Source organism: Mauremys mutica, chromosome 19, assembly GCF_020497125.1.
Source record: "Mauremys mutica isolate MM-2020 ecotype Southern chromosome 19, ASM2049712v1, whole genome shotgun sequence".
NCBI classification, from domain to species: Eukaryota; Metazoa; Chordata; order Testudines; family Geoemydidae; genus Mauremys; species Mauremys mutica.
In genome coordinates, this window is record NC_059090.1 from 20,462,362 (window position 1) to 20,534,161 (window position 71,800).

Here is a 71,800-nt window from a genome sequence, read left to right on the forward strand (position 1 = left end):
AATCTTCAGTTAAATTAAAATTTAAGACTTAATAGAGAACTAGGGTGATCAGATGTCCCAATTTTATAGAGACAGTCCCAATATTTGAGGTTTTGTCTTGTATAGGGACCTATTCCCGCCCCGATTTTTCATACTTGTTAACTGGTCAGTGGGTGACCAAATGTCCTGATTTTATAGGGACAGTCCCGATACTTGAGGCTTATTTTTATATGGGCTCCTATTACCCCCCACCCTCTGTCCTGATTAGAGAAGCCTCTGAAGTGGACCTAGGACAAGCAGAAGCTCTTAACGCAGGGTGGACAATGGCCAAAGCCCCTCGCTGCAGGGGGCACTGCAGAGGGTTGTTGCCAGGCCCGAGTCGCGGACTGGCGCAGGGGGCGCTGTTTCGAAGGCGGCCCGGGAGGTACAGTTAGCCCTGGCGTGCGGCAGGGGGCGCTGCGCCTCGGAACGCTCAGGTTCTGCGGGTTCCATCGGGGATTGTTACATGAGCGCCGCGTTCCGTGTCTCGGACATGCCCAAACAGCGCCTCGAACATAAACAATAGTCACCGGCCGCGGCTGGAGCTGCTGGCGGGGGAGCGCGCTAGAGCCGCTCGGCTGGAGACCCCGCGCTGGTCCTTTGGGGGCCTGCTACCGTCGGAGAAGCGGCTCCAGCCCCTACCCCGGTCCCCCCATGGAGGGTCTGTACTCGCTGGGGGTGAGCGTGTTCTCCGACCAGGGAGGCAGGAAATACATGGAGGATGTGACCCAGATCGTGGTGGAGCCGGAGCTGCCGGCCGAAGGGGAGGAGGGCCCCCCTTCCAAGGGCGGGTCGGGGCCTGGAAGCCAGCGGGCGGCCGAGTCCAGGGCCAGGCACGACCCCCTGCCCGCAAGCTGCCGGAGGAGAGGCGCTAGCCCGACGGCGGCGGAAGAGGAAGAGCAGTCCCCCGGCTCCAGCCGGTGCCTCCTCCGATCCGTGGCCTTCTTCGCCGTGTGTGACGGGCACGGGGGCCGGGAGGCGGCCCAGTTCGCTCGGGAGAACCTCTGGGGTTTCATCAAGAAGCAGAAGGGATTCTGCTCCGCGGAGCCGGCCGAGGTGTGCGCGGCCCTGCGCAAAGGCTTCATTGCCTGCCACCGAGCCATGTGGAAAAAGCTGCGTAAGTTACAGGCGCTGCCAGATCTGTTCAACTTCTCCCTCGCTTCTGCTCCTAATCTTCACCGCCTCTCCGAACCGTTATCAGGGCGGCAGCCTCCCCCCTCCCATTTGGGAATTGGCTGGGCAGTGATCGCCCCCCCCCCTTTTAGCAGCAGGACAATCGCCTTTTTACTTCTCTGCCTGCTACTTCCCCCCTGTTCCCTCCAATTTGCACCCCCGACCCGGGGTAAAAGGGGAGCACTTGTCTCCCCCCCCCCTCCGTGCTGTCCTATTCTCACACCATTTGGAAACAGGTCAGTATCATCCTGTATTGGGAACAAGACACCACCAAGTTTCTCCATGCGCTATTACTGAGAATAGGAAACACACCCCGGTTTCAGCCATCTCTTTCTTCCTTCACTTTCGACCCCCCCCTTTTTTTTTAAACATACTGGTGAGTTACATGCTTGCAAAGTTTCCCTCCATTGTTGCTGGAAACAGGACACTAACTCTATCATTATAATTGTTTCAGTCTACATGTGGAGAGGCTGCAAATGTGTCTGGGGGGGGGGAATGGTTTTCTGGTTCAATCAAGACATTTGGTAAAGATTATTTGGGGAAGGGAAAAGACCCCATGCTGTGAGGAGACATTGTTGTGGATAGAAAGGCACTAGGTAAAGACTTTGGATAAAAGAGGACAGGGTGATTGTGAAGCTGCATGTTGCCTTGCTAACAATGCAAGTTGGAACCCCTGCTAAATCTGTTCTGTAGATCTTGTTATTTTATGAAGTTGTGCATGTGGTCACCTCCAGGTTTTCCTTACCTAGAATGCCCTGAGACAAAGGGGGAACTTCTTTTAGTACCAAATGGGTCCCTTCCTAAGGACTTGGTTGACGTTTTTTTCTCAGTTGCCCCGTCTCCAGTTCTGCCCATTGATTGCTGATGGAAGGATTCAAAACATGCCTGCTGCAACCAGGATTATTATTTGTTACTTGTTTTACTATTTGAGTATCCGGGAATATTCTCGGTACTTTCCAAAACAAAGAGCACAGTCCTTGCCCTGAACACCGTACGAGCTAATAATACAGCATGACATAAGTGAGTGTCCTAATTATGCAAGAGAAGAGGGAAAGATTTAGGTGATATTATCATGCATGTGATGTTCCCTCACACATCTAGTAGGTGAGACTGCAGAAGTAAATTTCATGAGGATTTTAAATGTGGTGAGGATTGTGGCTTATTGATTAGTCTGGGGAGGCTTTATGCATATGGGACAGCATGGAAGAAAAGCATGAAGACAAAGGGGGTATGAAGGCTGGCAGGGAGAGGGAACACACAATGAGACCAGGTCAAAGTTGTAGGCAGGAGCACTGCGAATATTGGGCCTTGAAGTCAAGGATAAATTAGGATTCCATGCACGACACAGCAGGGAGCCAATGAAGTGATTCAAAGGGAATGACATGGTTGAAGTATCAGTTGAGACTTTTTGCAGAAAGATTTTGGACAGAGCAGGGTTTTCAGGGGTAAGATAAGTATTGGAAAGATCCTGAAAAAAACAGGTTGCCATAGTTGGAGTGGGGGATGTGGGAAAAGTGGCTGTTGGGGCAGAAAGGAAGGAGTGGATTTTAGAGCTATTGTAGAGGAAGAAGCAGCAGAACTTGATCAAAGCCTGGATATTGGGGGGAAAAGAGAGAAGTGGCAGCTAACCCCCAGATTATGGGCTTGCATGACAGGAAGCAGGGTGGTGATATGGACCCAAACAATGGGGAGAGAGAATGGAGATAAAGATCATGAGCTTGTTTTCTAGTTGTCTCCTTGCTGAGTGTGGTAACCAAGGGTGGTTTTCATAGTACGTGCAACCCCCCCCCCAAATAAAATAACAAAAACAAACAACTATTGACATGATGTAGGAAGTGCTATGAGCAACAACTGGTGAGTAACAAACAGAGCTTCTGAGATATAACTATTCTAAACTGTTCTCAAGGACAGCTAAAGCCAGGGCACTGCTTTTTGCTGGTAGTTCTGTAACTTCTCTGTAAGTTTTGCAGTAAGCCGTCCTCCCTGATTTCTGGAGCACAAACTTGCTAGCTTTTGCTGCAGGTGCAAGAAAAGTTGAGGTTTTCATTCAATAAAATATTCAAATAAATACTCCATAGTAAGTCAGCCTAACTCCAATGTAGAGAAAGCTAGGTTGATGGAAGAATTATACCAGCAATCTAGCCTCTTGGAGAGGTGAATTAACTACAGTGATGGGAAAAACCTTTCCCAGCAACGTAGGAAGCAACTATGCTGTAGCAGTGTGGCTGCTGCTGTAGTGCTTGTAGCGTACGCATACCCTGAGTGACTGTCCATGGTTACAGCCAATAAGCCATTGACTTGGATATTTCCAAGCCAACGACCAGGGTCCTGCAAGAGGGATCTGTCTTTGTTTTGTGGGCAGAGTAAAGCTGAGGTAGAGGAGCATTACATTGGATTATAAAACTGCTTCGGTGTGTAGCAAATGCTTTGTTGATCGATGAGGAAAGAGGGTCAGAAAACCAACATGGGGAGACCAGAAACAAAAGTTGTTTTTTTTTTTAATACTCTACCATGTAGTTGCACAACTGTAGTAACGTTGTTAGTTTTTCTAACACTGTTTTTCCCATTTAAAAAACAAACAAACACCGTTCCACAATTTATGTAGGGTTTTAGTGATATTTTGTGTGGAAGGAAGAAGGGCTTGGGGGTGTGTGTGTGTGTGTGTGTGTGTGTGTGACTAAAACAATACTTCCCATCTTGTTGTTTTATTAAATCTCTTGCTACACAGTGACTACAACTAGCTTATGTGTAGATTAATGGCAGGCTTAGAACACTTGCATTCCCTGGAACCAGCTGTTCCATTCCTGACAGAGTTGACTTATCTGATTCCACGCTTTCCAAGGTAGGTGGGTTAAGTTCCATGTAGTCTGCTGTCTGAATCTTTTGGAGGAGACCTTAAACAATGAGATCCTGTTTTAGTCTGAATGGATGTGTTTAAAAAACAAAACAGAATAACCACAAGGTCCTTTCTTCTAGAGAAGGGCTTTGTTCTGTTCTTGTTCAGCATTTCTCTTTTCCCCACTATTGTGCACACTGGGCTGGCTGCACTCCTTTGTAATACAAACTCCAAGGTGGTGTCTGTTTTGTCAGTTGGGGTGGGGTATTTCTATGTGTGACACCTGTTTAATACTAACTAGTAGTAATGCGTACATTTCTAGCTTGTCAAGCCCTGAAGGATTTTCACAGGTGGAAAGAGTAGGTACCTGTCTTAACATGTCTCCAAACAAGTTTTCAACTTGCCCATTTAAAATTCTTCACCGTAATGGTTCAAAATAGTGTTCCTAAATTGCTCAGGCCCATTACTGTATGGTACGGTGTGTAGCCTTGTATATAACAAGCCTGGTGAAGATTTGTTAACTCAGTTAACCAGTTTACACACTTCTAATTTGGGGCCTGTCTGTGCCAAAAGTATTAGTGCATGTTAGCACATTTGTCTTCTGCTGTTAAGGACATCCCAAAATCTAACTCCTTTAAAACAAATTGATACTGTGTGGGAAGAGCTATCTGAGTCTATAACTATTAGGCAGGTGATGGTGTTAGTGCACAGTTACAGCTATGTGGTAGACGGACGCTGACACTGGGGATATAATTATATGATTTAAATTTAAATGTTGGGATATAGATCTACAGAAGCGAGAAAACTATTGTTGAATTACATTACTTGGATGTAACAGCAGTTTCTTATTGTTCCTCTGTTGCCGAACATGTAGGAGAGATTATGTTGTTTACAAGAAGTGCGGGTATAATTCTGAGTAGTGAATGCAACTGTGTGGTGGTGTTGTCTCATCTCAATATTCCTCTTTTGATCACTGTCAACTTAGTGCACAGTAAAGTGGTCAATAATTTGTCAACTTAATGATGTACAACTTTGCCTTTATAGTTGGGTCATCTTGATCTTGCCTTGCAATAGTCCTGTAACTGTCAGAAAACCCCCTATTTATAAAGAATCCTACTGACAGTCCCTTAATCTTAAAGCAACATTACTAAGACCCCTGGTATGCATTGTGTGTGTGTTTAAAACAGATTATGTAGACTTCATAGGATAGCGTAATTGAGTGAAGGCTCCTTCTCAGTGGCCAGGTAGGGAAGACGCAAGGAACATATGGGAGCCATGGTAGTATTTTGAATGAGGGATGGCAGCAGTTGGAACCAGGGGCTTGGGAAGCTGTTGCAGCATTTTGGACAGGGAGAAAACCTAATGCTGTCCAGAACAAACAATGCATTGTGCCTTTTAACTGATAAAGTGGCATGTGCTCTCAGTGCATCTGATTTAGGAAAAATGGCTTTTGTCTACCATATTGGATTATCGGAGTCTGGTATAAACACAGTGCACTGGACTTGTTTTGTCAAAAGGAAACTTGGTCTTATATTTTATGTGTATGCTTAATGAAGGGGGGGAAAAGAAAGCTTGAAAGATGCATGTTGCTGGGTTGAGATAATACTCAGTGGCAGGCTACTGAAGTGCTGTTGGGACCTGTGATCCCACTGAAACAAATACTGAACTTAAGCCTCAGTTCCAGATCGCCAGATCAGGTGTGGTTAGGTTTGTGTGTCAGCACCTGGATTCTATACACTACAGAAAATCTGAAATTTCTGTGAGAATCACCACTTATCTAACGCAGCTGTTTTATTGCAGTGTATCTTTTAAGGCAACTAGCTGCAGCTCAAGAGTTAGCTGGGGAATTGGCCACATGAGAATAGTTGTGTAGTCAGTGGTGGATACAGCTTAATACTTAAAAAAACAAAACAAAACAAACCACAAACAAACAGAAAAAGTTAGGATCATTTGTCTGACCATCTGGTGTTGTGGTTGTAGACACACCTGTAACAACCTGTTATGTCTTTAGTTTACGTTTAGCAGGATGAAAAAGAAATGTACATCTTTATATCTTAGTAATTAAAATGGGAGTCTGTCTAGTCTTGGCTTGACCCTTGCTTTGGAATTAACAGTAAAACAATTTGTACCAAGAGTCCTTATTTTGGAAATAAAAGTGCATACCTGACTACTACTGAACCTTTTATTTAGTGTAAGAAAAACAAAAAACACTGCATTGGTGTTTAAAAATAACCATTCTGCATTAGGGTTATGAAAAGCCTGATTTTTTTTTAAGTGGTTAAAACAAGGAAATTGAGTTAAAACTGCTACTCTTAACACTGGGCTTTTTGAGGGTCTTAAAACAATGAAGGGAGGAAGGGATCTGTTAGCCAACTTAAACTTGATGACCTAAGTATGAGTGAGATTCAGAGTGAAATGGCAGGTAAAATCCACCTTGCATTAGCTAACTTGAGTTAATAACACTCCACTACCTCAGTGAAAATAAAGCCAAAGTCTTTTACAAGTGTTCAACATGACAGCACTTTTCTAAAGTAGGCAGATATCCTCATTTTATGAAGTGAGAAGAAACTTGAGGCATGTAAGTGCCTTCCCTCAGAGTCATAGGTTTTAGTAATTGATCTGGAGTCTTGACTCGTCCACTGATGTCTGATCAGGTCTGCATTCTTTGAAAGTAGTATTATATTAACAGAATCCTTAGTTCTTTGTTTCAGACTATATACAAGTCACTGCTGCATGTCAGATCCATTTTGGGCTAATGCTCATGGATAAACCCTATCACCACATTTGTTTCAGCTTTTTTAAATCTTTTTTTGTGTGGCCAATGATAATGAATGTACTGCTTGCCCACCGAACAAAAAGGATTTTAATAATTTGTGTTTGCTAGTTAGACTACAAGAGAGATGTGTTTTGAGATAGCATGGTCTGAATCTCTGAAGAAAGTCCTATTCTAGATTATATGTAGTATTCACCACTAAAACAAATCAAGGCTTAACTTGCTTAAGCCCCTTAATGTAGATGGACCTAGGTGTGGCTTAGTGAGAGCTTAAAATCATGTGCTCTTGCTGTATCTGTTTTGTTTACAAATGTGGGATTTTGGTTCAATGCTTTTCATTTTACATAAACACTAATTTGATTGTCTAATACAGTTCTTTATTGCAAAAAAGGGTTTGTTGCAGCTAATGAGTTCCTACCAGTGTATGTTGTTGTGTAATAAATGCACAGGTTAAATGGAAATGAGGATTTCAGAGTTCTGCCTCAATCTCACCATTTTATGAGTGTATTAAATATATCCACAGTTGTCATGCTTGTTAGACAAAGCCCTTTTTTGATCCACCTGTCAGGTCAATGCAGTTTGTGTTCAATAAATAATTGGGGATGAAATTGATATCTGGTTAAATTTTTAAATGGGGAGGAAGTGGTGTCTGCTGGCTAAATGCACAACTGGAAGTTAGGACTCTGGGGTTCTTCTAGACATAATTTTGTCATAGACTTGATCTGTGGACTTGGGCAAGCCACTTAACCTCACTTTGCCTCATTTGCGAAGTGGGTGGGATAGTAGTCGTCCACCTCTCAGAGATCTTGGGACAAAATATTTGTAAAGTAATGTTTGATCCCTTGTTGAATAGTGCTATAGAAGTACACAACGCGTAAGCCTGGTCTGCACCTAGAACTTAGGTTGACCTGGCTACATGGATCAGGGCTATGAAAAACGTGCTCTGAGCACCATAGTTTGGCCCACCTAGCCCCTGGTGTAGATGTCTCTAAGTCAATAGAATGATTCTTCTTTTGACATAGTTCCCATCTTTCAGAGAGGTGGACTACCTACATTGATGGAAAAACTCTTTCTGTCGATAGAAGAAGCCTCTACACCACAATGGGACAGCTGCAGCTCGGTAGCTGTGCAGCTGAAGTTTAAACATATCCTTATTGTCTGAAGGCTCCAGTCCTTTCATTCAGTTAACAGAAGGTGAACAGTGGGAAGGCACCTAAACCCGTACAAGTGATAACCTTCAAACAACAGGTTTCAGAGTAGCAGCTGTGTTAGTCTGTATCCGCAAAAAGAACAGGAGTATTTGTGGCACCTTAGAGACTAATGAATTTATTTGAGCATAAGCTTTCGTGGGCTACAGCCCACTTCATCGGATCATGCAGTGGAAAATACTGTAGGAAGATACATACATACATATATATATATAAACACACGCGCACACACACACACACACACACACAGCATGAAACAATGGGTGTTACCATACACACTCTAACGAGAGCTATTACCAGTAGGAGAGAGAGAAACTTTTTGTAGTGGTAATCAAAATGGTCCATTTGCAGCAGTTGACAAGAAGTTGTGCGGAACAGTGTGTGTGTGGGGGGAATAAACATGGAGAAATAGTTTTACTGGGTGGGTGGGGGAAATAAACATGGGGAAATAGTTTGTTTATTCCCCCCCCACATTGTTCCATATATGTATATGTATTTATTTATGTATGTATGTATCTTCCTACTGTATTTTCCACTGCATGCATCCAATGAAGTGGGCTGTAGCCCACGAAAGCTTATGCTCAAATAAATTTGTTAGTCTCTAAGGTGCCACGAGTGCTCCTGTTCTTCAAATAACAGAATTTCTGGGCAAGAATTTTAAAGGTTATCCATGTCTCTGACTGAAGATTTTGATTCCAAAGAGGGAATCCAAAAAGCTTTTCTTTTTTAAACAATGGCTAAGAAAAATAATTGATGCATTTGTGTTTGAACGCAGCTGCCCATGTTGTTTTCCTGACTCTGCCTGCACACATTCCTTCTAAATGTTTTATTGGCTTAATCTCTACTGGCCAAAGTAATATTTCTCTTCGAAATTAATTAGCGGGGGCCTTTCTCCACAGTTGTTGTTGGTATAGTGGAGTGCCAGCTCTGCTATAGTTCAGGTTTAGAATAGCGTTCTATTTCATGCTGGACTTTTTAAAGTGCTTTAAAATCTCCAGTGTTACTTAGCCATGGTCTACACTGGTGTGTGTGTGTGTTACGCAACTTCAGCTACGTGAATAACGTAGCTGAAGTTGACATACTTAGATCGACTTACCGTGGTGTTTTCACTGCGGTGAGTCAACTGCTGCTGCTCCCCTGTCGACTCCGCCTGCGCCTCTTGCGGCGCTGGAGTGCAGGAGTCGATGGGAGAGGGCTTGGGGGTCGATTTATCGCATTTAGACTAGATGGATTCCCGCTGGATCGATCGCTGCCCGCTGATCTGGTGGGTAGTGTAGACATACCCTTTGATTCCTTTGAAATTTGGTGTGCCTTATGGGGGAAAGGGTAGGATTAGTGATCCAAATTTGGGGTCATTTGGAAAGGGGTTCTTGAGGTACAGCTCCCCCTCCTTGGGGGAAAAAAGCAGCTTTTCTTAAGATTTATGGATTCTACCAGGGCTGCAATCCTGGCACAAGGGTCTTAATTGCTCAAGAGTTAACCCTAGAAAGTACATGGCACCCAGTATCTCTGGGGGAAGCAAAATTGCAAATGGTATTAGGGAGAGAGTTTAGCTCGCTAGTTAAGCATGTGCCTAATTCTTATGCACCAGCTGGATTACTGTGCGCACAGAGTAGCCAAAAGACTTTCTAGCCTGCCGATTTCTGTTGCAGCTGGTCAGCTAAAGGGTGTATGCAGAATCTCTTGATCCTGATCTACCCTCAGCCAATGTTCAGTTTTCTGCCCTTGAACTGATAAGGTTTGAAGGGGTGTTGCTAAAATCTGTCTTTAAAATAAAAATGGGGAAATGCAGTCAAACTGTTTTTGAAAATAAAATAAATTAGACATGTGAATGCTTGCTGGGAGGTGAAGGAGCGGAGGAATGGGGGGAGTAAGTGGAAAGGTGTTTGGGACTCCAGCGAGGGGAGGGTGGATTATGGTGACAGGGGGATGGGGAGAAGGGTTGGAGGGCTCAGGTGAGGGGGGATGAGGGTTCTTCCCTTTTAATGATGTAATTCTCCCAGGTTAAAGCACCTGGTTTCAAGGCCTAAATATGCTGATCTTGCTGTATGTTTTTATTTCTGTCCCAGAACATATGGAGGCTGCAACAAGGAGCATAGTTGTCTTGAATGGTTCGTGAAGTTGCTGGAACCTGAAGATAATCCTCACTTTACTGATGCTTGTCTGATTAAATAAGTGTATCAGGTTCCTCATGTTGGTTTTGTTCTGTTATAAAGTGGATGCCATAGGAAAGTACATACTGTGTACTATACTATGGTATTTCTGATACGTGGAATATATACTGCAGTGGAGCATACTGTACTGTGGGAAATGCAAACTCTTTAATGGTAACCATTGTAAGTGTAAATTGTAAAGTACAATAGATAAAATATGTTAGAGAAATGAATCCCCTTTCTGAAGAGTTTACGATCTAAAGACATGAGCAGGTGCAGTGCAGAACAAGCATAAGATGAGGTTGCTATTGACAGTTGGTTTCATGGAATGGTAACGTGTCTGATGTTTGAAGGAGGGAGGGAGATTGTGGGGCTAGGTGTATCTTAACTGGGGGGCTGCCCCAAACATTAAATGGGCTGTAGGAAAAAATCAAGTCAGTAGTGTAGATGAAGTAGACAAAGGGAGCAGTTAGGAGAGAAATTTGGGCACAACTTTTGGAGCAGGAGGGGAGCGTAGGAGGGGATGAAGGTAAAGTTGGCAGGGGCAGAGTGGTGACTGAGAAAAAGCAGGAATTTAATGTGAAGAGGTTTGAATTTAATGTGGAAGGGGAGGAGGAAAAGCCGGCATAGATATTTAATTTGCGTTTAATTCTGAATTGGAGGGGTATCTCTTGGGTAGTAAGTTTTACATGGGGCTGTGGGATAGCAAACATAAGAAACTTGTGCAGTTCTGTCCTCAGTGTGGACATGTGAATAATTTCCCCTGGGTGATGCAAATAGACAATTTATTTTGAGCTACTATTTAAAACCAAAATACACATGGATATCAAGGCAGTCATTCTGTTACCTGTAAGGGTCTGTAATGTCCAAACAACTAAGTCACCTGATTTATCTGACACTCCTACAACTTCTAATAGGGAGGTGAACATTCGGCTTCACTGAATCTTGGGAGATATTCTCAACTAACACCATATCTCTTTTTGTGTGTGCTGATTTCCTCCAGCAGCAGTCAGACAACTAAACCCTGGGAGATGCCTTTCAAAATCCCACCTCAGTATTTTGACCTCAGTATGGATTATTTTTTATTTTTTAATCTGAAGTTACATTAATTTTATGCTCATAGAAAGGAAAAACCTGAGAGTGTTGGTTTGAACCAGTCATAATGTGGTCATACACACACCTCATTGTAATTTATTCAGACCTCTCTGACACACCCCTTACTCTTGATCTGCTATGCCTCTGCTTTCTTGGTTTTTGTTTCTTCATGAATAGAAATTAACAACTGTGCTAAAATCTGTGGGTTTTATTTAATGTAGACAGATGGAGACTATGAAGGCCATTTTCACTGTGACTTGTGGTAAGGCTTGAAACAGGTGAAGAAGAAACACCTATTCAGCCACTCAGTTTCTAGTTTGACTGACACTGGCATGATTTGGCCTGAATATTACTCATTAATCCATTCTTGACATCATTACAAAATATTTTTCTTCAGGTAGTTGTAATATCTTGGGGCTTTTTAAATAATCTCCTAAGAGGGGGTTAATGACAAGTTTCAGAGAATAAAAATGTAGCTTTTATTTCTCATTGCAGCAGAGTGGCCAAAGACCATGACTGGCCTCCCAAGCACATCAGGAACTACCGCCAGTGTGGTAATTATCCGTGGGTCAAAGATGTATGTGGCGCATGTCGGAGATTCAGGAGTGGTGCTGGGAGTCCAGGATGACCCCAAAGACGACTTTGTTAGGGCCGTGGAGGTGACACAGGACCATAAGCCTGAACTTCCAAAAGAAAAGGAGAGAATCGAAGGTCTTGGGGGCAGGTAACTCTGTGTTTTGTTTCTCATTTCAGTTTCTCACGTCACTGTCCTTGTCCTGCTGATCGAATGGGTTCAAGTCTACTTTGCATTTGCAGCTCGGTGAACCTGTTTGAACCTCTTCTGTGTTTCTGCCATTTGGGCTCTGGCTATCCAGTGGGTTAGCCGTGGGGAAGAGTTGCGTTATTTTACTCTCTGGTACTAGTGCCATTTTGCTGGAGGTTTATGGGATGAGGTGATTTTTGATTTCCGAATGGAAGCCCAATGAAATCTCCAAAGTGAGAAGTATATTTGGGGTTCTGAAAAAAGTGGGAGAAGAAGGGAGGGGTGGTTGCTGACTAACCTTGTTCTCCTTGGCTTAAGAGTATTTGAAAGAGAAATTTGTTTTTCCATGTAAAGATTAACTATGAGCTGTAGAGTGCTTTTCTCTATCAAATGAAGAAAATATTAAGGTTTTGGTTGCAACATAGTGTTCATTTTGCAGTTGGTAAGGCCTCTATTGGAATGCAGTACCCTGTACTGGCAAAAGATGGTATCTTCCATATCTAATTAGGATCTATCTGCTCTATAAAAGTAAAATTTCTGGTGCATTTTACATTGCCTTTGAGGTAACAATGCCAGCTGTAGAACAGGCCTTGCAAGACTTTTCTTTAAAGAAAACTAAGATCACAAATAAATAACAGAACACTGTATTTAAACACTGTAAATCTGAACATTGTCATAGTATTTGAACATTGCTACCTCCTCTACTTGCCAAAGCTGACTTTTTGGGTTTCTTTTCCATGAACTGACTGATCTTAAAACATCCCAGAAGGAGTCGAATTGCAGTTCATGCATGTTCCCTATAGCTGAGAGGTAGGGGAGCAAGCAGGAAGCCTTGTCAGATGGCACCAGTGCTGTGAAACAAACCTCAGGGCTCGAATCTGGCACAGCTTCATAGGAGCCCTGTGCTCTTTTGTTCAACAGTACTGCACCAGATGGATGGGCACCGTTCCCTTCTTTTAGCAGTTCAGAGTGCAGAGATCACTGAAGGTTTTCCTGTTGACATTGTTCACACAAGAACCCTGTCAGCTCATTAACCTTCAGATATTTGTGTCTTTAGCAGGTGGAAGCAGATCAGCTAGCTGCATTTGGGATAAGAGGTTTCTGAAATGATAACTTGCTGTTTCACTAGGTTAGTGCCTGTAGAAGTTACAGGTTTCCAAATGTGCTTTTCTGTCACTGGCTGAAGGACACAGAATATATTCTGAAGTTCCTAGTTGCAAGTGGGCAATTCCCAGAATTTCCTTTTTTACAGGAGTGGTGGGGATTGATATTGTCGTCTTGTTGGTGGTCCTTCAGCTTTTCCCAGAGTTGGTGACGAAACTGGCAGAGACTGCCCAGCTACTCCCAGAACCGTGAGACGTGCCACTGGGCAGGAGTATAGTGGGATTGTGCTAGCAGGACATCTTCACTTCCCGTGAGAGAGAGGGGAAAAGGTGATGGGAGAAGAGGAGAATTGGATCTGCTAGTCAAATTAAGAAAGCTTCCCCACTAAAAATCTGTTTAAATGTCAGTGTGGGATGGGATCTTCTTCCAGGTAGAAATAATATTAACATGATTTGGCCATTAGGGTTCCAAATGGGCATGGTGAATCTGAGGACATAGTCTTTGTGATCCTTCCTCCTATGCATATCACACCATGCCACGCAATAACGGGGCTCAATTCATCACTGATGAAAGGGCTTCAAAGTCCCTGGAGTTGCACCTGGAATAAATGTCATACAAAGAGTTTGGAGGCTGCTCCATAGCGTTTCAGTGTCTAATTGCCTATGGCTATTCCATAAGTGAAGCTAGCTTTGGTGCCTGGTCCATAGCGTCTTGGAAAGTAAGCTTATTACCAAGCTGTACCAATGCCTTTTTCCACTACCTCTTCTGGGTATGGCTTATCGCCTCTCACCACAATAAGCCTCTTATTCCGCACAGCTTCTCCTTCATGTCCCCAATAACTTTATGTGAGCGAACTAATTTCACTGCTCAACATCTGAGAGCAGGTGTTAAAATTTAAATGTAGAGCTGTTTCTTTTATTTGGACTTGAGAGCAGATGATGACTGTTCTGTTATTTCTGCCTCCTGTTGCTACTCTAGCAAGAAAACCTCTACATTAAGACTGTTTAAGGTGGCTCTTTTCAGTTATTTTTAAACCACTCACTCCTGCTGCTGACTATCAGAGCCATGGCAGGTAGTAAAAATGAAAGAGAGAACCCTAAATAACACTGCCCCTTTGGGATTTGACATTGATATTATGCAACCCAGCATCTCAGGGGAACAAACTTTGTTTGTCGTCTCCTCTGATGTGAGGGAGACATTTAGTGGCGTTCAGGTGATCAGCAGGAAGCCAAAAATCCCCATAGCTTTTCATCTCTTTTTCTGTCCCCTTTGCCTCGTCTGTCAAAGCTGGGCTAAAAACCTCAAATTATCACAATCTCACTGTTTTCTGAAGGATGCGTCTACACTGCAGGCCTTAACTGAGGTCATAGCATTAATTCCGTACATAGTAGGGCTAACTGTTTCTGTAACTTAAACCATACAAAGTCAGCTGGGTTGTGACTAATTGTTTTTTTACTCTCCACCCCTTTGTTTCTAATACCTCTAGTGTGATCAATAAGTCTGGTGTGAATCGGGTTGTCTGGAAGAGACCTCGGCTGACTCACAATGGCCCTGTGCGGAGGAGTACAGTCATTGACCAGATTCCATTCCTGGCCGTGGCACGAGCGCTTGGTAAGTGGTGTCCAGGCCTAGCACCGGTGAAGTAAGAGACCTAAATGTTGAAGCCACAAAACAAACAGTGGTATCTTCTTATAGAAGGGAAGGTGTCCCTGCATAAAGAGGATCAAAGCAGTGTGAATAGAGAATTTCCCAAATAGAGCTGAAGAGGGTTTGGCTTAATGGGTGAGTGAAAGCTCTCCCCTGTGATATACAGAACATGTGTCCCTGTTAGTCTTGCGAAGCTGGCTTCTTCACTTCAACACAAGTTTTTTTTCCCCTTAAAGGTGGTATGTATCTGTGAGCTGGAGGGCATGCTGAGTCTTCTCTGTTGAAATAAATGGAAACCACTCCAGAATGCTTGATGAGGTGATATCCAGCATTATTGCAGCAAAATGTGAAAGACCTGATTCTTCCCTTTGTGATGCCTACTATTTTCTATCTAAAGATCCCAGGAAATAACAGAAGAATTACTGCCAAGTATAAGACTTAGCCATATATTTGTACATATATATTTTTGCCTTTGGTGGTCCCATAAAAGAGTTAGTCGGGGAAGCGTGTTGGGCAGAATCATGTTCAGAAGGCAGGTTGGTCATGTGTTTTGGGTCTGCCATGTATTGTGTAAGAACTCTTGGAGGAAAAGCTTTGTAGTTTGGTAGCAGTTGGCAAAAACCACTTGATGTCCCTACATGCTGAAGTCTTTTCTTGTCACTTCCTTCCCCTGGATTTAAATGCTGAATCTAGCTTTGTACGTACAGCGCTCTCTCTTCCTTTCCCCTCTGTGCTCTTAGTTGGGAATACTCTGTTCACATCTGAAGAAGACCGGTCGGTACAGCTTTTAGGAAAGGTGATTTCTAATTCTTGTATTTTTCTTATAAATACAATACCATGACTTCACTCCTCTTGGGATAGCTGGTCAGCACTCTTATGACTGCATCATTGTCCCTCAGCCAGCCAGTAGAGGCTGTCATGTGAGGCAGTCTGGCTTCAGAAGTGTGCTGTCTCACTTAGTAATTGCTTAGTAATATTGCCACTGGCTTACAAGCCAGTGCTGTTTGTGCTTCACCTGAAACTGTCCAGTGCTAAGAGCAAGTGATATTACTCTTTTGTGTGACAATAACAGACACACTAATTTGAATTACATAGCAAGTGTAGGTATTGTGGCAAACTTGGGGTGTGGAGAAAGCAAGATGAGGGATCAGGTGAGGAACATACTTTTTCGCCATGTCAAGCTAACACGATTCTTCTTTAAAGAGTGGGGGGAGGGATAGCTCAGTGGTTTGAGCCATTGGCCTGCTAAACCCAGGGTTGTGAGTTCAGTCCTTGAGGGGGCCATTTAAGGATTTAGAGCCAAAAACCCCCACAAACAAACCATCAGGGACAGTACTTGGTCCTGCTAATGAAGGCAGGGGGCTGGACTCAATGACCTTCAAGGTCCCTTCCAATTCTATGAGATAGGTATATCTCCATATTTAAATTATATTAGTAGTCTCTGTATAACACCTTGCAATTGTTCATTATGCTTCAAAACCCCTGTGGGAGACATTATCCTTGTTTCGTAGATGGTGAAACAGAGCCAGAGAGGTTAAGTGACTTGCTCAAGGTTAGGAGACAGAGCTGTGGAACAAACCCAGGAATCATAACTTTCAGTCTTGTGCTCCAGCTACTAGGCAAAACATGCACTTGCTCCCCTTTCCTACAGGTGAGCATATATTGCTCTGGAGACGGTAAAAGGTAGAAGAGTTTTTAATTTGGTAATAGTTCATTCTCCCCTTTCCTTCTTCCTTTTTGTGGTTTTGAACCGGTCGTGAATTTTCCAGAAGGCTTAACGGTGTTTGGGTCTGATTCCTCTCAGCAAGTCAGTTTTGGCTGGGTTCTGTGTGCAGATGGGGATTCAGCAAATGATCCATCTGTTAGGCTCCTATTGTGGCCTTTACAATTCTCATCTGGATGGAAAGGGTTGCTGGAGAGTCTGGGTGCAAGAGAGGAGAAAATGTCCTGTGGCAGCAGTTCTTGCTTTTGAAGTCAAGCATGCTTGAATCTTTAAAAAGATGTTCCTAGATGACCTGAAGATGCCAAGTTTACACTGGCTAGAATGACAGTGTTTTGGTGCAAACTCTTCACATCCTCTCTGTGCATGAGGTATGGCCACCTCTTGAGAAAAGGAACGCAGCTGTGTTCCTTCCCCTAGGACCCAGATGGTGCACAGATGCTCAGTTTGGAAACAGGATTTGACTCCATGAGGGGCATGCTGGCCTCAAAAACTGCTTATGCAAGGCCTATCACAACTAAAATCATTGGTATTCATGCTACTAAGCTCCGTTCGACCACTTGGCTGGCTCCCAGCATTGCTGCTCTGGTTGGCACCAACACTTCATGCACTGGAGTCTCTCCAAGTAATTCCGTTTGCTCTGACACTAATAACCAGGTTAATCCTGACATACTTTTCTGTTACCAGCACTGTAGTCAATTTCACTAGTTACTAGTACAACCAGTGGCTCCGCTGTGCCCAGATTTGGGCATTACACTAATTTTTTGCAGGATGCCAGTAACATAAAATATAGATACCAGCTGTACAGGTAGCTAAATGATTGTCTAGGCCAAATTTTTTTGCCAGGGGAACGTCAGTCTGCTAAATAGGCATTCCCATCTGCCTCTAGCAGGCAATGGTACAGAAGTTCATCTGCTCACAGGCTGCAAATTTCTGAACACAGACCAGGTAATTATATCTTGTGTGTTCCCAGCTTCTGCTCTTCTGATACTTCGCAGTGTATTAATGAGATTTCCCAACTTCCTGCAGCTCATGTCTGTTCCTTACTCACTTTTTATTTTGATATGGAAATGGGACATTTTAATTTTGATGATCTATTGATTTTTCCTTCTCTAAACCCGGTCATCACTGTAAGGAATGCGGTGAACATTTTAAATATAGCCAATGCCATAAACGCTATAGAAAAACAAATATTTGGACAGCAAACGTAAGATTGGCACAGTTAGTGAGCCATCCTGGTGAAATTAATTCTCCCCAAATTCCCCTTGCTCTTCTACTTTTGGCATACCATCCTTCTGCCCTGAACTAAACAGTGGTGCTGTATATTCTTAAACAGCTTTCCACTTCAGTGGTGACTGTAATTAAGTAATGTATGAAGTAATCTATTTATAGCCTATCAACCCCTCTATCGGATGTGTATGTTTTTAATTAGCTACTTCTCTGTAAAGTGCCTAGTGTGCTCTTGGTACTATGTAAATGTATGTAAGGTGCCCTTAGATCTTCTGATGACATGCTATAGAGGTGCACACGATTGTATTGTAATTTAAACATAAATATTTGTACTTAACTCTTCTGGAAAAAACCCACCTTACTGTAGATTGTGCCCAGTTTGGTTTGTAATGGCTATTTAATGTACAGTATATAACGCTCTCAAGCCAGTCCTATTACAGGGCACTCCTATTACAAACCACTCCCATTTCAGGAATAGTGTTGCAAAGACTCCACTGAACATGCTCACAGACAGCATTTTGGGGAGAAATTTCAAAGAGCAGACTAGCCTCTCCAGAACAGCCATTCTCCAGAAAGCATGTGATAAAATAGATTTCCCTGCCTCTCCCTCTCCCTCTCCCTCTCTTTTAGAAAGATTGCCGGATGGGTAGCAATTCGGTTACATTCCTTATCAAAGTTACATTAACCCATTAGCTTCTGGCTTCTGCAGCGACTGCTGTGATCAAATATGGCTGCCTTTCAGTGCTCTATGGGTGAGTGGCCGGGTACCTGGTAGGTAGCACAGAGATGCGACTCTTGCTCCCATGTACTTGGTTCAATTGGAAGAAGTAGTTAGCTTTGATGTTGAAGAAATAATTCTGAACTAAATTTCTGGTCTGTTTTTATCTTTGTTTTCTGGTAGCATCCAAAGGCCCCAATCTCTATCTGGGCCCTATTATAATATGTTGTGGTGTACAGACCTAGCAAGGACGTTGTCTTGGCTCTGAATAGCTTACATGATAATTTTAAACTGGAAGCAATGCCTGAGTATAACAACGGTAGGAGAAGAGATTAAAGCAATCATAAAATCATGCAGTTATATAGGCCGGCTATGCGCACAACTGGATACTTATGAATATTTCTTTAGCTGGTATTTATAAGTTATCTCCTGCTGTTCCACAACCTGGCCAAGATTAGTTGGCTAATACCTTGTGGGCATCGTAGCAGGAGTGGGTCTTGAGAAAGCCTTGCAAATCACGTGGGCAGTTTCTTGATGGGGCAGTGCCTCGGATCTGAACCCAGTTCTTATTTTCTGTAGGATTTTCATTTTTTTGTCCTCAGGAGGACTGATCCAGAGCCGAAATCTGTAACTGTCGGTGCGATTATATAGTGTGAGAGGAATAGTAGTTGCAGTTGAATAGTTCTCTTAATTTTTCATAATCAGTGAAACCTGTACTTAGGCAGGCCATAGTTAAACTCTTTACTTGACATGGTCACTTTAAGTATACCCTTGTGATTTCTTGTGTCCGTATGCATGTTTATAATTTTTGTATGTGTGCGCTAGGAAAGCCAGGGTTTTTTTGGGTGGCTGCATAATATAGGCTTGATTCTAATTTTAATAAGTACATTAGGATTCCTGCTAACACCTAAAATAGACGCACCATATCCTGGGGCACTAACCACTAAATGCATAACACCTACAAGAGTCCTGGCTCTTACAGAGTTACGTACATAGGAGCGGCATGTCAGAGCAGCCCATTGAATGCCTGAATTGTCTTGTAAAATTTTTTTTCATGTGCATGCCATGAAATGCTAGGGTGGCAGGTCTAGTTGACCTCAGATAATCTAATTAGGTCCTTGTGTAAAGATTTAGTTTTCACGTTCAATGAACTGTTAAAAAAGAAAAATCAGTTACAGTGCAGAGTGGGCATAATTTTCACACCTATGCTTTTTAGGTCACGTGTATCTGTTCATACGTAGGATTATTCTTTATGCTGTGTCCTATTAAATTACAGTGTAAGATGTAGATACATACTAACATTAGAGATTGCAAAGCATTGTCTAGTTTCTATTGATAAGAGACTGAGTGGTGAAAACTATCATTTGATGGTAGCCAAGAGTGCTGCCTACTGTCCCTTTATAAGACTTTTTAAAAAAGAATCTTAATACCTAATTAATAGTGTGAGGATTGCTCATCTAAGGTGAAACCTGAGTACATTACCCATTTGCTTGTATTTGCATGTACACGCTTACGCATCAGGAGATAAAGATTCCTACCGCATCTCTGTTTAACTGTCTATAATCACCCTACATTATGGATTCAGAGTAAAGACATCCAAATTATTAGAAGATGTATTGTTAGCAGAAATTAGCACTTCTTCTCTCTGAAGAACAATCTTCTCTTTTAAGCTTGCACATCTTTAAGTTGAAGGAAAAAAATGAAGAAAAAAGAAAACCTTCTAGGTTGAAGGTAACAGTAAATATCCCTAACTTTTTTTGGGCTATTTCCACCTTTGACTCTGACTTTCATTTAACTCAGGACATTTTAAAACAACAAGGTAACGTTGTTATGAACATAAACTAAATCTGAAATATTTTTATATTATTTTCAGCTAAAATTTTATCAAAAAGAATTTGTCCTAGAGATGTCCTTCATCATTCTGTGGAATTCCCCCCCCCCCAAAAGTTTTCTGTTGAAGAAAATAGCACAGAGGTCTGAATAAAGTGCAGAATATACATTTCAGCCCCTATCCTGTGACAAGTCTGTGCTGTCTTGTTTGAGTTATAGGATTCATGTTGGAGCACATGTGGATCCATTTATCTTGAAAGAGATATTTTTTTTTCCTTCTAGCTGTTTCTGGAGTTCCCTGTGCATGATTCTTTCTTTCTCTTCCTTGAAGTGGTACTAAAAACAATAATTATTTTTAAAGATGGGATCATCTCCATTTTTGGCCACTTTGTTCTCTCTTGTGTTCTTATTTTTCTCTATTCACGCAGCTGGCCAAAATACTACAGAGAAGTGGCTGTCCCTTTGGGATCTGAAATGCCTTCTTAGTGCTCACTGAGGGATGCAGTTCCAGGACAAAAGTCACAAGGCAGCTTTCCATATTCACTTTTCTGTCCTCTCTCCCATTTCAACATCATAGTTTGTAACCCTTTTTTTTTCCGTTGACCCCATAATTCTTGGGTTCTCTATTCTCCCCTGCCATCCCCCTTGTTTCAGATCCCTTTCAGTTTTAGATGCTTCCTGCATCCAGCCAAGTACACCCCTATGTCTTGTTTGTCCTGCAGGTATAATAAAAGGGTTTATGCCTTATTGGCATCTGTGTAACTTACCTGCATACTCTTGGCAGTAGCCTCCCGTTAGCCTTGCCCTTCCTTTTTCCTGGAATAAATTTAATAAATTAGGTTATTTTCGTCTTGTAAAAAATACATTACGCCGCACTTGTATGATTTTTTTTTCCCCTTGTGACTGCAGTAAACATGCCCCCTTGTGGCTATAGAAGAAATAGTTAAGTGACAAGTCCTTTTTCCATTTGCAGATGAGCCCGAATGAGCTATATGGTTTCTGTACAAATCCTTGTAGAGTATCCTGTGCTTCCATTGATAGGCCAAAAATCTATGAGATATAAGTTTAATTAAAAAGTTATTGTGGGATAAATGAAATTGGGGTTGTCTTTTTCTTTTCATTGCGACTTGTTAAAGTAGACCCTCCCCCCCAAAAATAATTAAAAGTTGCTTATTTAATACAAAAACATGTTACAGAAATGTAAGGAAAAGGTTTGATTTGAGCATTTCTTCTGTAGCAAATTTTTGCTTTGAGAGAGATAGGGGACTGGACTGGATTGAAGTCTGAGTACATTATAAACTAACATTTAAAAACAAACAAAAAAACTACTTTCCTGGCTACAGGTGGGATGCAAGCAGATTCTAAAATGTGATCCAAAAATAGAACAATAACCAGGTAAGGGGGAATACACTGCTTAATACTTTTAAAAATGAACTGAATTAGGCCCAGACATCACACAGTGCACCAAAAGCGTTGGTATTTTAGGGCTAAATGTTTACTCAGTAGAGATGGAATGTCTTTTGTGAAGTGTGCCTGAAATCTTTTTATGTCCATGTAGTCTAAGCACCAGCATCGTGCTTGTTGGGGGGAGGGATAGCTCAGTGGTTTGAGCATTGGCCTGCTAAACCCAGGGTTGTGAGTTCAATCCTTGAGGGGGACATTTAGGGATCTGGGGCAAAAAAAAACCCAGAAAACTGTCAGGGACAGTACTTGGTCCTGCTAGTGAAGGTAGAGGACTGGACTTGATGACCTTTCAAGGTTCCTTCCAGTTCTGTCTGTCTATAGTTGTGTAGACATGCATACCAGCTCAGCTTCTGCCCTGGAAACTTACTCTAGAAAGTTTATTCCAGTGTCAGATGATTTGATCTGCTGGGAGATGTAGGAGTGGTCACCTTTCCCCAAAAAACAAAAAATCCCTGGTCATAAGACTGTAGAGTGACAGGATTTTTAACAAATCGTGTAACATGTGGCATCACATGTTTTTAATTAAGAACAGATAGAGTGTGGTCTTGTGAATGGAGTCTGGGAGCCTGCAACTCCTGATTTCTGACACTGGCTCTGCTCCTAGCATGGCTGTGGGCAAGTCATATTGCCTTGCTTCCTCAGTTTCCCCATCTATAAAAGGAGGTACCTGCCTACATGGTGAATTTGAATGGCCACCTTCAGAGGAATAATGTTAGGGAAAATGGTTTCAAATCATCTGTGATAAAGAATTCCTTGTGGCAAAATGCGCATGCTTAGCAAAACACGACTTGGAGAGCAGTCTGTCCACTCCAGTTCAACGAGCTTTGGAAATACTATTTTCTAGACCAACTTTCCATCTGCTGTTGCTACTACTAGATTCATTTTTCTTTTCTTGATTTATCTAGACAAGCAAGTGAATAGTACTTCATAGCTTTTGGTTAGCCACAGATACACAGATTTAAAGGCCAGAAGAGGACGGCTAGAATCATCCTGCATAACATGGCCTGTAGAATTTCACCAAATGATTTCTGCACACAACTTCTGTTTTAGCTACAAGTATCCAATCTTGCTATAGGAAAGACTGATGGTATTGGAGAGTTTTCTGTGGGCACTAGGAAGGATGAGCTTCTTATGAATAAGGAACTGGACTGGGACTGAAGTGATCTGAGTTCAGTTCCTGGTGTGCTCTCACAGGCTTCCTGTGTCTCCTTGGCAAGTCCCTTAATTTTTTTACGTCTCAGTTCCCTGTCTGTAAATTGGGAACGACAGTAGTCGTACTTCTTTTGTCGTGTCACTTTATATTGTGAGTTCTTCGTACCGTGTGTTTGATGCAAAGCTTAGCACAATGGATTGCTGTCAGTCGGGCCTCTAGGTGCTGCTGTAAGGCACATAATAATTGCAGCAATGGGGCTTGCTTCATTCCAACTGACAATGCCAAATTCCCTCCTCCAGCTTCAATTTCAACTTGAACGTAGCCCTCTGAATTAAAAATATTCAGCCTTTCACAGTGAAGCTTACAGGATGCCGAGCGCCTTTAGTTCCCACTGGAGCCAAAAGAAGCTGAGAGGGCTCAGTACCAGCACACGATTGGGTCCAAAATGAGTTGTCCAGGAGGGATATTATCAAGTGATGAACCCCGTGTACTGTCTTGTCTTCAGGATTATGGGTCCTGATGTGCTTCTGTGCTGTCTGCTTATTCCATTCTTGGGAGTCAGTTAGCTCTTGACCCAAGACACTGTGGTGATGTCATGCTCAGGAGACCACATCAGTTGTTTTGAAAGCAGAATCATGTATTGTTTGTCATTGCTCTGCTGTTTTTCAGAAAGGGCAGCAGGTGGAGTTGGGCACGTGGGTGTGACATGCAAGCACTCACGTGCGCTGAAACTAAGATGATTGGTGTAGTATCGGGGTGTATAACTTAGGACTGTCCATTTTAACTTTAAGTATAACACATCTTCTCTGTATGAAAGAATATCTTATGTGGTATATGGTGAGCCTAATGCCCATTCTGTTTGTACATAATGCGGAGATTAAATCCTCAAAAGGCACAAGGAATAAAGAAATTCATGTTTATGAAAAAGAAGAATTGATGAGACAAATCTGTGTGCCTGAAAAGGGAAGAGAAAATTGAATTAATGTATACAGTTATTCTCTTGTATTGAACTGAAGCATTTTATGTGACTATGGATCATGCTTTGGCAATCATAGAAGTGGTACAGCTGTGAAAAGGAAGTTTTTGGGAGAAGAAGCTACCTTGAGCAAGTTTTTTGCTTTAGATCCTCTAGAACTGGGGTTCTCAAACTTCATTGCACCATGACCCCTTCTGACAACAAAAATTACTACACGACCCCACAAGGGGGGGACTGATGCCTGAGCCCGTCCGAGCCCCACTGCCCAAGGGTGGGGGAAAGCCAAAGACCAAGGGCTTCAGCCCCAGGTCGGGGGCCTGTAACCTGAGCACCATCACCCAAGGCTGACGCGTTTGGATGGGCTTCTGCTTCAGCCCTGGGCCCCAGCAAGTCTAACGCCAGCCCTGTGCCAGTCCTGAACCACAGTTTGAGAACTGCTGCTCTAGAGCAAGAGGCTCCTTCGGGGTGCGCGGCAGGAGGAGCGCGGCCCCTCCCCCCGGCAGTTCGGCCGGGAGTCTGAGCGGCGCTTTTTTTATTTATTTATTTTTGCTTCGACAGTTCGGCTGAGAGCGGGGGGGCTGCATGCTCAAAATTTTTTTACTGATGGGGTGTGCGATCAAAAAAGTTTGGAGACCACTGCGCTAGAGTACTGGTAACCTGTCCTAATGTTTTCTTCACCTTAAGTCCCAGCCTTTCCTCCACTTACAGATTTCTAATAATCAAAATGAAACCTGCATATTAAACTGTGGAAAACTGAAAAGCTTCTCTAGCCATTAGAATGGGCAGAGATGAACACTCATTTTCATTGGCCAACCAAGTCATTAAAGTGAGGGCCCCTCCTCCTGCTGCTGCTTCTCCTCCTCCTCTCCATTAGTATTAATCCTTCTTTGCTTTTGCCCTCAGCTGTAAGAAAAAGAAAGTTTGTCTTAAAATTATTTCCCCGCAGTGCATAAGGTAATGAATGTGAAGGTAATTAATGTGATATGCTCTCTGCACATGCACAATGAAATAAAAAAAATCCACATTACCCATTGGTAAGTACACAATGCAGCCACTGTGGCCGCTCCTCCCTCTAGGAACTTCAGGAACATGCCGGTTGGAGCCGGGTAGGGAGCCTGCCAGCCCCACCAACCCTCCACCCACCCCCCTACCCCCACCCCCAGCGGGGGTCCCAGGCCATGCGCTGCTGCTCGACCCCCCCCGCCCCCCCCAGGACTGGCGGGAATCCCAGGCCCCCCGGCCCAAGTTTTAGTTAGGGGTATATAGTAAATTTGATTTTTTTGTTTGCTGCCTGTGACCTGTCCGTGACTAAAACATAGCCTTACTTATAGCACCTATAGGTACAAGTCCTGTAAGGAATACTGCTTCAGAACCACTTAGAAATGTTTGCAGTGTTTTTTACACTTCCAGCAAGCTTGCTGTGTGTGCCGCCTTACTTCTCCATTCTTTGCCTCTGGCCTGGCTAGTTACTATATTGTAAAAGGGAGGAAAATGTAGCTCTGTAGCAAATTTAAGCTGTCTGAATCCCTGTAAATATTATGCACCTTGTTTATTTATGTAGAGTTAAATCTGCTACACACCTGGCTTTGTATTTTGTGTCTCCTACTTTGAAAACAAGTGTACTGCCATTAATTCACAGGTGTAACTAGACACAACGAGACTAGGAACAACTTTCCATCTGCTGTGTAAACTTAAATACATGGATGTAAGGTCACTGTAGGGGCTAATCACCGTACAAAATTGTTTATAACTATGCTTGTTTAGTTAGAAGAGAGAGAGAAGCAATACTGACAAAAACAATAGTGATCTGTCAAGGATCAGTTAAAACAATCAAGCAAAACAGCTGTTCCCATGTTTCAGTCTCATGCCGCCATTGACTTCCATGGCAAGACTTTAATTGGAGGCAGGAACAGATTCTAAAATGTCTATAAAAAGATTATAAGACAAATGAGGAGTTAAGATCTTATCTGTTGTGGCAATGGCAGTCAAGATTTGAACAAAAGCTCGTGCTCTATGGAGACTTTTAGTGGCAATTACATACATGCACAATAATTGGTGCACTGGAGCTCAGCTTGACTGCGACAGTATTTATTTTCATCTTGTTGCTAGCCAGTGAGCTTTGTTGTGCTAGTCTGCTGATGGAGAGAGTGCCTCTATTCAAGGAGGCAAGGCTTTTAATTAGCATTTAGTAGAAGCATGTGTATGTTTGCTGCTGCTGCTGTGAAGGTGAATTGGCTCTTTAAGGAGGATGGCCCATCGGTGTTTGCCATAGTGAAGTGCAGTAATTGATTTGAAGTATTCCTTGTTCTGTTTCTGAAAAACCTTTTGTACTGGTTGATAGTGCCGAGCTGAGCGAAAGGAAAAGTTCCTACTCCAGGAAGCAGGGAGACAAAGAGCTTATTTTTATTATTTTAAAGGGGCATGTTGGAGTGGGGAAAGAAGATGTCAGAGTCAGAAAGAACTGTTAAAAGGACACAGACAGTTACACTTTTTGAAGTCTCAATCTGAAAACCTTGTTTTTAAAATGGAGTTCTTTAGATTCTAAATGCTTTCCCCCTCTGATATTGAATGAATTTCTACTTTAAAGCCACATGCTGCATACAGGAAGAGACCTGCCGGGGTCTGGAAAATGGTAGCAAATATTATATTGGATTCTCTGTTAATTTCAAACCTTCAGTTGCCTTTAAGGAGTTATTGACTATAATCAAGTGGAGGATACTTTTTTATAAGAAAATTACTTTTCATTCTGTTTCTACAATTATAGGATGCTACATATAGGGCAGGTAATGTCCAAGAGAAGAAATGTAGGGGTTAGCCTTGTACAAACCATGCTGTCAGGCCTGGAAGGAGAAGGCAAGATGATGTAGGCATAACAGTATAATGGCGCTCCTTGATTTAAAGGGATCAATTTGGAAAACCACATTTTTGTCTGAAAATGTTACTGGTTTTACAAGTAACATCTAAAATCACTATAACCGAAAGAAATGAATGGGGAAAATGCACTTTTCTCTCTTGCAACAGTTTTCCTTAGCATATTTGACGTTTTAGCATATTTGACGTATTAGTCAGTTTCATTGTTTCCTATGTATTGAGTCAGTTTTTCCCTTCCTGAAAAGACCCTAACAAATGTCAACAGGGAATAGAGAACCTCTTATAAAACATTGATTTTTTTACGTCATTTTAAAAGCCATCAATCAGAACATACTACGGAAAGAGCGGACTACCAGAAATGGGCAATTAAAAAACCAACAACAAAAACTCATAAGTAGAGTGTCTCACTAAGAGAGTTGCATTGATAGACTTCACAGGCATTTCACTGAAGGTTGGTGTTAAAGACTGCTGTAATAAAGGGACAATGATAACCCTTGACTGACTTTTTAAAAAAAATTTTTCCTTGTTTTCCTCCTCCCCAGGTGATCTGTGGAGCTACGATTTCTACAGTGGTGAATTTGTTGTGTCTCCTGAACCAGACACTAGTGTATATACGCTTGATCCCCAAAAGCACAAATACATTATCCTAGGCAGCGATGGACTGTGGAACATGATCCCACCTCAAGATGCGATTTCTATGTGCCAGGATCATGAGGAGAAACAATATTTTATGGTGAGGGCATGTTGATGATACTTTAAGATAACATGGTAGCTGTTAACTCACTTTTTTGCCGTGTTACTCTATTGCAGTAACATATTCCTTAAAAGCATACACAGTTGTGGCATCATTGAGTGTTATTACTTAATTATACTGCTACAACGTACATGGCGCTATTACAATGATGGTAAACTTACTGGGATAGCATATGTTTTAGTCATGGGTATTTTCAGTAAAAGTCATGGACAGGTCACAATAAGTAGGTACAAATACAGCTTCAGTTGCCTTTTAAAAAAAATAGTTTCCTCCATGTGCCGTCATTATGAACAAAGTTTCACTGTAACTGGTGTTTGCACACTAATTCATTCAAACAATTTTTGACTTCCATTCTGTTTCAGTCTGTTTGCTAGATGCAGGTTTATCTGAATTCTGATACTTTAGCACCATGATGTAGAGGTAGAGAATTGCAATCTGTGCCATATCATTTCTTCACTTTATGATCACAGTAAAATGGTGACGGGTTTTCTCTGTATTTCCTTTAAACATTAAGGGAGAACACAGACAGTCTTGTGCCAAAATGCTGGTGAACAGAGCACTAGGCCGGTGGAGGCAGCGCATGCTTCGTGCCGATAATACTAGTGCCATTGTAATCTGCATCTCGCCGGTGCTGGACAGTTGGAGCAACTGGGAAAATGAAGAGGAATTGTACCTCAACTTGGCAGAGGGCCCCTGCTACAGCAGTCCTGATATGTGCATGATGACACCCTCCCGCTGCTGTACCCCTCCTATCAAGGTACATTATTTAGAATTCCAAACCATTCCAATTTTAAGAATGAAACCCACAAAATGTATAGCTCCATCCACCTCCTGCTTCTCACTAAGAGAGGCAGCCTTCTTACGTGACTTAGAAAGATCATACACTTCTCCTTTTACCATATGTTCTTCAGTTGTTTAGTCCTGGGAAAATAAGTCAAGAGTGTAAAGTATGAGTCCTGGACTTGGGGACATTCAAAGTCTCTGTGTAATCTTAAAATCTTGACACTTTTTGAATGACCAGTCGAATGCTAACAACTGCAATCTATAATAATAGAATGGTGGTTGGTGTATTTAGTTTTAAAAAGGTCAGTATTTAAATTATGTGTATAGCATCCTTCCTGATGAGTAGTTGCGTTTCCCCACGCTACATAAACAGAGAAATGATTAGTTGTTGTAAGAGCACTTTCATTTCCAGGTTGGGAGAGCTTATCTGCATCTATCTGTCAATTTAAATTTTCTTCATTAAAAGAGACAGCCTTATTTTACAGGGATCTTCCTTTGAATTAGAATCTTGTCCATTAACATAGAAGGGAGGTTTTGGGAAGATCTTTACCATTTTGTTGTTAGACTAGCATATAATTGTGAGTGGATGTTTGTTTCAATAATTGCCAGTTTCTGCAAACTTGAATAGCTCTAGTGCTTTGATGTTCTCTAGTGTCTTTGAATAGGCATCCTTTAGGCAAAGTAAAATTGAAAATCAAAGATTAGGATGAGAGTACTTAACATTTGGTTGATATAGAGACAGCTAATAAAACAGCAAGTGGGTTTTTTTTCCATTCAGTAGCAGCAGGAGAATGCATGGGAGGGACCCAAAATCCACTGAAAAAGAGTAGCAATCCCAAAGTCTTCTGTGGCGAGAGATTATCTGAACTGTAATTATTCCTGTTTTTCAGTCAGTGTTTTCTTGTGTACAGCTTTTGAATGATTTCCAGCCCTTGTCAAGTAAACCTTGGGTCATGTTGATTTGAAAATGTCCCAGAATTGGCATTTAAAATAAGTACTCTAAATATGTCCTTCTCCCCCCGCCCCATTTCACTCATGTAAATAAATTCAGTACATTCTGTGTGGTGTAGAAATCTGTGCTCCAATAGTCAGACCAATACCAAAAGCAATGGAAGCTCTAGGTCAAAACTTCAGAAGAGGAACGCCATTCCTTTCATGGCCATTTTCAAACTGCCTAACAGTTCTCTGCTGGAGCTGCTAGGCTGTTTTTAAGGGACTGCAAATCCCCTCCTAAAAGTCCTCTTGCTGTTTTGGAGTATGCAGCACATGTTAGAACATTTGCCTTGAATATGAGTCTTTCATCTGGAAGGTAAGTGCTAAATTGTTACTTTTAACAGTTCAAAGTGATGTTTAGCACTGAGATGAAGGTAACTTTTTATTTTGTTTTAAGGATTGTCTATATAGGGAAAATAACTGGAATGGGTACAGCAGAATAAGCTATATTGCTATAGCTATTCCAGAATAGCTCCCCATGTGGCCAGAACACACTGTTCTGGAATAAAAGTGACTGTATTCCAGAATAATTACTCCACTTTGTGTGTGAAGTAATTATTCTGGAATAAAATTCACTTTTATTCCAGAACAGTGTGTCCACACAGGGGGCTATTGCAGAATAGCTTATTATTCTGTAGCCACTCTGGTCAATTTCCCCATTTATACAAGGCCTTTATGTCATCTTTTTCTTAGCCAGGCCCTGATGGTAAAATTCAGTTGGCCACAGGCATAGAATGGTTACCATTAAATCTGCTGGTTCCATTTTTAGTATGCTTTTTTTTTCCTCTTGCCCTGCTTTACAATTTTATTTTCTAATTTTAAAAATATGTATTTTATTTAGGATAATTCATTCCTATCCCACTTGATTTCTTTTAAAACTGAAATGAATACACAGATACTACAAATACATTTTTTTAGCGTTAGTCTAGGTTGCTGTTTTAGTAACAAATACCATCTGTTCTCACAGAATCCGTATAGAAGTGGAAGGAAAGGAAAAAGTGGAAGCAGGAAGTGGAAAAAGAGAGAGAGGAAACAGGGCAACTGTCCTATCAGAATAATATTGAAACATTTAAGGAAAAACAAACATCTCTAGACAGACTAGAATAAATGGAATGAGACTGCGTCTGTGTCCCTTTGTGTATTTTTGTGAAAACCCAAAAAGGAGCTTCCCTATGTGTTCAGGTCATTATTCTGGTTTGACTAGTAAGTAGCTTTTGTGCAATGGGCAGGGGAGCAGCTTTTCATTTCAGTGAGACACAATAATGGTGAGAAGAGCAGATTTCCACACTCAGGTTAATGTAATGGTTGGCCAACAGGGTTTTCTATTTAAAAAGCAAACTGCTTCTAAATAAATCTTCTGGGTAAAATTCAAGCGCAGGAGGCACCTCTGACTCATTTTCTTTCTATGAAATTCAAATTACATTAAACCTAAAATTAACTAGCATGGGAACCAGAGCGTGGGTAAATGAACACTGCATTGTGCCTTGCTTCAGTGATAAACAGCAGCCTTTTAAAAAGAAACCAATTCAGTTTTGGAGGGAGGATTAAAATAGCCTATGAGGGACAGAATTTTCCCTACTGGTTCAAACCGTAAAAGTTGGACTTTTTTCTGCAGTGACTAATACCTGATCTTCCAGAAGCAGGCAACCCCCACTGCCCAAACCATACATAATCCACCCAGTTATATAATGCTGTACATGAGGAGCAGGGAAGAAAATTGCTTCCTGATCCCTGTGGTGATCATACTCTGGCCTTTTAAAAAATCCATTATTTGACTCTGACAATGAATTCTACCGGTATGCAGAGTATTTTATACACTATGGTATATAAAGTATTTCATTTGGTATATACATTTACCTGCTCTTCACTTAAAGTGACTGAGTTGTTCTTGTATTATGAAACAATGAGAAACGGTTTGGTTTTTACTATGTCCTTCAAAATTTTAAATCTCAGATATTCAGTCTTAAATGGAAGTCATTTGTATAGATTCACAACCAATATTTTGGCATGCCAAGAAGTGGACAAATCCCTTTTTTCTAAGACTTATTTTTTCAAATCTGTGTCCAGTTGTTTTTAACAAGTGTGTTGATGGCCTAACCTTTGCAGAAGTATACATAACTCCAGTAATGTTTGACTTTTGACTGTATTTACTAATTCCTCCCATCAGAGTAAACGTTGCACTTTCACAATAGCCACAGAATTGTTTCCAAATATTTTTTCTTCTGAGAAATGTATGTGGGGAAATATTAGGAAGACAGCCACAGATTACACAATTTAGGGGGTTTAAAAATTGGAGCCTTGCTCCTACATGGTAATGTAAGAGTAGGGCAGGCCAAATTCTTCCTGGGATGCAGCTTTTTTGTAAGAAATCATGGTACAAGAGTGAACCTGGGGAGGGGAGGATCCTAGATGTGAATATCCATGTGTGAAATGAATCTAGTGGTGGTCATATTATTGTCCTGAAATTCACTTATCCCACATGAGAAAGTGAGACGTCACACTAGGATTTCAGGTCTGTTTACTCTTGTAGAGCTTATTTCTGTCCCTTCTAAGTAAGAGTTTCTTTATGTAAAGAAGCTGGCATTTTCATGTATGGAGAGAGACTACAAGTATTCATCTCCCATCTGAAAAACATGTGTCTTTGCTCCTGTTAATAACCATACCAGAAGGACGATCAGTATCACAATACCTAAAACCAGAGGGAAGTAGCTGATCTGAATTAGCCGGATAGTTAATGCTTTCATCGATTGCAGTTGCCTTTTTCCCAGCCTGAGATCCATCATCAAAACTGTGCATGCCATGGGTGTTAGATGTCAGCCAATGGCAAGAGGTTACTGATGATGGTTCCTTTTATTTACATTTTACTCCTGGGGATTATGTCTTGGGGAGGTGGGGAGGGGATGGCTTGGCCTTTAAAGATTTGTCTATGCTGGCAACTGAACAACAAACCTTTTGTCATTCAGAAGTGTTAAAATAAAACAAACCAAAAAACAAACCCACACTCCTGAAAGACACAAGTTTTGCGACAAAAAGCGCATGTGTGAACAGTGCTTTGTTGGCAGGAACACTCTACTGCTGACAAAGCTACCGCTGCTCATTGGGTGTGGAAGTTTTTTGTTGGTGGGAGATCTCTCTCCTGCCAACAAACACTGCGTACCTTTTAGCGGCACAGCTGTAGCGGCACAGCCATGTCGCTAAAAGGTGCATAGTGCAGACAAAGCATAAGAGTGGAGAGTATTGATAAGAACAAACACCTCTGTCTGTTATCTTCAAAAAATTAAAGACGCATTTGTAACCTTGAGTCTTAACAATTTCAGGTTTCCTAAGTATGGTTATCTCTGAAATAAAATGGAGGCCAAAGCCAAGTTCCTGAATTAATAAATAAGAGTATCCCCTTGTTTCTGAGTCAGATCTTTTTGGTGCCAATTGTTACTGATTCGTCCTTGAGATATTCCTAAGGTTTAAAAAAAACCAAACCTCTCAACAATTTCCTATTGCTGTCAGCAGCTGATTGCCCAGGAATGAATTTTGACTGGTCCACACCTTCAGTTCTTTTTTTTTCCTCTCTCCTCTTCTCATTACCCTACTCCACCCCAAATTCCCTTGTACTCCCTCTCCTAATTTTTTCCATTTTAGTGCCCCAAATCATTGTGTTACTGCAGCTATCCATATTGAGCAAGGCTATTGGTGATGAGAGCCATAGTGTGAGGATCTTGCATAGCAAGACATGCCAGATTAAAAGTCTAACAAAGAGCCAGTCTCAAAAGTATAATTGAGCCTGTTAGGCAACAGTTCACAAAGCACCTCCATGTAAATTACATGGGTTTTTGGGTTGTCACTAGAACTGAGTGAAAGAATAACTTCTAAAGTACTGTCCATAAATATCTGTCATCAAATCTATTGACAGCATCTCAAAAGTTTGAATTTATCTTTGGTTTGTTTGTTTTTGTGCAACAACTATCTAAATTTGGTTTACATTGGGTCACCAAAAATAAAATAATCTTTCAGTAATGTCCAGGTTTCTCACTGAAAAAAAAAATCCCTTTGATACTCCAGCCTGTCTTTTGAAGTGTGTGGGTTTTTTTTTTTTTTTTAAAAGCTTAGAGTCCAATTTTTCAGATGTGTTGAGCAACTACAGGCCCCTTTGACTTCAGATTGGGCTATGGTTGCTCAAGGTCTGATTTCAAAAATACTTACATTTTGAGATCTCTTGTATTATTTCAATGCGTTCAGTTTCAATTGCACTAACCGCAGGTGCATTTAGTTTGGAGTATAATACAGTTTCTGGAATAAGATAGTCATTGGGTTATTGTCCTTACATTGGTAAAACATAAAATGATGTGGCCTTGAAAAAATGCTTTGAAGGTCTCTCATTGAATAAACAGGAATTTCTCCACAATTTGAATCTTTTAATAATTGTGTCAACATTTACATGTAAAGGGCACTGCATAAATAGCAGTTTTTACAGCCCTCTTGTAACATAGTGAAGTCTTCTCTATTTTCCTGAAGGTGAAATTGAGATAGAAATGACTTACCGAAGGCCACAGAGAGCAATGAAGGCAGGATTAGAATTAGGAAATTCCTGGCTTCCAGTGCATTATACTACACAATCTCTCTTCAAATTACAGAATAACTTTGCTGTGCAGAAAACAGCCAAATTTACTTTGCTGAATAAAGAGCATTTTCAAAGGCCAAGGCCTAATTTTTATTCAGTCGTTGTAAGGAATAAGTGTGTTACTTAGCTAGAAGGATTGGAAGCAACAAACAAATTCAGAGGTTAGTATAGTATTGTCCAAGGGAGGCCCTTATTCCATCTCCTTGTAAACCATTAGAACTCCTCCAGCAACAGAGCATTGCTTCAGGCACCTGATATCTTGTTCAGCAGTAACTAGAAAGTCTAAACGTAATCCAGGCCAGGAGAAAGAGCCTGTTCTTTTGCTGTTTGTCCTAATAATACTTGGCCATTCAAGTACATTTTTAATCTTCAAAGCACTTTGCAAACAATCTCACAAAACATCGGAAAGAGAGCAGTAGCATCTTCATTTTGCAGAGGATATTGATGAAGACTGGGAGTGCACGGCATTCACTGCAGACATCCTTTTCAGTGTTGGTATTCCAGAGTAACGAAAGATGCAAGTAGGTCCCATAGTTTGGTGACTTACTTATTAACTTTATGCCAGTGAGAATGAAAACACGTATGCTAACTAAGGCGAGAAAGGTCTCTGAAAGATCTAATGGCAGACATGTTTTCATAGACTTACTGATGGAAATTAACATACTTGCATAAGGTTGGAGGGATGAAACTGGTAAGTTTAGATCCAGAGCCTAAACTCCACTGTGAAAATGTTCAGGTGTGTTTTGCATCTGGATCTGGAGGATCTTGCTGGAGGATTCTCTGCAGCTTGAGGTCTTCAAACCACAATTTGAGGACTTCAATAACTCAGACTTAGGTTAGGGGTTTGTTATAGAAGTGGATGGGTGAGATTCTGTGGCCTGCATTGTGCAGGAGGTCAGACTAGATGATCATGATGGTCCCTTCTGACCTTAAAGTCTATGAGTCTATAAGTCTAGACCTGTCTCCAAGAAGCTTTAGTATCTGCTGTCATGTATAGTTATCTTTCACCCACATACTTTAGCCATGGTCAGTGGTAACACAAGCGGAATAATGATATTTATGGATAAATAATTCCTTCTTTTTTAATCCCAGCTTCTAGAAGAGGATCTGTGGCCACGTCTGAACTCCTCTGAGCCTGTTCCTTCTCTCATGCATAGCAATGCAATCTTGGATAAATATTCCGAGCTATCCAGTGAGATTGCTAAAAGCAGTATACCGTTGGCGGTAGCATCCTCTAGGGATCCAGACCCACAGGAGGAGAACTGCAGCAAAACACTAGCTTTGAGGATTCATGAATCTTACAGCAATGGCTTGTCAGTTACCCTCTCCCCTTCCAACTCAGCAAATTCAAGCAGGGACCAAAAAAGCTTAAAGATGTCTCCTAATGGCCAAACAAAATCCCAAGAAGCAGAGAGGACACCTACAGGAAACTTTAAACGGACATTAGAAGAATCTAACTCTGGCCCAGCTTTGAAGAAGCCAAGACGTAGCCTGAGCCGAAACATTAGTGTCCAGCCAGAAAGCCTGTCCACAACTCCACAGCGCAAAAACTCAAACAAGCTCAGCATGCGGCGAAGCCTGAGGGGACAGAAGAAGCTTGGCAATTCGCTGTTCCACCAGACCAGGAAAGCAGTATGCGTTTGCTGAAGGCTGTTTGTGTGAGCACAGTTTGGTCTGATTAGAATTTTGAAGTTGGTGCAGAAATTTGAAACTTTTCCTGTTTATCTTTTTTTAAAGTAGAAAATTTTTTGGTATCGAACAGCTTTATTCTCAGCCTTGTACTGCTTGTATTATAATTGTGAATTTTGTAGATGTGTAGGGTATAAGTCGCTGTAAAATGTGTGTAAATTTGTACTCCTTCATACAAATGTAGTCTCTTTTTTTTCCCCCTTGTATAATTATTACAACAGGGCTAAACCTTGTTTAAAAGAAAATGTATAATCTTTTTTGTTAATTTACTAAAGTCATGAATTTGTATAAGCTTCTTGTGATGAGAATTTCACAACTTTTTAACTGAAGTAAATTATTAAATAGAATGGAAGATATGTATTTTCGTAGTACTATACGTTCAACCCAAAGTGTGTCTTTTAGAGAATACTCTAGGCCTATTTTTTGTTTTTAAATTTTAGATTTCTCTATTCAGAAATGAAATGGAAGCAGAGATGTTGTTACTTTACACACCTCAATATCAATTTCTTTATCTTAATTAAAATACTATGCAGTATCTTACTCAGTTGTACTTTTTGTAACCTTAATCGTCAAAGTATTTAGCAAAAAGTTTTTTTTTAAATTTCTGAAAACCCCAACCCATTCTACAAAGCCATTCTCATCCTTTGTAGTAATTTATGGCATTTTTATCCAGGCATTCGGTAATGGTATTCCTTTTAATATATGTGCCCCATAAAGGCATTTTTTGTTATTCCACTAACTGATGGTACTGCTAATTCCTTTCCAATGTAAATCATCAAATTATTTTATGATTTACAGTTTTCATTGAGTATGTGGACCATATGTACGTTCACCTAAATAAAACAAGTGAAAAGTTGCTCAGGGTGCCTTTGTTCTTTAAGTACGCTCGAATTCTTTAAACGCTGGTTTTGTGTAATGGGCAATTATTAAATGGTTCCTTCCATGTCCTTAAAAAAAACAACAACCGTTTTTATCAAATGGTTCCCAATTCTACGCTTTATTTAAAAAAAAAAGGGGGGGGGTAGATAGTGTGATGTGCCATGGAGAGGACTTTTGGAATGAGAAATTACAGACTTGGATTACAGAAGTCTACTGCTTCTCTGCACGCTTTGCCTCCCCCCTGCCTGCCTCCGCAGGAAATTTTGATCAGGAAAGATATGCCCACCTGATTTTTTGTAGTCCCTATTCAGTGCTTCAGAGGGAGATAAACCTCAAAGGTTTGTGCCAGCATGGTGTTGGGGAAAACTTTCTTGACTGCACACCAATCTGTTCATTCTGTGCATGTTGAGTTTAAAAAACAGACTGCTCTAATGCCATTTATAGCTACATACATACCTTTATAAAGTGTCCATAACAGTTGTTATGCAGGATGATTTATAGTAAAACACAAATATATCCTGAAAAGCCATTGGTATCCAAATAACTGTCCTTCCCACCCCACCACCTACTCCCAATCTCTGTAACAGGAATATTGGAGCTCTATCTTCCGTCAGCCACTATCAGTTTATTACATGGGGGAAGGAAGATGTCCAACCTTTTTTTTTTTTTTTGGTAAGCAAAAACTCATTAAATTTGGTCCATGAGTGAAACATGGCTAAATGAGTTTGAAATGAGATTGCCTTTATTTTTAATTCTACTGCTGTGGCCAATAAAAATGATTTCAGAGTCCATTGCTCCGTCTTGATCTATAAGGATCTTAGCCACTCAGAGCAAGATGAAGTGAATGTCATCCCAGTGGGCTGCAATTCGACATGAAGATGTAAGATTTATGCAGTCTTTCATTTTATTCAAATTATGTGCAGTTTTTCAGAAATGAAGCCTCAAAAGCAAATTGAACCAGTTAAAACCACTGAACTCGGCTTATTTCTGCGTCCTGTGGAAAGTTTCAAAACAGCTCCTCTTTATTTGGATTATTTAAATTCAATTAAGCATTGACCAGTTACATTTAATCTTGAATATTTATGCAGTTTAAGACTGTTAACATTCTACAGTGTCTTTTGACAGAGCAACTCAAAGTGCTTTACAAATTCATCCTCACAACACTGAATGAGGTAATTACTACAGCCTTTTTCAAAACATTGTTAGTATACCTATTTTGCTAGCTCCCTGCTCAACATGTTAGTATTAACATGGTACTTTGGGCGAAACTTATTGAGTCACTAACAGTACTGGTAGTGCATAGATTGACTGACTGGATTTCTGGTAATGTGTAACTCCTCAGTTGACAGAATTTTACTGTATTTGCATTTTTCAGTTGGAAGTTAAGATCTGTATTGTTCCTGTAGTACTATATAGAATTTTTAAAGGGACATAGGCAAATACGGTGTTCAATCAACCTGCTTTACTCAAACAGCATATTCTAGTGGTGGGCACTTGACTTGATGACTTAAGCTCCTTCCATCTTTAATTACTATTCTATGGTAACATATTAAAATTCTGTCCTGCTGTGTCTTTCTAATGCATTTGGAGTTAATTGGTTTGGCCTTTATTTCTCTCAAGGTCTCGGGCTGTGAGCAAGAACTTCTTGGTTTAGAAACCCAGTCTGTAGAGTGTTTTCCCTGAAGGTGTCCACCAAAGCCTATTTGTCTGTGTTTGAGCAGTCTTTCCTTTTTAAGATCACTTGACAGACCTTTTTTCACTTTTTTTGGGGGTGGGGGAGGCATGTTTTTCTGAGCTGGTCACTTCTGTCGTCTAGTTTCTTTAATCATTGTGCTTGCTTTATCTTATCCTAATTTACGTTTTGTGGTGCAGAATGTTCCAGGTACTGGTTTGGCTATGGACCCAATATACACTATGGCATTTTATCTGAATGTGTTTTGTGTTAGGTGGGTACGTTATGGTCAGAAGGCTCCTACATGTGACTTGCTTTTAAATGTGCAAGGAAAAGGCCAGTCTTCTAGAATTACATCAATGGCCAGGATTATATTTTTGGAACCTAATTCTTTAATATTGGAACAATGAAACCACAGGCTAAAATTAGCTCTGCTACCTACATGTTACTATGGCTACAGAAACCTCAAATGGAATCATAGGCTTTCTGAAAATGTATAATTCTCTTTCATCCAATGAATGTAATAACATCTCTTACAGATATAAATAATGTATGGTCTAGGTTGGTCCTTAAAAGAAATTATTTCTCATACTGTGGGATTGTAACTCATGATTAACAGTTTTTACTAGGGATCATGATTTTTACTGTTGCACAGAAATTCATACACGAAAAAGCTGTTTTTAAACTAGTAATCGAGTAGCTATATTTGACTTACTGATCTATAATATTATAAGTCTAAAATATTAACTGCTGGCTTTAATTTTGATTCTTGCTTAGTAAACCATTTTTAGTTAAATGAATAATTGCATTTTTCATCTCTAAATTTCAAAGCATTTAATAGTTCCTACTTAGCTGCCTATCTACTATGGAATTCAAACAACTCTTCACCAGTCTACAAGCTTTTACAGGCTTGTAGTGAAAGACTGGTGAAATGTTCAGTCTTTTTTTTAAAAGGATGATTTTTTTCCCCACAAGAAAAACCCGGCTGTAACACATTAAGAATTATGTGAATCTCTATCACAAGTTACATGCAAATACACTGAAGAAAAAAGACTTTGTATACACTGGCACATGTTCACTTTTTTCTGACTATTTATGTTGAAGCAAAATTTGAATATATCATCAAGCACATGCACTCAGGTAAGTGTGACCTCTTTTCCTTGACAGCCCCTCCCCCCATTCCTCCTGTTTCCCATAGTACTCATCTAGGGCTGCAGGGTTTTCTCCATTTGCAGTAGCAGATGTCATCAGTTTAATGTCTGCTTTCTTAGTTTTGAATAAAATAAGCAATGAGAATTATTTGAAAGGAAGTAGTACAAATACAACTTTTGCAATTGCAAACGGAGATTCCCCAGAGCAAACATTCCCTACCATTTTTTAAAATGTATTTTGCTTGCTATTGTAAACTGGCTAGCGCTTACCCTTTTCTCAGCTTTGCCTGTTTTGATGTCATTTGTCTCTACATAAGTTAATTAGTCAATCAGGATAAGAAAAAAATAAAATTTACAGCTGACTGCCCTCCTTAAGTGGCAGCACTAAATCAAATTAGGCCTGTTGAGTCATAGCCTTCAAACATTTTTCATTGTGAAACAAAATTATAGTATGTGCAAGGAGGAAGTTACCTGTTTTTCAACTAGTGGTGTGTGTGTGTGTGCGTAAAATTCAAGTCACCATTGTGCAGCCTAAAGGGCAACTCTCTCTCTATTGTGGAACAGCTAATAGATATAGGAACTTAACGTTTGAACATTTCTTCAGGCTGGGAAGGAAGAGTCCTTGTATATTCTAACTCCAAACGTATCTGATACAGGATAGGTTTGGTAGAAGCATTGCCCCTCTGTGACCTGAGTGTCTAGTCAACATTTGGGGCTTTGGGGATGTTCTAGCTGGTAACACATTGATGGAATATGGTATTTTCTTGGATGTAATCTTGTCTATTTACAAGACTCTGAGTCTAGGAAGAACCAGCCACAACAGGAACAGTTCATTAGCTTACAGCCCCCAGTCTCTTTAGCCAACTAAACAGACCCAAAAAGTCTCTGCCTAGCTTTTTCTAGGATCACACATGGCACTCACCAGTTAATGCCTGGCTTGCTTGCTTTTCCTCTTCTGCCTTCCTACATGCACCCATACAAACACCACTCAGCAGAAGATCATTATCACCTCTGCCCAAACTCTTAGACAAGTTCACAATCCCTTTTTGTCTTAAGTGGAGGGCTTCTGATTAACTCATCCTGCCAATTGTTAATTGTGACTGCCATCCCTAGTACCTCTCAGCATAAGGGATTCTCACAATACATTTTTGGTGGAGTCAGAGTGCAGCCACCAAGTCTGGCTGGTGGCCTCTCTGACAATTTTTCCTAAAATACTTAACTTTAGGAAAAATAAATATCCACATATACATGTCCAAATCATTGTAATTTGTTTGCAGACTCAGTAATATATACAGTTGTCTGCATTCTTGACTGGACCTAAACAGAATAGAAACACAAATAAGGTGCTTTGTATGTTCTTGTCTTTTTTCTTCTTGTTTCTTTTGGTTGCTTTTTTAAAAAAGACTTGCTAACTGGTAAGTCTGCTGTGAAAGGTGATATTAAACATAAAAATATCAATTTTTATAGCAGACATATTAGTCCCAGCAAGCTTGGGGACACATTAAGCCCTGGATGGGGAGCCCTGGGGTGGTACCGGCGTGATTGGGGAGGGTGAGCTTGGGGCCAGAGCCCATCACCACACAGCCAGGGAATGGAGCCCAAAGCCCCATAGGTGGAGCCTGCCACCCACCACCTAAGGGCGGAAGCCCAACTGCACCACCCCTAGGAAAGTGGGGAACTCATACCAGCTGTCTGCTCCTCCAGCTTTTCTGTCTCCCCTAGGGGCAGCCATGGCCCAACCAGTGCTGGCAGCCCCAGGGGCGGGGCTGCTGCTGCTTCCCCACCATCCCCCAGGAGGCTGTGGCTGCAATAAAAGCCCCTGGTGGCCACAAGTGGCTACATCTAAGAAACACTGCATCTTTTCCAGTTAGGGACCCTCTACTCTTCTTTTTCTGTCAAAGGCCTAACTCATATTCACTCTTGTACTAACGAAGTAGATCAGTAATCACACAACTGCATCTTTCTGGATGACGGAAACTTGTGGTGTTGCAATTTGCGGTGTCTGAGTATGAGTTTCCCTACTGGTGGCACATGGCTCTGCAAGAGTTGCAGTCATCTTGTAAATGTAAGGGAAGGCGATGCAACGGTTTGTTCGGTGCAGGGCATTGTATTTCCAAGCTGGATCGCGCCGCTCTCTGATGACAAGCCCGTTGTAGCAGGCCCGCTGAAGGCAGCAGTTGGCGGGTTTTTGTTTTACACGCAGCATCGTCCCGGGGAGGCTGATTCCAGCAGGCAGCTATGGAAGCGGGAAGGAAATCTGTTGTCTAATCCATCGGGCTGCTGCAGCGAGCGTGGCCATCTCAGCCCCGATGTCACCGCAGCCGGGCCCGCTAACTGACGGGTTTCCCTCCCTCCCTCCAGGGCCAGTTTTGTTGGGCTGCCTTCGTTCCCCGCGCGGCGGCGGGGCACTGGGACGCTAGTTCAGGGCCGTCCTGGCGCAAGCGGGTGGAGCTGTTACCCGCCCCGCACACGCGGCTCGGGCGGCGCCGGCCAGCAGGCGCGGGCCCGGCCAGGCTGCCCCGTTATGACACGGCAGCGCCCAGTACCGGGGCGGGGGGGGTCCTGCTGTGACCCCCCCTTTCCGGGCCCAGGCCTCGCCGCTCTTCGTTTGCCTCAGGCCGTCCCCGGGCCTCTCCGCCCGGCCCCGTCAATCCCCGTCCCGCCCTATCCGGCCCCCCCCGGGCCTGCTTCCACCCGCCCGGAGCCGGAGACGGGCGGACCTTGCTGGGGCCTGCCGGGGCCTTGTTTCCCTTGCCTCAGCCAGGCCACTTCCGGGATTACATAATGACGCAGCGGACGGATTCTAGCGCCTTGATGTGGGCGGGGTCGAAGGTTTTTTTCTTCTGATTGGCCGTTGGTCCGTGACTGACAGGATCCTTGGGCTTTGCCTCCGTGCACGTGCGTCGGGGGAGGGGGTCTCACGGTGGCCCTCGCGAGATCTGGATGTAAACAAAGCTCAACGGGCCCAGGCTGCGCTCTGTTCTCTCAACCTAGCCTGGCCAATGAGCGGGCGCAAGCGACGTTCATGTCATCGGTGTCCCGCCCACTGCTCCATTCGAGTGAGTGGGATTGGGTGACAGGACAGAGAGGCCGGCCTCTCCCGCGTGGTGATTGGCTGTTGGCGTAAGCGTGTGCTAGGTGTCAGTCCCCGAGAGGGTCCCAAACACTGTCAGTGAGGAGCCAGGGCGAAGGAGCAACGCAGCAGGTAAGGGGGGGGGCGGGGAGGGGGAGATGGGAAACGGGAGGGGGGAGATAGAAGGGGAGGAGACTGGTGGAGGAGGGGGGTGGGGCAGGGGAGGGAGGAGAAGGGTCTGGGGAGGGGGGCGGGAGAGGAGAATAGGGCAGGGGAGGGAGGGATGGGGTGGGAGGAGGAGGTGGGGGCATGGGAGGAGGGAGCAGGGGTGGGAGGAGGGGGTGGGGGCGGGGGAGGAAGGGATGGGGTGGGAGGAGGAGGTGGGGGCAGGGGCGGAGGGAGCAGGGGTGGGAAATGGGGTGGGGGCGGGGGAGGAAGGGATGGGGTGGGAGGAGGAGGTGGGGGCGGGGGAGGAATGGGTAGAAGTGCGAGAGGGGGGTGGGGCAGGGAGGAAGGGGAAGGGTCTGGGGAGGGCCGATGGGAGTAGGGAGGAAGGGGAGCAGCCAGGGTGGTGACAGGGAAGGAAGGAGAAGGGCTGGGAAAGGAGGCTGTTGGGTGATGGGGCATGTCAGGAAGGGGGATGGGAGAGGGGGTGGGGATAGGGGAGGAAATAGAAGGGAGGGGAGGTAGGGGGGGATGGGGGTTGGGGGAGCAAGGGGAAGGGTCTGGGAAAGGGGGATGGGGCAGGGGAGGAAATAGAAGGGAGGGGAGGTAGGGGGGGGATGGGGGTTGGGGGAGCAAGGGGAAGGGTCTGGGAAAGGGGGATGGGGCAGGGGAGGATATAGAAGGGAGGGGAGGTAGGGGGGGATGGGGGTTGGGGGAGCAAGGGGAAGGGTCTGGGAAAGGGGGATGGGGCAGGGGAGGCAGGAGGGATGTGATAGAGGGATGTGCAGGGGTAGAGGAAGGGAGGGCTAAGGTGAGGGGAGAGACTGAAGGTGCCTGAGTAAGGAGGAGTAAAATAAATTGGACTGGTCTGGTGAGCTGTGGTATCTGGGTTGCAGTTTTGGGGATCACAAGCGTGGGAGGCTGGTCAGGCTCAATCTCCCAGCTCAAGAATTGCCAGTGGGGTTTCTCAAGACTGAACTGGTGATTCCCAATAGCCATGCACTTCAGGCTCTCTTCCACCCTGGGACTCTGGTGGCACAAGAGCCGGAGTTCTGTTGCAGGTAGCAGTGCTGGTGGCTGAATGACAGCAGGCACTGACTGGTACAGCTGTACCACAGGGCTCGGAACAACTCCCCTTCGTGTCTCTTAGACTGTAAAATGCTTGGAACATGGATTAAATCCTGGCCCCATTGAAGTCAGTGGTGTCAGGATTTCATCTCCGGTCTTTATTTTCTGTACAAAGTACAATGCACACATGCAACACTAAATAATGACTACTACCTTGGGTAATGTGGTTGCAGTGACCTGGATTCAGCTGTTGTTATGTTGTTGCTTGATTGCTAATTGGATGATAGAAGCTGTTGAGGGGCATGGTTAGGACCTGTCATAATTACTGGTGTCCAGTCAATGCCTTTTGCCCTGTGGGTAAAACTGTTTTGTTTTTCTATATAAGAGAACTGATCTGAATTGTTCTGAACAACTAAAAGCAGAATGGTTTTTTTGTGTGTGAAATCTTATGCATTGGTTTTAACCCTATCCATTGTGATTACTTACTGAATGTTTTGTTTCCCAAGAGCATATTCATTGTGATTAAAAGTTTGATGTTTCTATAATTTATGTGTGTATTCTTTCTGGTCAATATCTCATGATTAAATGCTGCTCTTGACCTGGTGTACTGCAGTTAATATATTTATAAAATTTGTTATTATATATTTTCCTAAGATGTTGATGCATATGTGCAGTTTACATAATACATAGTTTCTTGAAATAAAAATCATTTTATCATGCACGATTTTGTTTTCCCTTTTTTTTTTGTGGTGTAGATTAAACAAGCAGAGATTTATTTAAACAGTGCCAGAGGTGGGTATAGTGATTTAGATGTATCTGAGGGAATGGTCTCTTCTCTTGAAGAGCTTACAGTCATCCTAGCTAGAGAAATTGACTAACATAAATAAACATTTCCCTATAAATGATTATTTAAAAAAAATCTACTGCCCATAGGTATCTGCAGAGCAACGATGGCAACAGAATCTCCTCGCCGCCCTAGCCGATGTACAGGGGGAGTTGTGGTTCGCCCACAGGCTGTCACGTAAGCATGTTTTAGAAGATGTCCAGTTACCTTTGTTTGAAATCCCTAGAATATTCCTGTACAACAAGTACATGGCACTAATGTGGTCCTCTCAAAATCAGCAGCAACTTCCTGTCCTAAACAGTACAGTTTTGTTGTGCTCAGTATTTTCCAGCAAAAGAAAGTAAATAAATGCCTCTTTCCAGATTTACAAGATTATAAACAGCAGGCCTTCTCTTTGAAAGGAATACATTTGAGATTGGTAGGCTAAAATGTTCACCAACTTTACAAGTTACAGGGTAGTTGATTGAACACTTTATAAATAAACAAGAAAAGATTGCAAAACATATCTTGCTTGCTAAACAAACTCAACCCTAGATACAACTGAGACATAACAAACTTGTGCTTAGTGGGAATTTGTTGATTTCCCTCCCACTGCTGTCTCTCTTTGTTCCATTCTTATATTAAAAGGTACAAAGATCCTGTTATCTGCACTGTCTCAGTAAATGGGGTTGTTGTGGATTTCAGTGTACTGCTCGCTCAGGAGAACAGAGAAGATAAGTACAGTGAAGGTTTAAAAAAAATAAAAATGTAGTTACGTATGTCCCTCCAAAACACAGTGCGTAACAGACTTTCCTACCTTTCCAGGTCTCCCCTAAGTTACTTTCACATGTCAATGGTTGAATGGTGAACATCCTCAATTAGAGTAACCAGAAAATTTGTGTAGTCCTGGCTTTGCCTGTCATAAGTTCTTTTGTAGCAGAATGGGTGAAATTTTCTCAGTGGTGGCATTATGCTGCTGACTAGTTTTTTTTGCTATGGTATTGCATTGCAGTCTCATGTGTGTTTTGGCACCTTGTACTTTACTTATAAAAGCTGACAAACCATGTACAATGATAATGATGGGGATGACTGTCTTTTTAGATCTCAGGATTCACTTAATTTTTAGCAGGAGCAAATAAAATGCAGCTGTTCCTGTAACTCAGTGAGTTGCATAAACAACTGGGTCTTTGCAACCTAAGCTTTCATATAAGGGAGGAGACGCCTGTAGAAGAAATCTTGCAATTTGCCAAATGCAATTCTGTTTGTTTGTAGTAACCTGTTCTGTGGAGTGAGCTTGTTCTCTGGAAAAACAGTAATTAAAAAAGAAAAGCTCTATAAGAATATTTGATTATGTGCTTTTTGTGTGGTGATTATTTTCCAGGTTATGTTTTTCCAACCTGCATATCTCAGGTATGGGAACATCACTCATCCTTTATCTCAGAATTGATTTTTTTTTTTTTGGGTAGCATGCTACAAACTTGAACCTCCTGCCCTCATTTTGAATTAGTAGCTTATCAAACAAATGGCAGAACATATTAACAACCCACAAAAACAAGAGAAGCATATACAAAAGAGAAGCTAGCTTGAGAACTACTTCAACTATTGATTTATCAATTAACCTGCTAAAAACTAATTAGAAGTTTCATAGGTGTTTTTTTTTAAATAAGTACATCAAAGAAGAAATTCTCTCAGAAGTTCTTAGCCTTCAGCATTCTGTCTGCTAACCATTGCTTAATTTCTTTCCAAGAGAGGTTTAGTGCACATACATTGAACAAAACATTTCCAAAGCATGCCTGCTTGGTTTACTCATTAAAGATATACTTTTTGGAAAACATCAGCACACATTTATGAAATGAAGACGTTACCACCCTTTTGTTAAGGCTAGTATACATAAACATTAATTAGGTTTTATTTATCCTGTAGCATAGACAAGATTATAGAGGGACAGAGATCATGGCCTGGCCAAGATTACACAATGAGTCAATCAGGAACAGAAAGCAGGAGTCTAGTCTTAAAGTGCTCTGCTCTAACCACTAGGTAAACTCTCTTTAACTCAATAATCATTTTATCCACTTTTGTCAGTTTTGGTCTGGAATAAACCGTTTCTTGATCTTCAGGAACCATTTTTCAGATTTGCCTTCATTTCACAGGGCAGGCAACTTGTTTCATTTACAACTGATGCTTCTGGAGCTGTAGGACTGACCTGTTATAAAAGTGTATGCAGAAACTTACATCTCCTCCCTTAGTGCTGGAAGGCTTTGTTCTCTGCAGTCATGACAAGTACTGAATGTCACCAACATTTTATGCGGACAAGATTTTTACACAGTTCTATTTAGAAGGAAAGTGGCTGAGCCTTTTGGTAGCAGGAATCTGGATCCAGCAGCAAGGGCAGTAGTGGCAACAACTTGTATTTGCTGCTATTGGTAATTCTAGACTTAAAGCTTAAGTCATTGTGTTAAAACAGATTGAATATGTACCAAAATAATCATCAATCTGAAGTATGTCAAAGTTGTTGGATGCAGAGAGTTAGCTGAAAAAAAATTTAGAATCACCACTAACTTTTTAAAAATTATATGAGCAGCTGAGCATGTTGTCCATTGCCAAGTTAGGTGACTCGCATTATACAGGTCAGTCTACGTATTTTGTTGCTCAGCAGCTACACAGCATATCTGAGACACTCACCTCTCTCTTATGTAAGATACTTTAATAAAAACCTTAGTTAAAGTCTATCAGAGCAAATGTGCCTTGCACTATACCCCACAGCACTTTAAATTGCAGCTGATAATGAATTGCTAAGAGGAGTGAGTTCCACAGCCTAAGACCTCTACTGAAAATGCCTTCCCACTAATCTTAGCCAGCTTTATCTTGGGAACAGATAGTAGAAATTTCTAGCATCTCTTAACTTCCTGGTAGTGCCTAGCATATGTAAGCTGGCGGGTAGTTTCCCCAGCCCAGGAAGAGAAATAATGTTTCAACTATTAGTCTTTTAATGCCCTTTCTTCAGGGCTTGTTTTATTGTCCACAAATCAGTCACAAAACAAAAAGCAAATGAAAAACACCGAAGAATAATTCCCAAAGGCTTTGCTTGCTTTAACCAGCCAGGAGGGACGAGGACACAGCCTTCTCCTTTGATCCAACTTTCCCTTCCTTTTACACTTTGGCGTGACATGTGACAGGCAGAGACTTCTTAATCCTTTGCAGACTTCAATGCCCTTACTTTGTGACCAGTGTGGGATAGGCAGTTTATCAAGTAATAGGATGCTAAATTTTCCAGACTTTATGGATATTGTAGAGTACAGTAGAACCTCAGAGTAACGAACACCAGAGTTACGAACTGACCAGTTCACCACATGCCTCGTTTGGAACTGGAAGAATGCAATCAGGCATCAGAGACCCCCCCCCCCAGCTACCCTCCAAAGGCAAATACTGTACAATAAAGTACTGTGTTAAACACAAAACTACTAAAATTAAGGGAAGGTTTTCAAATAAAGATTTGACAAGGTAAGGAAACTGTTTCTGTGCTTGTTTCATTTAAATTAAGATGATTAAAAGCAGCATTTTTCTTCTGCAGAGTAAAATTTCAAAGCTGTATTAAGTCAATATTCGATTGGAAACTTTTGAAAGCACAACCATAACCTTTTGTTCAAAGTTACAAACATTTCAGAGCTTTGAACAACCTCCATTCCCGAAGTGTTTGTAATTCTGAGGTTCTGTTATACCTTGAATTACATACCGTCAAGGGGTAACACCATATTTTTCTAAGTGGAATAATTTTAAATGCAGTTCAGTAGGTGTGCAGTGTAAAAACCAAAATGTAACCCCACAGATTTGTAAAGAAACCATACAGATGGGAATTGGCGGTTTCCCCACCAGTCAAGGCAAATGTAATTTTCTGTGTAGTTATCAGCCAATGAATTGCCAGTCATTCTTTTGCAGATAATCTAAACCAAGACATAGCCTGCCTTATTTTCCCCAGTGATATGTCATAGTTTATATCTGTATTTAGACTCACAGTAATTAAGGACTCTTCTTTTCCAGGGAACAGTCATATATGGAAAGTGTTGTTACGTTTCTTCAAGATGTTGTGCCACAGGTAAGGGACTAAAAAAACCCCACTCTCTTCACAGTGCTAGTAATACATATAAGTAAATTCCAGCTACATGGTGATATTTTGGTCCAATTTATACAAAGAACAAATACCAAAATTTTAAAAAATGGCTGACAGGTAATTTTGAGTGCTTCAGAAAAATTTTTGGTCCCCTATCTTTGACACCTTAAAAAGGCCTGATTTTCAGAAAGTGTGTACTGTCTGAAAATCAGGCCATCTTTGAGATGTTTCCAGTTGGACACCCAAAATCACTAGTCAGTTCAAAGTCTTGACCAAACTATTTAAAAACAAGGCATGAAAAATGTATCATGTATGTACTAGTGAGAGAGGGTTAAATTTGCTGCCTACTTAAAGATGTGGCAGTGGTAGCAATGAAAGGCAGAGGCCTACTTGTGAGGTAGATAGACAACACTTTTGTGGGAAGCCCAACTCTCCTAATTGCTGGGACACCTACCAAGCTGGTATTTCTGGACCATGCTTAGGATCTCGTGTGTTTGTGTGTCAATGTCTGGCTAGTAGGCATCAGAAAAGTTTGATACACACCGGCTTGTTTTGCAAGTTTAACATTTGCTGGAAAGGAGGAGAGGTTTTTTTTTTTTCTTTCTTTTCCTCTCTTCTTTTCTCCACTTGCCTCAGAACCTTCAGGTTGCCACTGACTGGAGGAGATTTGCTAATTTACCCCTTCTACAGCCTGCTGTGACGGGGAGGAACACATGAATATGTCATTCTGCTTTTCCCCCCATGCTCCATATCTTGGGTCATTCTCCCCTAAGAATAGCCCTGGTCCTTTTGTGCTCTGGTGTTTCTAGCTTTCCCAAGTAACTGCAGAATGAATTGATCTGGCTGTGGTCACTTCACTGCTCCCCACAAGGTTCTAAGTAGAGGCTGAAACTGATAAGAGTGGGATTAATGTCATGCTCCTGGTATTTGGGAAAGCTGTGGACAGTAGTAGAGGAACTGTAACTGTTTATCTGTACACTCAGGAAGGCAACATTGCATTGATTCATAGCTGGAATCAGTTAATAATAATAATAATAATAGTTAATTATACAAGCTAGAAATTTCTTTTTTTAAAAGAAATTGGCACACTCTGACTCCTGTTAGGAAAAGTTTTCCACTGACGATTCTGACTATTCGTAATTTGCCAAATGCATTTTTTCATGTTGTGATTCAAGCTATGGTGTAAAAGTAAGGATAGTCAAACTTTTATTGAAAGAATTGTTGTGTTTTAACCTGTTCTTATACTCAGGTATTTTTTTCTCCATAGTTAAAAAGATGCACTCTTAGTTATATTTTACAAGTCAATTTGCCTTGTAGACATGGAACATGCTTTGTTTTGAAAAATAATACCAACACTAATTTTTTATTTACATTTGGAGTGCATATTGTTGCTTGTCCAGCATGCACACAGTGATTATACAAGTTCTTTTCATATTTAATGCAAAATGCTGCACAGTATCTTGCAATAATTCAGTTGGAAACAATGGTATTTCCTCTGTAACTCATATTCTGATTACTGCTGTTTCTCCTGAGAACTGTAAAACTCAGGTTGTCTAGAAACACCAAGAAGCTTCATTCCAATTTCTCTTTGTACCTCATCTCTTTAGGGGCATCTGTAGAATATATTTAACTGAAGTATGGATCTACTTTGATTGAGTTACAGTGCATTCTCTTTCAAACGTAAATATTTTGGTTATATTAAAATCATAGGTATATAATTAAAATGTCGCAGTGGGAATGAGCTTCATAGGAAAGAAAGGTTTCTATTTTTTTAGCCTTGCTTACAAAGTGTTTAAGTGGGTCAGAAAGGAATTAAAAGAATAAATATACCTCTCTCTAAAGATCTTCTTTTTATTCTATTTAAAAATAGTTTAAATTGACAAAATCAAGGATTATAGAAACAACCATCTTTTTTGTTCTGTCCAATTTAATACAAGGTTTATGTTTCTTAGGAGCCAGTTGGCTTTTATTCCCTGTACCCGGAAGGTCTGTGGTTGTTTCTGTCTTGCCACTTTTACTTTAATAAGTGTTGCTACACTAGTTGAATTATATTTAAGATGAAATGTGTTGACCAGGGAACCACTCCTCTCAAAACCTCCCAGAAATACGGAGGGTGTAAGATATATGCACCAATTCTTGTTTTCCTTGCATTACCTGATGTGCTGTATACAGAGAGCAAAAAATAAAGATATTATACTTTTGTTTATTTTCTTTCAAGCTTTCTCTTTTTTTGTGTAGGCTTACAGTGGAACTCCACCAACAGAAGAAAAAGAAAAAATAGTCTGGGTCAGATTTGAAAATGCAGACTTAAATGGTATGGTTTTATCTCCTTTTTTCAGTTCTATTTCTGTATCGTTTGGGCCCATATACAATAATTTTAAACTAGCAAAATTAAAAAATTACAGTATAGACAAGAGTTGGCTCAAACAAAACTCCTTTACTCCTCCTTACTAACCAGGAATGAACCGTTATTGTGTAAAATCCTGAGTGAATAGATAGGCCTTTGCTCAGCAAATTTCTTGAAATGTGCTTTGAAGGTGAGCGAAATCTGGTGTGGTAGGATTAGTGAAGTAAGCAAATTCCAGAGCAAAGCCACTTGGCCCTCTCACTATCCAGATCAGTTGAAAACAAAACATAGGGCTGAGTGTAATCCGTGTATTCGTAGGTTTGTTGCCTCAATCACCTAATTATCTCTCCCAGTGGCTTCATGCACCCATATTGAATGGGTGCAGTGTCATAATAGACTTTTGTGTTACCTAGCAATAGAGAGCTGTCAAGGCAGATGAGCAGTAACCTAACTCCATCCTCTTTGATATCGTTGAGGAAAAACAGTAGCTCAGGAACAGTATATATACTTAATCAGGACTTGTTTGCCCCTATTGGAGGCTGTTGAATCAGCATGGAAACCAGACTTTGACTGTCATTAACAGGAAACAATCATTGCAGTCTTTATGCCTTACTTAGGCCTATAGCCACATTGAAAGGTGTGAAGAAAGTTAGCTCTTCAGATAAGACTTGAGCTGTTTTGCCTCCATCTTCCCAATAATCTTTCTCAAACAAGGAAGGTTAGAACCTATGTGGTAGGTGGTGGGACTTCAGTGTGAGGTGAATGAGGGCCATATGACCACTTGCTTGAATGAACCAAACATCTTGCTCTCCTATATGGAGGTGTTAACAATGTACATCAATTTGCTTTAACTAACCATGGAGCTCTAAGCCTACCCTACAAGTCATAGGCTGTAGCTCTCCAAATGCTTTCGGAAACTCCTCCAGATGTTTGCTGCAACTTGATTGTTACCTCAGTGTCCTCCTCCTTACTCCTGTGGTAAAGGCTCATTCTGATCCCAGATGTGACATGATAGTATGACATGATAGGGAATCTTCATGTCCTGGTGGTCTTTAAAATTAGTTGGGCTCTGATTCTTTAAGCATATATATGTCAGTGTGTACTATTGGGTTATCCGGGAGAGGGGGCGGGCGGAAGCCAGGTAGGGCAAGTTTTACTACTTGTAGCTGTTGGAATGGCACAAAGATTCCTTGTTCACAAATTTATGGATGTTAGAGACGGAAAAGACCTGTTAGATAAGCTTGTATATCTCACTGCCTCATGCGCAAGGCCAGTGCATGGTTGTTTCCTAGTAGGTTTCTTTTTCCTTGCTGTGCATTTGTAAATGTCCCAGCCACTGGGGCTTTCGCCACTTCCCTTCACTTGCCACAGTATGACAGAAAATCAAACATATCCAATCAAACCTTTACTTTTCATATTCATCCTAAATTTCCTTGGTTCAGTTTAATCTTGTTAGTCTTGGTTATAATCTTGTACCATCCTGAAGAATTCTTCTCCCTACCTGAAGTTTACGTGCTTTTAGAACGTTATGCTTCTTGCTAACTTTAGGGTAGAGCGGCCTTAGCCAAGATATAAAAACATTTGTTTACTTTAGTCTGTCTTGATATATTTCCTATAGCACCTTCATATTTTTATGTAAATTACCTTTTTTAGAGGGTTGTGAGCATTAGATAATGTGTAAAAAGCTTTGATCATCAAAGTGCTACATAAGTGTCATCTTTGTTATAATTATTATTTGTTGTTCCTCTGTGGTTTTCATCTGATATGTCAATATGATAGCATTACGTGAACTGGCAGTAATGTAGCTTACAGATGATTATATTTGCTCAGTAAATAGACTTCTCTTTTCCTAAATAGACAAAGTACCTCTGAAGAAGAAATCACTGATCCCTCTATTTTCTCTGTGTACTCAATCTTTCCTTCTAAATGCACTAATAATTTCTGTTGCTAAATCTCTTGCGTAGCAGAGCACTGTAGACTATATGTATTTTGTAAACTTGGCTTCAGAGTAGTAACTGTGAAATGTGAAGAGGTGCTTTTCTAGAATTTCATGGTGCTTATAGAAAAATAACTTGATCATGTGCTAATAATCACAGAAGGTAGGGAATGACAAAGACCTCTGAGTCATCTTGTCATAGCCTCCTTTCTTATGTTGTGTAGGACGTTTCCCGTCATCACTCCCTCTAAACTGGTATTTGTACCCTCTCAAATAAAACTCTAATTACAGATCTTATTCCTTGTGTCTAAAGGAACATTTTTTCACTATTTTTTCAGTTAAATTAAAAAGTACATTGCTTTGCCTTTAATTATAATATGAATATGGATTTTGAAAACTGTATCCAGTATACCAGACATTAAACATAATTTGTCCTAACTTAATGTTTATTTTGTTATTTAAATCCAATTTAGATACATCAAGGAATATGGAGTTTCATGAGATACATAGCACTGGCAATGAACCACCTTTGCTGCTAATGATTGGGTACAGTGATGGAATACAGATCTGGAGCATACCTGTAAGTACATAATAACTCTATCTTCAGAAAACAGGCCTCCTTGAGATGCTGATTTTATGCCATATCTAATTTTTTATAACAATCTATATTACTTTAAAAGTAGAAGGCTAGAGCATATGTTGTACATGTAAAATGGTTTAACGAAAGATTAATATTTGGTGTAACTCACACTCTTAAATTAAACTACCTAACTTTAAATCTGAGGTTTTTTTTCATTCGGATACTTGCTGTAAAGGTAATTTTTTGATTTGGAGCAGGGTGTAACGTTACAGAGAAGTTAATATCATATAAATATAGGGGAAAGACGTCCACCCTAAGGAGGAAGGGTAAATTCAACTGTTATATGAAAAATTATGAAAAGGATTTACATTTCCCAGGAATGCAAGCATGACAATATTAATAGCATTTTACAATCACAATGTGTGTCTGTCATGTACATGATTTGCAATTTTAATTTTATTAAAGTCTATATGTGCATATGGATTTAATTTTATTCTGTCATACATAGCATGCAATTTGTGTTTCAGAATGGTTCGAGCACATGGACTTAATTTGGGAAATTTCCCCCAAATTTCTTGAACTTAGAATAAAGTTTAGTATGGTATGTGATAAAATTCTTAACTCATAAAATCTAGTGTGTCCAACACTTTATACTTCAAAATAAACCCAATGAGCATACTGGATGAAATTTCTTTTCTTTGTAGAATACAGAGCCTTTCTGGAAAATATTTCTCCTTTTCATCCCTCCCCGGGTGAGAAAGAGAGTAGTTTTTTATGCAGCAGGCTACATTTTAGGAAATGAAATGGAATTTCATTTTCTCTTTGAAAGTACTTTTGCACACCAGCTAGGGAGCTGTGTTAAGGACTAACAATTTGGTTTTACAGGGGGAGACAGAACTGGAATTTTTCTCGCAATTTATGTCTTTCCGGCTAAAGAGGAGGAAGAAAACCTTTTTTAGAAAGTTAAGAGCCCGCAGTTTGGTGGGTGGTGATGTAAAATAAGAGGTCCTAATGTACCCTACTGTACTTCATGTGGAATTTGGGAATTTGTATAGATTTCCTAAGGAACTACAGTTGTTTCTCACATTCAGGACTTTATTTTGAATGGAGCAGAATGGAACATTTGGATGCTGCTGTATTTTTGTCTTTAAATATTTAAAAAAAGAAGTATACGCTTGTAGAAAAAACAAATTGGTTGTTTACTTCTTGAGTAAGGAAGTTACAGTATATACTATAAGAATTTAGCACGCAAACTAATTTTTTATACTATTAAAACTTTTTAAACTTGAAAATATTCGTATACAAAAAGTGAGTATTTAACCCTTTTAAAAAAACACTGTGCTTTATTCATCATGTGTATTACAGGGAACAAACATTAGGTGTCACTAAGATATTGAGCTAAAAAATATAGTACAGCTTCAGTAGTACCAGCGATCCTAACAGGATTCTGAACAAATAAGTTAGAATACATAGAGATAATGACACTGAGCTAAGTTAAAGATTTTTCTATAACATAACTTCTTTGAACGTTCTCTAATGAATTTATTTGAACAGATAAGTGTTTACTGAAAGGTGTATAACGGCACACACCTGGTTGTGTGACATTGGATTTGTCTGGGCTAGTTTACAGTAGAAGAGTTTAGAGTTTGGGTCTTGATCTGGCAAGGGATCAATTCCCTGTTGATATAATATATTCTTTCCCTGGGCATGAGGTGGGAAAGTGCCTTGTATACTTCTCAGGTGACCCTCTGTAGCTGAAGAAATGAGTGTCTCTGAAGGAAGCCATCTATACTCATAACCAAGGGGAAGATTGTTATGAGATGGGGTCTTATGTGTAAGGGGAGGGCAAGAGGGATGGCATAGAAGTGTCTTGGAGGACTCCATTTCCCTCCTTTTGTGGGGAGGGAATCTTTTTTTTTTTTTTTTGCCTGGAGGTACCATAGTTAGGCCAAACAATGGCATATAACTACTAATTCCTTGTCTCTTCTGTCAATAGAGCAGTCTCCACACCAGCCAGTCTACATGTTTTTCCAGTGTATTTCACAATAGAATATTTTCTATTTCTTGTTATTCCTTTTTATTAGGCTAATAAATACTAAGAAAAAATGAAAATATGAAATAACAACCCCCTATTGTTATGCTTTATTTTTGCATAAGGAAGCCCTTCACCAGCTTTCAGAAAGTAATTTCTGAGCTTGGGAATGTGTTCAAGTTGATACACAAGCCGAGGCAGTTTAAAAAGGAGTAGGGGGGTGTTCTGAAGACTTGGCACCCCTCTTTGAGAATTCTCAGCTTGGAGCAGGGCATGAGATGTCAAAGTAACACGCTCTAAAATGGCAAACTGTGTTGTGACCGTATATGAATCTAGTCTCTGAAATAAAGTGACATTCATTGCTTTGCAGCCTCAGGAAAGTGATTCTTTGGAGGAGATTCATGATGAGTTCGAGATGGGTTATCTGTAGGTGCTATTTGATATACACGTCTTGGCAATGTGAGCCATTGTAGCTGGGATAAATGTCAGGAGGTTTGCATGGTATCCGCTCTCCAGCAGCATTTGAGGCCACTAGGAAAGAGGAAAATATTTTTGGAGCAAATGTGGAAAAATTATTATTTGCTATTTGTAGGCTTCATTTATGAGGGAGAGTGGTGCCACCTGGAAGGTTTTAGATCTCCAAAGTCAGAACACAGATGCAAGCCTTTCCTGACTAATTAATCTGTTTTTTGTGGTGCTGAAGTGGCCCATCATAAATTTTAGGACACTGATTAAATATGTTACAAAGGAGAAGTCCAGTGTGGTTTCTTTGGGATCAGTCCTTTGTCGCTTTGGTCAATAAGATTTATATGCTGTGGGGTGAGAAGGGTGCTTGTTTATACAAAGGGATTGTTTGAGCGGCAATTTGATTAATTATATAATTATGTCACTTCCATAACTGGGCTAGTGTCAGTGGTATGTATTCTTGATTGAAATTAAGTCTTTACTGGCATGGTGGTGGAGGGAGGAAAGATTGCCAGCTATTGAATGACCATCCGTACTTTCTGCAGCACCTAGGGTTTTCCTTTGAGGCCTTTAGGCCAACCAAAGCTATTCAGATAGCTTGTGAGATCTGATAAGACCACAGCCAGGGATTGTGTAGCTGCAGATTATATGAACAATATTGCCCCCTTATATGTGTTTAACAATATGATGTTGGAATGTTTTCCTTGGCATTCACGTTATCTCTAGTTTGAGTTCCCAGTTAGATAATTTTTTCTAAACTTTGATATTCTGTGGATTGGGGATTTATATATGAGACTTCTAAGAAGAATGGACATAGCATAATCTACGCTTGTCTACCCTCTTCCTATTGCTATTTAGGGTCCAGGTACAAAAAGAACCGGCAGTTGTGTGACAAAGTGGCTTTATATACAAAGCTATGTCATTCACTTGGCAATAGCATATGTTCTATATGCGTATCCTTTCTACGTCCTCTTAGGGTCTGGCTACACTGCAGTTGGAGGTGTGCCTCCCGGAGCGGGTAGGCAGACACATGCTAGCTCGGCTTCAGGTAGCATGCTAAAAATAGCAGTGTGTAGACTTTGTAGTGAGGGCAGTGGCGCAGGCCAGCCATCCTAGTAAGGACCCCTGGGGTCAGGCTGGCTTGTACTTGGGCAGCTAACCTGTGCTGCAATGTCCACGCTGCTATTTTTAGCACGCTAGCTCAAGAAATCTGAAAAGAGAAATCGGTACGATTTTATTTAGAAGCCCTTTCCGTTTTAAGAAGCAACAGTCCCAACGTTTAAGTGAAAAGCTATACACTGAGGCTATCATCTCTAGCATTGTGCTTTCTTTCCTCCTTCAGTTGGACCCCTATTCAGCACATAATAAAATAATGTGCTGCAGGCAGTCCAGTTTGTGTCTGAGTGATTATGAAGTGTTTATGACAGCTACTAAGCTGACGCTTTCCATAATGGTGTTACATTGACTTCTAAACACCTTTGTAGTCTGCCTCCAGGAGTGTATGTATGTCTCTGCAGTCTGAGTGGTTTTACATTAACATTTCCTTGGAGTAAGATCTTTGACTACAGAAGTGTTACTTGCAAATGGAAGATACCATTTGATCGGCTTCAAAGGACTGAAATAATGTTTGGACTGCTGGGTGCTGAAGTAACGGCTGGAGTTCTGAGGTGTAATGTCTAAATCTGTATTGCATAAGATGCAGAAGGTATCCATCCAAACTGGTTTTCTTTGATCTTTGTTTTGAAATGGGGGGTGGAAAGGTTAAAAGTGTTTTTAAAATATGCCTTTCGAAGTGGGAAGAAATCTGGGATTATACAAAAGTAATGACTACAAGTTCCCATTCAGTAATTGTGCAATGTGGTTTTGTGTTGTGTTTGGAATTTGTTTTCCCTTTGCCCCCAGTCTTGTATTTCAAATACAATGTCAGAACCAGAAAGCAGTTGGAATTGGTTTCTGCTTAATGTGGTTTACAAGAATCTGTTTTAGATAGTTATTCCTATTCACAGAAATGCATTTTGGCTGCTTTTGTGGGTGATAACTTTTTTCATTGTACACAGGAGGTTTCAGAAGTAGAAAGTGACATTAATTTAGTTTTTCCTATTCAGTTAGAACAGAGTTATTAGGCTTTAATTTTAATAAATTTGGGAATTGTATTGACTGTTCAAAGGGAACTGCATAATAGTAAACATAACATATATTTAAATAATGTTGTAAAAGTTGTACAATGCTGCTACTTCAAACTTGTATTGGTATGGCAGCTTACATAGTAGATTACATTCACTGATCAGAGACCCTTGGAATACTGGTCATAGTTGGGCAAGTTAAGGATGGTTATGCTATCCTCTGACTTCTCTTTTGTTTCACTGTCAGAATGTAAAAATGATGGGCCAATATTTACCAGCTATTAAAAATCTTAATATTTATTAGGTTAAAACTAGTTACTGCATTTACAGTAGACGTTGTGTGTGTGAGAGAGAATTCTTTTCCCTTCTTCAGTTCTCCGAAAAGCCTGAGTGGTGGTGGCTGGGAAAACCAGATCCATTCTCCCTTCCTTCCCCAGTTTAGTTAATGCTGGTAAAAGTGTCAGTGACTTATGAGGTAGGAAGCTAATGACAAATGAAGTGCTTTCTTCCCAGTTTCTTCTGACCAGAGGATCTTGGGACTGAACTTGGAGACCCTGGTGCAGGCTCACAGTAGGCACTTAGAAAAATGCGAGACTGACCAAGATATGTAACCTTTAAAAGCATCAGAAGACTTGGAGGTGTGCGTAGGGACAGGGACTGGGCTAATCATTCTTCTAGGGTTTTTTTTCTTTTCATACTACAACTGTTTTGAGTTATGTAAGGGTTTAAAAGAGTACTGGTTTTGTTTTAACACACATAACTTACACAGCCAATTGTGTTGAAAAGCTGTGTGATTTATAATGTACTCAGCACTTGGGGAGAGGAAGGAAAGGAAAACATCACACCTCTCTGCAGCAAACCCTTTGGCAGATGTGGTGGTAGCATCAGTAGGCTTTGGCTTTGTCTTCACTGCTAAAAAAAATGGCCCTTTTTAACCTCGGAGTAACTAACACACATGAGCTATCCCAAAGCACTTTGGTTTTACTGCAGTGCAAGCCTTCCACTGGTTGACTGCGGTGAGTTTACCTTGCGGTAAATCTGAAGTGCTTGATCTTCGCTGTGTTTTTACCTCAGGATAGCTTGCACATGTTAGTTACACCAAGGTAAAAAACACACCTGTTTGAGCAGTGAAACAAGGTCTTTGAACGGCATTCTGTGGAACCCTCCTTGGTTAGAGGGCAAAGCAAGAAAGGAGAGCTATAAAGGATCATTCTGCCCCTATCCTGATGGTTCCCCACGCACCTACTTCTTTTCTTTTTGTGAGTGTTGAGGGCAGGGGTGAAGAAACACTGTCCCAAATTACAAACATGTGTGTAGTCTCTGCAGCCTGAGAATGTTAAACCCCCTCAAAACATGTTACATTTATAATGGCAGTATTGATGCATCTGTGACCAAATGCATTAGCAAGCTGCTTAACTACTCTTTGTATTTTATTTAATGTCCTCTGTTTTCCATGGTGGTTGCAATTTTAACATTTCATTCAATCCACAGGGAAGAGTTTTATACTGTTTTAGACATCTCCATTGTTCTGTTCTCTAGGCAAAGGGAGCACACACACATAGGCATACAGAAAGTTTATACCAAATAGGGGAGGATGAAAAGGGTAGCCTCACTCCAGCTGGCTGTTGCAAACAGCTATTATATATAGTGCATTTATATTTACATCACACATCCTTACAGGTTCTTATGTTGGGCTGTTAATGTGCCTGGGAAAAGGGTCTGTTTGTTCAAAGGGATACGTCTGATGCGGGGGGATGGGTAGGCAGTCTCATTTTAAGAAGCAAATGGCCTGTGGATACGTCTACACTGCATACGCCTTATGGTGGCATATACAATAGACACACTGCATGCTCCCGAGCACGGTTATAAATAGCCAGTGTAGAAGGTGAGGCATTGGTTATGTAAGTAGAATAGAGACATGCCTGGACCCTGCATGATTCTGTACACATCCAAGCAGTGCCTCTCTATCTACGCTCCTGTTTTTAGTAGTGTAGCGTCCTGCTGCCTCCCTACTATTTGGAGCCTTTCCCTGCTGCAGGGAGCTGCCGGGGCCCTTCCCTGCCGCAGTGATGGACTCTGGCAGAGGGGAAAGGCTCTAGTGGGAAGCAGCAAAGAAGCGTTCCAGAAGGTCCCCACTGTCTTCCCCTGCCAGAGCCTTTCGCTGCTGTGTACAGTTACACACCCCAGTGTGAGCACAGCCTGCTTTTTGCTGTGGTGTGCAGCTACATGTACTCTGTACACCACTGCCTGGAGTGTGCAGTGCAAACGTGCCCCATGTTACTAATAATGGTTTGGGTTATTAAAGAATTTTACAAATCTAATTTTACTTTTCATCATTAACACTGACTGTTTACTTCTTGTTTGTGCATTTACTCAAGAAAAGTTGAGTAGTCAATTTCTAGCAATGTCACTTTCTGTTTTCATGCTTTTGCCTAATGCAAAAGTAATTGGGTTGTTATCACTACAGAGACTTTTTTTAGTTTTTTAATTTAAACACTAACATTCTGGCTGCTTCTCCTCCCCTCACCCCCCAGCTTTCAAATATCTTGTTTGGTAGTATTCCTCTTGAACTGGATCATGTCAGAGAGCAGTTCATAAGGATATCAATACTAATTTAGGCTGTCATACAATATTGTCGTTCAAAACGATATTCAAAACCAAAAGGTAGATTTCTGATATCTTATCTAACATCTTCACTATGCATTTGTGTGACAGTGCTGTTATTGAATCCTAACAATTTGCATTTTTAAGTGTCAAATTTCTAATTTATTTTTTCATTCTTTTGGTTTGGTGTACGTTTGGCATTTTTTGACTCTATGGAAACTATTTTCTATGGTTGGAAAATATTATCTTCCTTACAGTGTAAACAAACCTTTTTGTTTGTTATGGGTTCAAACTGGTATGCCCGAAACAACAGAAGTCTGTCATCAAAAATTAAGCAGTGGTCCAGATTGATCCCTGATCTGCCATACTTACAAAGTAGTGGCCCCAAATGTCTAAGGGAAGAGGGGATGGTTTCCCTCCCTTTCCTCAATCTGTTCTCATATCAGGAGAAAGGAGCCAGAGGGAATTGAACTCAAGTTTGATGGATTGTTTGCTTGCAATCTTGCATAGAGATCTGAAGCTTTAAAAATACAACCAACCTGTGCCTTGACTCCTTGGACTGTGGAAGCTGCAAAGTCCCACCACACCAGCTTGCGGCCGTCATTTTGGATTCACCCTCTCTATAGAAAGAGTACCTGAGGCTGCTTTTAAAGCTTCATTTTCAATTCTTAAAACCTGTTTGGAAATGTTCTTTGCTTTTGGAATGGGAAAGAAAACCTTTAAGAGCTTGAAAGCTGCCACAGGGACTCACTACTTAGCTGGAGCAAATCCAAAATGGCAGCCACAAGCCTGTTCCTCTGCAGGTGCTTTTTGAAGAATGTAAAGTCTATTTATATTTTGTCTGTGTTGGGAGACTGAGCTGCTCAGGGGATTGGTAATGGGATGTGTAGCCTTTCACCTTCTGGTTGCCAGTTCACAACTAGCCCAGGTTGGTGGGGAGAAAGTTGTTAGCCATTCTGTGACTGTATGGCTTATGGGGTGGTCTGTCCTAGTCCAGTTCCTAGCAGGACAGGTGTCCAAGTCAGAAAACCTTGGCCCTCTTTGTTGGCAGTCTCAGCAAGGAGATGAGGACTGAATCGGCAGACATGCGCTGTGGCAGTCAAAAAAGTGAACAGAATGTTGGGAATCATTAGGAAAAGGGATAGATAATAAAACAGAAAATATCATTCTGCCTCTATCTGAATCCATGATATGCCCACATCTTAGATACTGGTTGCCCCATCTCAAAAAAGATATATCAGAATTAGAAAAGGTTCAGAAAATGATTTAGGAGTATGGAATAGCTTCCATATGAGGAGAGATTAATAAGACGGGGACTTTTCAGACTGAAAAAGAGATGACTAAGGGGGGATGTGATAGAGGTCTATAAAACCATGACCAGTGTGAAGAAAGTAAATAAGGAAGTGTTATTTACTCCTTCTCACAATACAAGAACTAGAGGTCACCAAATGAAATGAATAGGCAGCAGGTTTAAAACAAACAAAAGCAAGTATTTCTTCACACAACACACGGTCAACCTGTGGAACTTTTTGCTGGAGGATGTTGTGAAGGCCAAGACTATGACAGGGTTCAAAAAAAGAACTAGATAATTCATAGAGGATAGGTCCAGCAGTGGCTATTAGCCAGGATGGGCAGGATGCAAAACCATGCTCTAAAGTGTCCCTAGCCTGTGTTTGCCAGAAGCTGGGAATGGGTGACAGGGGATGGATCACTATTTATTCTAATAGATAAGTTTTAAACTGAGGTTCGCCTTACAAACAAACCCAAGAAGCACCTAGGATTTTACTGTTCTGTAAACAAAATCCTTCACCTTGTACCACATCTTGCTTTGTAAAGCAGGATGAGATCGTAAGGATAAAAACAGCCATGAGAGATAAAGATTTTATTTTATAGTGATGTGATACTTTAAAAATATTGGCATTGAATCTGAACCTTGTGCTGCAATATGTTTTGTTTTTTTGCCAATTTTTAGAGAAACTTAATTTTCAAATAAAATAAGACCAGGATTTGACTAAACAATATGACTAAATTGTAATGGCATGGCAAAATCTACAGCGAGGTGAGAGAACATTTTATAGTCTGCCACTACATTTTTTGTTTTTTTTCCCTACCACCAAATTAGTTGAGCAATATGTGACCTGCCAAATATGTGAACTGCACAGTGAGACATATTTATCTAAACATTGTGATGCTGAAAATGCACGTATTAAGATTTTAAAATCTTCACCCTGTCTTTATCCTGCTTAAAGTAGGAGAGAAGGACATTCTGTAGTGCTGTGGGAGTTGGTAACATCTAAGTTCTAATGTTGGCTCTGCCACTGATTCTGCCTTTGAGCAATTCGCTTAGCTTTCCTTTTGGTTTAGTTTCTCCTATCAGTAAAATGGGAATAATACCTGCCTACCTTCCTTAGATGTGGAGGACTAATAAGTAAATGCTTATACAACACATTGAAGAAGAAAAGCAGCATAGCCATAAGGAACTTGGGCTGGGATTTTCAAGGAAGCCTAATGGAGTTATGTACCCTGTTACAAATGAGTTTCAGTGGGATTTGGGCACCTAATTCCCTTAAGCTTCTTTGAAAATCCGTGCCTTAAGTTTTACCACCTCTTCAGCATCCCTGGCAAACTATGTATGCTTTTGTAAATCTGCTATATCTGAGAGCAGAATCTCAGTTAAGTGGGTTTGGCCTCCTTAACTGTTTTTTTACTGTTGAGCCTCTTTGTTTGGCGCTAGAGCTGATGTGCTGGCCTGCTCAAAAAGTAGCACAAGGTGACTGAATTGGGTTGTTATCATATGTGAATCACTTCTTCCATACTTCTGTTATGTTGTTTCCTTTTTGTTTCCTTTGTAGTCATTTGTGTGCATACACATATGTGAACCACTCTTTCATGGTTTTGGAAAAAAACCAACCTTAACTGCCAATAATAATAGTTTCAAAGTCTTATACTTTCCCACTTTTTCCTTTTTATAGAACTGGTGTGTTCCCACAGACACAAAACCTACTCCTGCCTACATCTCTGCTTTCATTTCCTCTTACTCTCCCTCTCACTTTTTACTCTCTCTAAGCTTCCTTCCTAACCACTCCCCATTGGTTCCTTCTTCCATGTTGCCCATTATGCTTGGTACAGGCACTCTTGTTTTCTCTCCCTCCTTCCTCCCCACAAACAATAAAACCCGTGACCCATTAAAGAATTAAATCTGTGGAGGGAGTAACAGGGAAAGTAGCATCACCAATTTGACTTTTGAATATCATACTATCATTTGGTTTGTACATAACTTGGTTTGCAAGCTCTTTGGGGCAGGGACCACGCCTCCTGCTATAGGAGAAGCAGCACACTGTCTGTCATCAAATTACTAATTTGTTAAATCTGAAATTATTCTGAAAAAAAACCCAGAATAATTAAAATTTTATGTACTGTACAAGCACTGCTACTAAATGGCAAAGCAGAATCTGTGTGCTGATCGTCTACCTAATAAAATAATAGCAGGATGGGTTAAGGGTCTGAGTCTTATCTTTCTTACATCAGTTTTATAGCCATCTATATCAGGAATAATTCTAATCACTTAATTGGTATTACTCCTGACTCATTCAGTGTGAGACTGGAATAGAACCCAAGTCCCTGGGGAGAAATTTAAAGACAACTGTTTCCCAAAATTTTTGTACTGTCCTGAAAGTTATTTTAAATTGAATCAGGAGAGTAAGTGGAAAACCGAAATAAGGTTGTCCCTGTTCAGTGTTTAATTATAAAAAGGTTGAGTGTTTACTGTAGTAAGTATAGCATTTGCATATAGTCTTCATAACAAATAGATGGTTCAAGGGGATAAGCAGCAGCAGTTTGACGTACATTATCTATAGCAATGGTAATAAGCTATAGTTAAGATGTGGCAACAAAGTGTGAGTCGGAGTTACTGGTCATGATTTGTTGCTTAAATAGCAGTGGATTTTTATTTTTCCAACTTGTCATCTAAACTGCAGGAAGTAATTGAAGAAATATAAAAAGACATTTTAAAAAGGTTGTGTTAGATTTATGGTTTAATACTTATCGAATTATGAGGTCTTTCTTTCAAATTGTATGCATTTCTGATATTGTAAAATGCTTGTTTGGCAAACTTTCTTCCAAAAATAGTATGCCGACATGCTGGTTAAATTTTTAGCTTCATTACATCTGTTTTAAGTTCTTAGTTATTTGGAAATGAGTTTCATAATGTTTGCCATTTTCCTGAAGTTTGACATTCCATATCGGATCCATTACCAAGCAGTTATGAAAATACATTGTGACCAACCATTTACAGGAAGTCTGGAAATTCTTCTTAACTACTTCTGATTTAATCTTTTCAAGATTTCCATTAGTGACTAACAATTAGTTTGACTTCCTACTTTTAAAACAATTTTAACACCTATACAATATATGGTGCACTAATATTTCAGGTTTTCTGATCCTTTAAATCCAACATTTGAGTCTCTTAATCAGAGATTAGTTTGCCTCTTCTAATAAAACATACAATGTGTAGAACAAACTGTGTATTAATCAGTGGCCAAGTTGAGGACTTGTATGTCCTGAAATGTGTACAGTATTCTTATGAAAGTTGTATCGCACTATGGTATTTTATGTAGCCTAATGTAAAACATGCATTTCTTGATGTGAAGGACCTCTGTTGCTATAATTTGTCAATTATTTTTAAAGACCTGTAAATGATCGTCCTGTAGGGGAAGGGTATATACAATTGATTTTTTTGGGCAGGGGTGGGGTGAAGATGCTTGGATGGAAAGGATATATAATTTCTATTCCAGCTTGCTGTTCCAGGTCTTGGGTAAACCAGAACTTAACTTAGTGTATGAAATATTTAAAGTTTGCTGAGCACATATGGAAATTACAAGGAAGGGAGGAAAAACGCTTCCCCTGAAATTTATTTCTAGTGAATTCCTTTTTGCCTTTAATTTTTGGAGTCCCTACCTGCCTCCAAAAAAAAGTGACAGCTCACCTAGGGGCCTAACACATAGTTTTTGCATTAATTTAACTAAATCTGTTTTTTTTTTAAAGTAGGTTAAATCAGTGCAACTCCCTAGCATAGATGCAGTTGTGCCGGTGCAAACGTGTTTGTAGCTTAAATACCTGTACAGTAATTTACCTGCAGATTCCTCATGGTTTTAACAACTGTTAATAGGGCATCCTGTGACCATGTTACAGCACCAAACACACAAGAAGCCCTCAAAACTCTTGCAAAGTGGGTTCACTTGTGCTATGTGGAAGGCATGGCAAAGTTTAGGAAGTGATGATTAGTGAATTAGGTATGGAAGGAAGGAGGTTTTAATGGTTTATTAAAACAAGTAACATTCTTTACATTGTTTATAATTTGTATATTATGCAGATCAGTGGTGAAGCCCAGGAACTCTTTTCTGTTCGACATGGCCCAGTTCGAGCTGCACGAATCTTGCCTGCTCCACAAATCAGTAAGTACGTTATTGTGACAGTTCACAGCTAAATGTATGTTCTCTTCTACCTACTGAATGAATCAGTATTTTTTCTTTAAAAGTTTTACTTGAATCTTTGTTATATACTGGTATGTCAGCTTTCCATTTATTAGAAACGTAGTTAAAATAACATGCGTCTGACGAAGTGGGCATTCACCCACGAAAGCTTATGCTCCAATATATCTGTTAGTCTTTAAGGTTCCACAGGACTCTCTGTTGCTTTTTACAGATCCAGACTAACAGGGCTACCCCTCTGATACTTAGTTAAAATAAGTTACTCTTTCAGAGTAGTTTGGTTTTGACTAATATCGCTGTTCCTTGAGTTTCACACCTATTTGTTCCATGCTCCAGTCTTGACTTGGTCTGTTTCCCATACCTTTTTTTTTTTTGTTACTTTGATTATCTGACAGTGACATAAAATTGCCAACATAACTGCTTGTTTTTAAAAATATATGAGCATAACTTTGTTCACTGTTAAGAACCAATAAGCGGTGGGTACTAGAGATGCACAGGAGTGCTTCTTTGTTCTATGGACTCTTTTTTCTGAAGTAGATTTTGGACTAAAAAATGTGTGTCTTTTCTAAGTGCTTTTGATTTTTTCCCCCTCCATAATTCTGAATTACTTTAAATTTTAACTCCTGTTTTTAACCCCAACTGCTGCTTTCTTCATAAGCTAGAGAACTGCTGGGCCTGGATATCTTAAATTGTATTGAATACTCCAGAGACTCTTATGCGTCTATTTGAAATAATAATAATAATAATCATTATTATTATTAATAATTTAATCAATTACATTATTTATCAATTAATATGTTAATATAAAATACTGCTGGGGAGTGATTTCAGATATTGTTTGTTTTAAATCCCATCTCATATTGTAGGAGCAACTTTAGACTTACTACACTTAGAATCCTAGAGTTACAGAATCGTAGGACTGTCAGGGACCTCCAGAGGTCATCTAATCCAGGCTCCTCTACTCATGGCAGAACTAAGTTTTATTTAGACCATCCCTAGCAGGTGTTTGTCTAACCTGTTCTTAAAAATCTCCAATGATGGAGATTTCACAGCCTCCCTAGGCAATTTATTCCAGTGCTTAACTACCCTGATGGTTAGAAAGTTTTTTCCTAATGTCCAGTCTAAACTGCCCTTGCTGCAAATTAAACCCATTGCTTCTTGTCCTATCCTCAGATGTTAAGGAGAACAATTTTTCTCCCTCCTCCTTGCAACAACTTTATATGTACTTAAAAACTGTTGTCATATCCCCTCTCCATTGTCTCTTTTTCAGACCAAACAAACCCCCTTTTTCAATCTTCTTTCATTGATCTTTAATCATTTTTATTTCTGGGCTTTCTCCAATTTGTCCACGTCTGTCTTGAAATGCGATGCCCAGAACTGGACACAATACTCCAGTTGAGGCCTAATCAGCGTGGAGTAGAGCAGAAAAATTACTTCTCATGTCTGCTTACAACACTCCTGCTAATACATCCCAGAATGATTGCTTTTTTTTGCAACAGTATTACACTGTTCAGTCATACTTAGCTCTTGATCCATTATGACCCCCAGATCTCTTTCTGCAGTACTCCTTCCTAGGCAACAAGGAGTCCGGTGGAACCTTAAAAACTAACAGGTTTATTTGGGCATAAGCTTTAGTGGGTAAAAAAAACCACTTCTTCAGATGCATGGAGTGAGAATTACAGATGCAGGCATTATTATACTGACTCATGAAGAGAAGGGAGTTACCTCACAGGGCCTAGTCAACACTGGTTCTCCACTTGTGAGGTAACTCCCTTCTCTTCATGTGTCAGTATAATAATGCCAGCATCTGTAATTCTCACTCCATGCATCTGAAGAAGTGAGTTGTTTACCCATGAAAGCTTATGCCCAAATAAACCTGTTTATCTTTAAGGTGCCACCGGACTCCTTGTTGGTTTTTTGTGGATACAGACTAACACAGCTACCCCCTGATACTCGACTTCCTTCCTCGGCAGTCATTTCCCATTTTGTATGTTTGCAACTGATTGTTCCTTCCTAAGTGGAGCACTTCAGAGCATTACTCTAGTTTGTCCAGATCATTTTGAATTTGAATCCTAACCTCCAAAGCACTTGCAACCTCTCCCAGTCAGGCTGACAAAGAGTATATAGAATGCTGTGCAACAGTGGAAGACAGGGAAGATTTTGCTCAAGGACACTGAAGCAAACTCCCACTCTTAGGAAAATTGTCATGGGATTTTTAAGTTCTACATATGGCAGACAGGAATTTGTTTTTAAAAGTCTCATCCAAAAGGACTCCACAGTTTCAGTAAAGGAAAATTGAGAAAACAGTTTTGAACCACTGCAATTTTTGTAATAATTGTTACAATCATAATTATAGAACTGACATTTGATTAATACCTTGTAGTCCTTTACCCCAAGTATCATTTTTTTTCCTTAGCAAGGTCATGGTTGCTAGCAATAGGATTAGAAATGCTGTTTATAGTTAGAGACTCATATTCAAATACACTGCAGAGTTTATTCATGATTTGTGGTCCTTACCTTCTCAGACTTTCAAACTCTTGGGATGAATAAAAGATTTTAAGTTTTCTTTGTCATCTGTTCAAGAGGCAGTGCTGGAGATCCAACTTAATGTACATGAAGAAATAACTTTAATAAAAATGAGATAGTGTAAGTAATGTAGCATACATTAAATTCAAGAAGACATTTTGCTTTCTCAAAAGTAAGTAGGTTTGCCAAAAACATGAAGGCTCTTTTTTTATTTCACGTATGGGAAAAATGCAAAGTATTTTCTAAAACTTGTAATATTATAACAGACCACCCACGTGCCCCTGAAATATCAGCTGTTGAAGCTTTTTCTGGTATTAGAACACAAAGTTACTTTCCCATTCTGATCAGAAAAATAGTGGGATGGGAATTCTTTATAGTTCTTTCTAGTTGGAGTGGAGCTAGATTTTAATTTGTTCCTCTTTTTGCTTATTTTAAATAAACCATTTTCAAACAAATTGACCTTTCCAGTGTTTGAGTTTTTGACATGTCTCTTAATGTACAAATAGCCACCTCCTCTCTTGAAGATTACTTAAATGTGGTTTTATCAAGTTCTGAGACCAGCTGTCTTGCTTGCTCAACTACATTGTTTCAGAAATTCTGAGTAACCGCCTGGAAGAGTTTGCTAAAAAATTTGAGCAACTATGCATAAACAAGCAAATCCTCTTAAAAACAGAGACTGTTCAGCCCAAATACAAGCAATTCCCAAATAGCAGGCCAGTTCACATTTGCTTATAATCATCTCCAGTATTTTGAAAGTGGAACTACTATGCTCCCAGAAGAGAGAACCGGCATACTAACATTTTAACTTGATATAGCTTAAAGAATTAGATGGCTTCACTAAAACATCAGATGTTGTTCTGTTGTCTTAAAATTTTCTGTTGATTTGCTAAGTATCGGTTAAGAAGTCTAGTCTAGAATTAAGATCCTGACAATTTTGTCATCCAGGATCCTGTTTACTTTTAAGAGCATGAGGGGGTTACGCTGTTAGTGTCCTGGCTGAACCTCAGTTTGGGCAATATTCTGTTTGACCAAAACTCACCCTGTAACTTCAACTGGAGAAGCTACTGTCCTGCTTCCCTCCTGCATACAGCTGCTAAGTAGTGTTTCTTGTGTAAAATGGCTGCCCCATTCCACTACAGTCGATCTAATTTGAGCTGTTATTTACTTTTCTGTTAAAGTCTGGGATTAAGTGGAGAAGTGGTACACAGGTTAGGAATCTATGCAATAGTGTATTGAGAGCCATTTACCAGAACTGTTAAGCAGAGCTTGTCCTTGCACAGAACTCTAAACTAGAGTTAGGTTTAAGTAGATCTTAAATTCAGTTAAAATATTAAACACAAAATGGAATGTGTTAAAGCAGTAGCAACCTACTGTTAGAATTTAATACACAGGCACACATTTAAAATGTGTGCAGGACTTTTTCTTTATGGGAACATTGTCAACTTTGTAATTAGCTGACAAACTACGGCTATTTTGGTCTTTTCTGTGTCATCAAATATTGGATCCCTACGTCCTTTTAAAAAAGGAAAAAAGGGGGAAAGAAGTGTAACTGCAAGTGAAGGAAGCAATAGTTAGAATTCCAACAAGTTCTGTTTTTTACTGAGGGTAGAAAAATGCTTTGTGTTGTACAATCTAGCAAACAAACTAAACTACTACTTATGCATTCTATTGGGCAGTTGTTCTCTCTCTAAACTGCTTATATTTAGCATTTAACAATGATCGTTGCTACATCAGAAAGCTATTCAAATTAGTTTGTATTAAATTAAGTTAAACCTTTTAAAAACATGTTTTGGTCTCTTTTTACATGGCTTGGTCTAAAGTAAATCTGATTAAAAATACACAGATATATTATTGATCAATATCTGGAATCAGACAAAAGTAAAACTGTAATAAGAGGCCTTAGACAACTAACACACAAGCTTTAATGATTCTGAACAAAATAAAATGCATTTGTGAAGGAGAAGCTGATTATTATCTGCAACGCTCAAACACAGTTTTACTGTAAAGATGTAAAAAGGGAATTGTTGAATGTGAGGCTCATGGTGGATGAATTTGGCACGTTCCTAGAAATAGATCTCAGTTTGTGATAAGAAACTCATTCCCAGGTGTGAAAGGAAAAGTTCATGGTTTTAACTCACTTTTTCAGCAGTACAACTTAATAGTTTGTGGACTATTTTGTTAAAGTACTGTAATCCTTTGATGTTTGATTCCCTGTTGCATCATGTTTTTCACACCATAATATAGTACTGTTTCAAAGAATTAAAGAAGACCTCATAAAATCTGTTTTATTAAGTTACATGGCAATGTGTGCCTGTGCATTTTAACATTTTCTATTATTTGAGGATAGGAACAAGTCTTCAATGTCAAATCAGTTTTTTCATGATGCTTTCAAACTTCGAGAAGTGTTTAAACATTTAAATTTTTTTTTTAAAGAAACTATAATTTTTTAAATCTTTGTTCTCGTTGATTAACACACATGAAAATTATTATCTTTAAGAAAAATGGGCCCTGAGCTAGACTGTACTGTGCCTTTTCTCCATTTCCTTATTGCTCAAATGTATAAAAAAAATACAGAAGATGGCTAGTTTCCGTAGTCTATCTATATTCATTTATATTATTTTTTATTTGTACATATTATTAAAGTTAGTATCAGATTTATGTGATTCCACTTTGCCAGATACATAGATATTTACTGTATACTCTGAACTTGCAGCACTGTAGTTGCTAACTTTAAAGCACAAAGATTGAGAAAAATCTGCTAGTAATAAGTACCAGGGATTTCAGAGTATAGTTAGCGGAAAGCCTGGACAAAGGTGACTTATCTTGTGCTCAAAATGTGGCAAAGCTCAAGCTTAAACGTGTTTCCTTCAAGAGCAGATTTCAAAGGCAAGCATCCACTATTGCAAACTTCTGGCTCGAGTCTTACTCTTGAGACACACAGATGAACTGTGAATGGTTAAATATAAGAATTGTAACAGGACAGACTGGAAGAAGTTAGAGGTCATAGTACTTTGAATTTGAGCTAGAAGTGAAATGGACGTCAGTGAAGTATGGGGTATACATGAGTAATGAAAATGTGCTTTCCAAGCCCACCTTGCCCACAAATATGCAGACACATTCTGCTGTAGTTGAAGCTTAAGGGTAGCCTTGAAGGTTCACCTCAGTTGAAGTTCATGACGGTAGTCTAGCCTTG

General features: G+C 40.5%; 2 protein-coding genes across 11 annotated transcripts in view; both read left to right on the forward strand.

Annotated features, from left to right (window-relative positions):
• The first annotated feature begins 449 nt into the window (after positions 1 to 449).
• On the forward strand, positions 450 to 36,422 carry PPM1D (protein phosphatase, Mg2+/Mn2+ dependent 1D). 2 transcript variants are annotated; one of them, XM_044993412.1, is made up of 6 exons: positions 450 to 1,135; positions 11,752 to 11,980; positions 14,610 to 14,734; positions 27,275 to 27,465; positions 28,001 to 28,243; positions 30,230 to 30,390. In XM_044993412.1, exons 1-6 carry the CDS (start codon positions 673 to 675, stop codon positions 30,353 to 30,355), a joined length of 1,377 nt encoding a protein of 458 aa, XP_044849347.1. In that variant the 5' UTR covers positions 450 to 672; the 3' UTR covers positions 30,356 to 30,390. The 2 variants fall into 2 exon arrangements, with proteins under 2 accessions (XP_044849347.1, XP_044849346.1); XM_044993411.1 differs by lacking the exon at positions 30,230 to 30,390 and adding an exon at positions 34,970 to 36,422 and having other exon boundaries at positions 451 to 1,135.
• A 5,854-nt stretch (positions 36,423 to 42,276) lies between these two features.
• The window catches only part of BCAS3 (BCAS3 microtubule associated cell migration factor), a 482,555-nt gene continuing 453,031 nt past the window's right edge, over positions 42,277 to 71,800 (forward strand). For 4 of the 9 annotated variants that reach the window (XM_044993807.1, XM_044993808.1, XM_044993809.1 and 1 more), the window contains exons 1-6: positions 43,330 to 43,567; positions 44,508 to 44,595; positions 48,436 to 48,490; positions 50,744 to 50,819; positions 53,262 to 53,368; positions 65,964 to 66,045. In XM_044993807.1, coding sequence (XP_044849742.1) covers positions 43,504 to 43,567; positions 44,508 to 44,595; positions 48,436 to 48,490; positions 50,744 to 50,819; positions 53,262 to 53,368; positions 65,964 to 66,045 — 472 coding nt within the window. In that variant the 5' untranslated portion in view covers positions 43,330 to 43,503. Of the gene's footprint in view, positions 42,474 to 43,328; positions 43,568 to 44,507; positions 44,596 to 48,435; positions 48,491 to 50,743; positions 50,820 to 53,261; positions 53,369 to 65,963; positions 66,046 to 71,800 lie in introns of those variants that run through there. The other 5 variants (XM_044993810.1, XM_044993811.1, XM_044993802.1 and 2 more) reach the window with 3 other exon arrangements.

Coding starts and splice junctions, on each gene's coding strand:
- PPM1D (XM_044993411.1), top strand. CDS start 673: ATGGAGGGTCTGTACTCGCTGGGGGTGAGCGTGTTCTCCGACCAGGGA. Junction 14,735..27,274: donor GGCCGTGGCACGAGCGCTTG/GTAAGTGGTGTC, acceptor CCTCCTCCCCAG/GTGATCTGTGGAGCTACGAT. Junction 28,244..34,969: donor GCTGTACCCCTCCTATCAAG/GTACATTATTTA, acceptor TTTTAATCCCAG/CTTCTAGAAGAGGATCTGTG.